The sequence below is a fragment of the Homalodisca vitripennis genome, chromosome 2 (assembly GCF_021130785.1).
Source record: "Homalodisca vitripennis isolate AUS2020 chromosome 2, UT_GWSS_2.1, whole genome shotgun sequence".
NCBI classification, from domain to species: domain Eukaryota; kingdom Metazoa; phylum Arthropoda; class Insecta; order Hemiptera; family Cicadellidae; genus Homalodisca; species Homalodisca vitripennis.
Genome location: NC_060208.1, coordinates 35,370,386 through 35,431,333, shown reverse-complemented (window position 1 = coordinate 35,431,333; position 60,948 = coordinate 35,370,386). Strand labels below are relative to the sequence as shown.

The following is a 60,948-nucleotide window of genomic DNA, read 5'->3' as shown; positions in this document are numbered from 1 at the left end:
CGTTTGGTTGTGGTTTTGATAAAAAAAGTAAAAAAAAAAGTAAAGAATGTCTTATTTTACCAGGCGAAGTTAGGGCTAAGAAGCCCTCTCTAACACTTAACCTGGGGACCAACGGCTTAAAGGTGACTTCCGAACCACCACCAATGGCCGGGCAGGCGGGCCGCTTGCAAGGACAGGATCGCTCAGCGGTCACCTGTCCAAGCAGCAGCCACGCTCGGCGTTGCTTGATCTGGTTATCTTGCGATAACCGCCGTACCCAATACACTGCGCCATTGGCATTGGCGTTATTGGTTTGATAAACGTGCTTTCTAAAATATAAAATTAGAAATCACGTAGGAAACCTGTCCTTGGATCCCAAAGAGGAATTTACAGAGCCAGATCCAGTTGCACGCAAGGTATCAAAGGAATTGAACACAAATTAAAGAAAACATAACATAGTAATTTATTAAGAAATCTATTACAAACAACAGAAACACAGATGACAACACTGTTATCTACAGGGCGGGACTCTAGTCCGAGTAAGGGTATGTCACAATGTACAGTTTGATTGTGAGGCCACGGAGCTCTGAGGCCGTGGCTTGCAGTCTAACAAGAGCAGTCACAGGCGCAACGCTTCACGCGCTTCTCCCTCTTAAGGAACGTGTCGTCCACACTGCGCACAGACCGAGGCTGCACGACTGTAACAATCAGGTACAAAGCAATTAGTCAATCTAACCACCTGTAACAGGAGCAGTAACAGGCGCAACACTTCACGCGCTTTTCCCTCTTCAGGAACGTGTCCTCCAGACTGTGTCAGTTACAAACCAATTAGTCAATCTGTTCGTAATAATTATAAAAAAAGTATGAATTCTTGACTCTAAAGGTTGTTTCAACAATATACACCTAATCCTCGATTATCCTATACATTCTCGATTATCCGGATAAATTAGAACACCTCACTCATTTATTTCTACCTATTGATTGATGATCATCCACTACAGACATTTGAAATAATGGTTCAAGCGCTTGAACATCCATTATTTAAATGCAAACATATTTCCCAGGCCGAGCCAGATAAATTTATACCGGCAAATGAAGCGCCGGTTAAATAACCGAGATGTATTCGTCGACATCCTAGTTTAAATATTTCCATTGCAGTTGGTATAATTCGGTAACACTAATGATAACTATTAACAGTAAACAAGTAGGAGAAATTGAGAACACATACGAGGAAAATATACTAGTTCTGGTGTTGGAACTGGTTACGAGAGTTGAGTTGAAATTATGTGTGAAGTAATGTCAAATTGCAACCGCAGTTTTGAATACAGATAAGGTGTATATTGGCTTAGATACTGTATAATAGTAAAATTTAAAGTCCAGTAAACAATTTTAATTTTCTCGCCTTAAAGGTTGAGTACCACCATTGGATATTGGATTGTAAGATTAGGTCTTGTTCCTATGATAATTGTAGTGTACAGATACAAGAAAATATCAACTCACGTAACGACTTTAAACATTATTTTCAAAGAGTCACAAGACTAACGACCACTTGCTGAGACCACACGGCACCATGGCACGGTGATAGCTCCGTTGTCCACCACGACCGGACGTTTGTTAGCAGTAGGTCAGGGAAAGGCGCAGCAGAGTGCAGCGACCTGCGTCCCTCACTCCTGTAATGAGCACCTTTGTCCGCCCGTTCCACCGCCATTATTGACTTTGTTTGTTGACAGATGTGTCGATTCACCGCCATTAGTACTGCAGCTCACGCGCGACTTTCGCTCTCGCCCGGGAACGTGACGGCGACTACACATGAGTCCAGGGCCTTATCTAGCAGTGGGGGAGTCGGGGACAACTAACTAGAAATGCACCCCCCCCCCCCCCAACAATAATAATTGTTGGATCGCTGTCTTAAAACCCTTCTCATTCAAAATCTTCTCGTTCTAGTGCTCATCCACCTTCCTATCTAGAATTGAGGGTCGATCATCTCCTTAGCAACTTTTGTAGTTTTATCCTGTAGAATTCTATCTGTAGAAATATTATCCTTCATATCTTCGAAGAAACCCAGTAGAAACTAACAAAGGTCAAACGCTCGGCATAGAGATTTCACTAATGTCACTAGAAGTTAAAATAGGATTGTGCACAAAGGAAAAGAAACTATAATGCGTGATTACTTTGCAAGTTGTGCAGAGTGATATAGCACTTCTTTATTTTCCTTATTACGTCTATAAACTTTGTAGACAGTTTATTACCGCGTGTCATTGCTCATTAAATACTGCTAGTTGCATAAATGATTTATGTTTTACCTGTGTACTGTCAATGCCTGTCGTTTAGACGTTTCGTTGGCATATTAAGCTCCATCGTAATTTGTTCTAAGGTGTTATGTGGTAGTAACTAATTAGAACTCTTTACTTCATTCGTAGTTACGAAAAAAGAAAGTTATCTTCAAAGGAAAGTTCTCATTATTTTGTAGTAACGTGACAACAAGCAAGGAAATGTAATTCGAGCGCATTGGACACAGATGGAACCAGACTATCAAAAAGCAAATCTGATTGTAAAGAATCTATTCTCACCCTAAAAGATGAGAACGTCATTGTGATAATGAATGAAGCAAAGAATGATCCTTATTCCTCGAATTGATCTACCCTCAAAGTCTCTTAGGTGTTGAATCATCTCAATCTACCGTGATGCAATCACAATCTTCAAAATATAACGAGGTATGTTTTTCAAAATTCGGTGCAAAATAGTTACTACCAATCAGTGAGCATGCTACACCGGCGTTTCATTTAAAACTCTTACCCAGCATGCCAAACTGTTAGCCGAGTATTTTGGTTGTCTTCAGCATCGTGACTGGTTGGTTGGTCAGTTAGGAATATAAGTGTACTTGTGGTGGAGATTTGGACTCGACTTCCAAGAGTGGTGCTCAACTAAACGCTTTAGCCAGAAGAGATCAATTTGTAAGGATACGTACAGTGTGGCCTGGGCTGCTGATCTTGTGCGGGGTGCAGCTGTGTTGTCTGGGGCATCTGAAGCTGTCTGGTGTACTGCGGAGGTGGTGGTGGGGGCTGCACCATCTCGGCGGGCACGGGGGCGGGGACGGAAGGGATGGCTGGGCCGTTCATCGCTCGTCCTTCGGGAGATGCTGGGTGAAACACGGGAATGATCTCCTCCCTTGCGATGATGTGTAGAGGTTCATCGTCCTGGAACAGTTATTGGAAGAAATTTATGATTTTTGGTGTAAATGTCTTAGCGAATGAAGAAGTGGAATGAAGAATGGAGCAGATTATACACATCTCATAAAATACACATCTATATCTATAGTCCTGTTTCCACAATCAATAGTTAAGGATCTACAAATGGATTGTGAAAATGTCTCTTCTTCCTGACTTAATTTACTACCTATTGTTTTGGCCTAAACATTTTCTTGCGTAGCATTATACGAAAAACATAATGTGCATCTCGAATATTATTCTCTATGATTTGTGTTAAACACTAAGAATTAGATTGCCTTAAAATCGATCTTTAGAAACAATTTTTAAATCGTGAATAATCAACACTGCGTAGGAAAATTCGTGCAGTAAGCCATTTGTTTGTGTTCAATTTTTGTTCTCTATATTAATTTTAACATGTTATTTTACACATGAAACTAATGAGAAAACCTCAATGACCTTCTATATACAAATATTGTAATAGGCTTAATACGCGAGTTCAATATTTGCTTCAACAGAAACCAAAGAATGGAGTTGATCACTGAAATTACATTTTTACGACGAAAGTGATATAAGACCGATATATCTCTAAGTTTCTAGATTATTTGGAACTCCGATAATACCCAATAAGAAATATTACTTCCTTTAAAAAGTGTCCTTTAAAACTGTGTATGAGAAGACCATGCACATATAATAGTTAAATTGTTCGGACTCCTCAGAAACCAAAGTTGAAAATTTATGGTTTTCAACTATTCTCTGGTGGATTTGCACTATTTGTGATGTGGGTCTAAGTCCTACATGCTTACTATCATACTGATGTCCTAAATCCAACATATTTGTACTATCACGATGTTAGTTACTTTATTCAAAATTTCGAATTAAATCAACATATGGCAATGAAAATAGTACAGTACAAAGCTATTAAATAAATACAACACAAATGCGACTTTAGAGGAATGAGAATAACAAAAAAAAACTTGCACAAAACATACGTTGCCGAGTAACTTTGGGAAAGCGGATCAATCTTTTTAGGCCTATATCATTTTTATATAGGCTACCTAACTTAATTGAAAGATATCGTTTATATTGTGTAACACGTTTGTTTTTAATATCGTCTATTGAGGGTTTTGTTGAAAAATTTAATAATGCAAACGTATAAGCAAAATTAACAGATTTTTGGAACAATTCAAAACTACTACGAGCAGTTACTTTAATATATATTGTTTGTTATTTCTAATTATCATTCATAATTAATCTGAAAATTTATATTGTTACTGTGCAAATGTTACACTGAAATTGCTGCAATTATTTTAACATTAAAGTTGTGAAATCTTTAAATAAGTGGAAGTTTAATAGAGCTAATGAGATGTACAGCCTAAATGTCTTAAAACCACTGTGTAATGTGTTCTAATTGAAGGACATCCTGTTATAAAAACTGTCAGGTTCATCCGCTCACAGATCTCGCGTGTTTATTACGAGGCCATCTAAACAATCGTATTAAAAAAGAGATTGCACCTTAACATTTGAGCTGCAATAATTCATAACGAAATTTAAGTAACTAAGCTAAGTCTGGTACAAACTACTTCTTACGAGACTAAATTTACGTAAAATTTGGACCTTGACAGAGAACTTAAAAGGAATTTGACAATCAAACTAAGGATTAGATAGTACAAAATTATTTAGAAAATGTATTATTTGAAAATTTATTTCAATGTTCTAGTTTAAAAATATTGTTCTGCGTGATTTATAAAATAATGAGAAATAATAGATTGAGATTGCACTGACACACTGCAAAGAGTGGCTTTAGATATATATAGGGCCTACAATTAGTTCCTACTATTTGCTTGTATTAATAAAAAAATACAATGAACGACATTACCAAAACAAATACTATTGCTGCTTTCATTTATTATCAACGTGAATAATTTTCTATGCACAGGGTGAAAACTTGCTACTTTAGTTGCTTTTTAATAAATGTTTTTTATAATTAAATTTAGGACTCAATCCCGCTGGCAATTCACATAACTTAAAGATAATTAGATCTAGGCATTTGTTGTACAATGACACTGTATTATTGGAGGTTGTATTTGTATTGACTCGTAGGTCACATATTCCAAAAATTTTGAAGGCACCTGAATTAAGTTTACATCTGTAAATATGTATATTTTCTGTCATATGTTTTTGGATCCGCTTATTTATTTTCTTTCTACTCATTGAGATCGATCATAGTTTGTGTTCGGCCTGTGAATCAGGAAGTAAGGGCAACACGAAGTCTTAAATAAAGCATAAGAGCCCCACCATTGACGAAACCTAAATTCTGTATTGACCATGAAAATTAAAACTTTTAAGACAAAATTGGCAGTAGACTGATTGGTCTATAAGTTATGAGTTTATTTGGAACTCCGATATGACTCATATTCTCCGGGAAGTCTTGAGTTAACCATCTTTCTGTCAAAGAAAGAAATCCTCTTTGTAAGGATTCTAAGAACGTCAATTGATACGAAAGGTATCTATTCATAAGGAGAAAATGCAGTCTTGTAAAAGACAAATTCCACATTTTGAAGCTTACTTTGGAATCAGCGGCTTCTTCTTGAGCAATTCTTGTCAGAATAGACATAGGTATTTCCGGGTGAGGGGGTCCCATCTGCGCCTGAGTCTGGGCGGGGTGAGGGTGCATGGGCATGGGGGGTGGTGGCGGGTGGATCAGTTGCTGTGGGTGACGTGGCATCATGTGTGGAGGTGGTGGACCCATGCCGTGGCCGTGAGGAGGTGGGTACACGGGGCCTTGGTGCATGGGCATGGGCAGCGGGATCAGATGCATAGCCTCCTGGTGGAAGGGAATGGGTACTACGACTGGAGATCCTATATTGTTGTCCATTGGCACATGTCTGTAAAAAAAGAAATCCCAATTTGTTATGATTTCATCATGAAAAAAAGGGAAATCTGAATAAACATTTGTCACTGCACATAAATAACAGAAATGCACCACTTTAAAATGTTCTAATAATACTTTATAGACTCAAAAGGTGCTATAAATATGTTAAAAAATTAACCCACTACATAAAATCAGTTATTAATATATTGTATCTCAGTCACACCTATCACTATTAATTTTATATTCAATCATGTATTTGGTAAGTGTTATTTTTTTTCTTAGGAGCCAATTGCATAGCACTTTGAGTTACAGTAATGTATAAAAACCCCTTTCAAATACTTAAAATTAGGTCTAAAATAACACTATAATTAATTACATTTTCAATACTAGTTTGTCTTTAGATTAAATGATTACATTTTATTTCTTAGTTTATTTTTACAAACACACAAAGTAAAACTCATAAGGTTTCAAACATAGATGCTGTTGTATGGTAAGCTTTATTTCACTCAAAGTATTGGCCAAATCCCAAGTACGTACAGCCAACCTCAGTTGCTCATTTACAAAGCTGAAAATAAATAATTTTACAGATAATTTTATGGTATCTAGTTTCAACAAGTAGTTAGATGAGAGTAGTTAATCCTATTCTCTAATGCAGGCTGATTCTGCAAATGGGATCTCAAATCGAGGGAAGAGAGTTTTTATACATAATTGTAAACATCGTAAGTCGAATGACGTTCTTCTTATCCTAGGTAAGCTGTTGGGCTGCAAACATAGATCAGTCAACCTGTTATTATACACCCCAATATGAGACAAACGTGGTAAACCTCTGACTCAAGCTGATAGATGGTGTTAAAAAGTTTAGAGTAATGGCCTTTCTAGTTTCTAGGTATATTGTACGTATTAGTACATAACTGTTAATTACAGTTCTTGTTGGATATTGAGTTAAACGACTTTGAGTTGGTATATTAGACCTGTGGAGACGCAGGCTGAGATAAGAAACTTCTTCCCTCATCCGACCCTATTTTAAAGGGTTTCTAGAATTTCAGTAATTAGCTGAGCAAGTGTTTGGTCGTTAACGAGTTAATTGAACTCACTGGATACTCTCTTACCTCTGGTCGTGGCCGCTCTCACAAAATATCGCCATCCTCTCGCCGGTGACGTGTTCGTAGCGCGGGTCTGTGGTCAGGTTCACTCCGAACGGCAGCCTCACCGTCTTGGGCTGATGGTCCATCACCTCCTCAGCACGTCGCTTCTCCACCACACAGTTCATCCGCGACCGTTGGTTCTTCTCCACCAGGCTCTGTATCACCAACCTTAGTTCTTAGTATTTACTGCACTTGGCTGTTCATCAGCAGTCATAGAAATAAAAATAGTAAGATCGAAGCAGACAAAGAAAAGACACGTTATAGTTGAAAAGTGAGATTATTGATACGTCAGAAGGGTTGTGTCTCTTCAAATAATTTATTTGCAAAGGTCACGTTGTTATATCTTATGTGTGAAAATATACGTACACCTGCGAGATCGTCGAAGTCAAGAGTAAGAGGCAGCTTCAGCTGAATGGGGGCTGTGGCGTCTTGCTGGACTGGGACGGCGGGGGCAGGTGGTGGCGGCGGGGGTGGCACCAGGTTCTCCTGTTTATTCTCTCCGCTCTCCTCTGACAGGGGGTCGACAGCTACCAAGTGTTGGTATTGTGGTTGCTCCTCCAATTCCTGAAACCAAATAAAAATGTGTTATGTTGATCCTATTTATAGTCCTTCAATGATGCATTGTGGCAAAAGAACATGTTTTCTATTTACTATTCACCTACTTTTATCTGTATGATCTTTTTTTATTTAATTCAGCATTTTAAAATTTAATAATACATCTTTACATGGAAAAAAGACTATTGTTCTGTTTCTTCCCTTTTTTTATTGCACCATTATAATAACTTTTCACAAGTTATTTTCATGTCGCTCTTAGATTAATTGATCAAGGAATTAAATCCCAGCGGGAGAGTAGCTATTAACACCGATTTGAACTAAAAGTTTATCCGTCAATAATATCAGGAATATAATCTCAGATTCCCCTCTATCCTTAATCACATCCATCTTTCTTTGACTTTGACTCAACCCCCTAAAATAAATTTCTTCTGCAGATCAGCACGAATGCTTTTCTAACATGTATTTCCTATCGCCCTCTTACGAATTCTCCGAGAAAGAAGCAACTATTTGTCTACTTTTTCTCTTGCTCATATCTGGTAGTGGGAAATCCATTCGTGAAAAGAGAGGGAGAAAGTGGCTTCGACTGTACAGGAACAGGAAGTGGGGAGCTTACGTCACAATCAGTTGTCGCTTGTACCCATACAAGAACAGTAGGCGCGATCAGCTGATTGTTGGTAGCAAAAAACTGGATTCAGACCGTTAATGGTTTGGTGGCGTTGCACAACTTAAGGTTAGGTTAGGTTAGGTTCGGGATCTTATATAACTCGATCTTGGAAGACATTTGTTTGCTCCTTTCTGGTGATAATAAAGAAAAACTTTTCAAAAATAAAATGTTGCAGTTCTAGAATTTTGATTCAATAAAGAAATGAACGACGCGTTTTTACATTGAAAAATAATAAATCTATAGCACACAATAGTTAATATTAATTAACACTATATATAATACATTTGCTATACTGTGTTAATAAACAATGCGAATCCACATATGTTTAAAGACCCTAGACTAGGTATTTCAAATTTAATATCATAATTCTGTTGTTATAGTACTAAATAAAAACACTCCATTTTTTCTACATTTCAGTAAATTGAAAACTTGAGAAGATGACTGGCTAAAGACAAGAATAACTTTTCTTTTGCGTATAGAAAAGAAGAGTATAGGTCTTGAATGTCCTTATAAAATTCAAGACTTATCATTCGTTAAGTCGTTACCATTCTTTATTTCTGAATTTATTTCCATCCTGTTTTTATGTCTATGTACATTTTTCTTTCTTATTATATTTGTGTTCCTTAATTCTTTAACTACAATATATATTATACCTACTTTCTGTTCTCCTATTCATTTTGAAATTTCATATTTTCATCATTATATTCCTACCTAGCCACAGGATTTAAAATATTTATTTATTTTTATTCTTAACCTTAACTAGATACACAACCATGGGTGCAACACATTTTCTACCCTTGAATAAATTCGGTTTAAAGACGAATCTTGTTTTTCTTACTGGTTGGGAATTACAAGGCCGGGTGAAAACCATGCGACACAACTAAAAAGTATTGTTGTTCAGCTACAAAACTATATGAAGCAAGAAGTGGAATTCGACTACAAGACCCTACATATTATTTGATTGTCCCATACTTAATGAAAGTATTGGGGATAACAATGGCCAATACTTGCGATTGTGCTTTAGAGGTTGAGACACTCCACATTCTGTATCCTCTAAGAAGTTATCAGACTCGTTATGGTGAAGTTTGTAACAGCTGAAAGCAAATGGATTGTTGCTCAACTGAGATACTGAACATAGCATGAGTGTTGTAATCTGTTTGGAAACACTGAATACCGGCCAACAGACCTTTGCCACAGTGTACGGGTAAGGCTGCGGATCCAAATGTCACGGGTTCGATTCTCAGGAGTCATAAATAATTTCAAGTAAGTTTGGACCTTTTCGCCCAAAAATAATAAAAAATAAAAACTGTTAGTGTAATAAATTAAAATTCCACTGACGTAGAAAAACTGTGTATAAAATATTGACAGTTAAACTAATCCAACTTAAGAAGGTAAACATCTAAACCAATTTTATTTTGCAAATTGGCGAGGTACAAAAGACACTCGCATCAACACCACATTACGTCATCCGGTCAGACGGAGGACGGACGGGCGGGAAGGCGGGCGGACAGGCCGTTCACCTGAGAAAGCGAGTTGCCCAACCGGTGGGCCGCGGAGTAAAATGTCATTACGTTGGGAAAACGCCTGGATCGGTGTTGCACACATGGTGCCAGCGGAGCGTGAACTGCAAAAACTTCTGCCCAAAGAGCAGAACCCGAATGGGTCAAATCAGCGCCCATTTAGATATCACCAAATCGGCGTACACACTTTCACCCAGGCATAAAAAGAAAGCGAGTCATTTAATTTTGAAAATAATATGAAAGTGACACTTTTCGAGAATAAAAATGTAAAATACACTGACAGATTAAGATTTTAATTGCAATCATTTTTACTTGTTTGTCACTGGATCAATTAATGTCTAATACTGTATAGTATAATTGATCTTGCAAAATCATTTCAAAATTTGTCCAAATTCTAATATTCCCTTGTTTGAATCCTCCTTTGTGGAACACAATTCAAGCGTATTTCGTTCCAATGTTTTTGTGTTATGTTTCATGGTCAAATTTATTCAAAACTATAGTTATACAATGTCGTAAACCCTTTTACATCCTTCCTTAATTATTGGAATTAGAGAAAGACTACCTAAAAGTGTTAAAATGTTGTTTAAGAACAATTCATTGAGAAGTATTGGAGAATCTGTTCATTTATAGCTGCTGGCCATTGGGCATGGATATTATGTTTCATTTGTGCTGTATTATGCACATTATTTCAAACTTGATTACTATTTTCTTTTTTTGCCATTTTTAATAATTAACATAATAAACTATATTGACTTTTATAGCCAAAATGTAATAAAAACTTGTATTAATTTGGCCAAAATGGACTTATGAAAGTAAATATCGTATAAATACATCTTAAGAAAGTCCTTTGTAAAGAATAACACGTTCCGTTAGAAATCGATATATCTAAATCCATATTTTGCTCTCTCGTATGCGATTGTTTGTCTAAATAATTACAGAATGTAGTAATAGTGCTTTAGTTATGAAAATAATTTGCTACAAATTAGCTGTTATATTTAAAGTTGAATATCACAATAGCTATCAAGTGTGATGACTTTATATTTAATTGTTTTAGAACTAAAAGGTGTTTTCTTAACAAGAATTTGTATTTTTCTTATACCACCTCGAGTGGAAGGGGAATAATAAAATACTTTATTGAAATGTTTTAACAAGATTTTACATATTTTTATCCTTAGGAGTTTTTTCACCGACAGTTATGGGACTTCCTATATGTATTTACAACTTGTAGAGATTTTCAGTATATAATTCACTTTGCTTTTACTTCAAAGTTGGAAAAAATTGGTAGACACTGATTATGGGATGTTCTGATAGGATAGTATTCACGTATCGAATAAACCTCTATAGAATATACGAATTCTTTGAAATATCGTTAATTGAGTCAAATACTGGAATACACTTGATCAATAGCGTAAGGTCAATATTGCTCTCGAATCATTTGAATAACTTGATTTGGCGAATGGGATTTGGCGAATAACTTGTGACAAATATTTGCGGTGCTTTCATCGTTAACAAAAAATTGGTGCATCTCTACCTTGATCAAAAATTAACAACTTATTTCTATTTTCTGGAAGTCAACACATTGAAGTAATACATTTAAATGTTTTTCTTTCTAAATGCACGTATTTAATTCATAATAAACATTTAATGTAGGAATGGAAATTATTTGAATTTAAAACTACTAGTTTATTGATGATAAAGGGATTATGTTAAATAGGTCAATTGAAATTAGCATGTTTAAATAGATTAATCAGCAATAAATCTTGCTTTAAGACCAGACAGATTCTTCTTAAAATCGTGTTATTGTCTTACGTTGTCTATGCGAAAACTTAGAAACGTCCCAGAGATTTAAAGGTGGTACCTACTGGGAGATTCCTCTTGGTCCTATCAAGAACTCCATTGATTCTGGGGTCAAAAAGCCAAAAGCTAGCAAAGTTATTTAATCAGATTCTTTGATACTCCATTATCGGTTTATATTATATAAAATAACTTATATTACAGTAATTCGGTATGTAAATAACGAGGTTAGCTTTTGTTTCTCCAATTGGTGCTAAAGCGTCAAGAGAATCTTTCAATGGTTAAACTAGTTGAAATCATTCTAATTGTTATTATGAAATATTTCGATTATGAATAGTTAGTAGTACACTGTGTTACAAAATAATTCGAATCCAATGAACGAACACTTATTAGAATACCTTGTAACCTATTCTATTACACAGTGAACTCTAAAGTTCAATTGCTAGCGGGCATTTCCTCTGTCTACCTCATTACTCATGTATAATGGGAGTATAAGCCCTGGAGCTGACCCGCGGAACCGTGGTGCGCATGCGTATTCTAGCTAGTGTCACCCCGCCTCCTCCTTAGCTCCGCCGCGAAAGTAGCGCCTCGCTTGGTCGGCCGGCCGAAACTACCGGCTCTCTCCTCACCGCTTTCCACGGCTTTGTCCTGGAATTGTCACCGGTCACCCAGAGGACACCTCTAGATGGACAGGTCGTTAGGGAGCTCTCAAGAACATCAGCTGAGAATCTCCAGAACCGTGTTAAGATCTCGATCTTAAACACATCTTATTATTCCGCTACCAAGATATTTTTATGAAGGAAATATGATTTTTCCAGACATTTGCCATCGTTCAATGCAACAAAAAATCAGGGTACTTTCTGATTAAACGGAGACCACCTATTCAAAGCACCCAAAGTTATGGGACAACCAAAGTTGCTAAATCCTGTTTATTATCGGTGGCCTCTGTTTATCAGAAAGTACCGAAATCAGTAAAACTACGTTTCGAGATCTGCAATCTGATCTCTTCTTCAGGTAAATAACTAACCTTACATAATTACAAATTATGTTATAATAACAAGATATTTTAAATGTTTCATTCGATATGTATCAAATGCGAAATTTTTAGGAAATATAATTTAAAGAAATGCTGCAGGTACACGATGGGGGAAATAATACATCAAAATTAGATTAAGTAAGTAATATTTGTAACTTCTTTTTAATAACAACTTATTCAGCAATTTTGAGGACACACCGCTTCTGACAGTCTCTTGTTATGCCATGTTATTATACTTTTCAATAATTATAATGTATTCCACGAATATGAAGATTTCACAATCTTGTTCCACTAGATTGAAAAAGTGTACTAAAAGTTTTATGAAAATTCCGTGTTGCAGTGTCTAACCCAGTGGATATCAGTTGGCGGCCATGTTGTGGCTCCAATAGGGCTGAAAGGGTAAACGAAATATGTTTACTTACTTTATAAAATACTATGGATGTAAAGGTGGCTGAAAATTAAAATCCCCCTCTATACAAACGTCTAGGTACAGCCCTGGATATATATGAACAGAAATGAAGGTCTAACGTGGTCGTTGGCCTGCGAGAGAGGGAACGACCGCAGTTGAGAGACTCCTTGACCTGATTCTCCATAAGATAGAGAAGAGTACAGGTCTCTGCGGATTGGATGTCCATGGTCTCGTTCTGTGAAGTCTATTCCTGAGAATGTCTTCTAAACAGTTAGCGAAATATTCTTCTCTTTGTATTTTCTTCAATACATTATGAATTATATTAATTTAGGCCAAAGTTTATATTCTTTTGTTAAAACATGTTATATTTCTTAAATTTAATGCTCAAATAGCAAGACTTCATGGTTTTAGTTATTAATACGGATCCGTTTTCGCGTTCTGCATTTATGTCAAGATAAACTTAGTATAATATAAATATAATTAATACGAGATACCTCTACACACTACATTGGCCTTCGTCCTTTTTGCGTTTTTTACTAGGATCGTAGACAATTCCAATTTTCAATTGAAATGAACAATCCAAAGTCAAGCAGATCACATCTACGTGGTCATCACAACTAATGTCTAAGTTTTTCTGTTCACACCGTGTCGAAACATTGCTTACACAACTATTTTCTTCTTCAATTTTCGTCTCACTATATTCAAGAGATAGGAGCATGACAAGATATGCATATTTAAGTTTTCTTTATGACAATATTAAACGGTTCTAGATTTCCTAAAATTACTAAAAACCTGACCATCTCATATGTACTACAAAATATCATGTGGGTTTTAGTAAAGGAAAGTATTCAATAAAGGGACAAGCCTGTTTATCCTCATCTATGTTCCTTTTAGGAACAATGAATCGACGACAAAAAGCCGTATTAGGCAAGCTGCTTGATAGTACAGAATAACTCATTGGCTGTCCATCCAAGAACCTGCCAAGTTGCTTGTCTTGGTTACCTTGCCAGTAACCGCTGTATCCACTACACAAGGCGAGTGGGTACGTGTTTTGCCCGTTAATAACCAACATTTAATCCCTAACTCTCTATTGAAAGTCTTCCTAAATCTGGAAACACTTAATGAATATAATAGATGAAACTTGGTAACCTGAGGACTGCGGATTTTCTCGATATACGGGTATGTTACTACTATAGATTGTAATATGTAACTGCCTTTTCTTTCAATGAAGTTTGTATTTCAACTTTTCCTATAAAACTATACCAGAAGGATTCAGTTCTTTCAGAAGGAATTAAACTGGAAGGCTGTTTCATACCTTCCAGTTAAACCTTCACTAGGTACCAAAAATAGATATGTCACTTAAATCTGGGCAGCCTTATGAATGTTCAGAAGCGGTTCATCACTAGCTGCAAAAATCGAGATATTGGGGTGCAAGAGTACATCAATAGGTCTCGTCTTCTACGGGGGGTATAGTTCTATGAACTGTTAGAGTTCGTGAGCCTCCCTAGGCATTAAAGGCAGGCTGTTGCTAGCCTTAACATAAGGGCATGCTGCCCCTGCCCGCTTTGACTGGAGAGGCTGATACAGAGCTGGCCACCTCTTCTTCAAAGGAGACATGACAGAGTAATGCCTAAAATCCTTCCTCATGGATTTCGAGAGATGGCGGCCCCTAACCTTACCCATCCAGAATATCCAATCACACAGAAAGCAGCGCAATTCCTCAGCTTCCTGTCCTAAGAGAAAAACTGTCATTGCTTTCTATGAAGTTTCGATTGCAACTTTTCCAACAGTATCGCGCCGGGTATCACTTTCTTCTTCAGTGCCCAATACTGTATTCACACGCTTGACTGATATTCCCAGGACTTTCTACCTTGGTCACGACTCGGTCTTACCCATCCTGCTTTCTATTATTCTGTTTGAAACTATTTCGATGATCCAAACTGACCATATGTTCAACAATTTTAAACTTTACTCTAGGCGCAAGTCATACAAAAGTGATGTACTTGAAGGGGATTGTTTGAGGGATAAATTTCCCCTTCGAGTTTATATAACGAAACAATACTGGGGAATTCATGAATACTGGTATGAATTCCAAAAATACATGTGGTTTTTGCTGTCAGTTAGAATTAATTGTATATTTTTATATTGTGGGGGTAAAATAAAAAATATACTATACTTATGAATGTGTGCTTATATTATATGTAATATTGAACAAGAACGTATACTGTTATCCTCTGGAATGAAATATTCTGAATATACTGAAATATGTCATGTTTCCGAGATGATTTTCCGGAAGCATAAATTTTGACACGTAACATTATCTAAGAAACCACCGGAAATTTCACACAATATGTTATAAGTTGTTGGCTACCTGCATTTTAATTACTAGCAAATTATAAAATAAATCTAAAATAAATAGCAGATAAAAATTCAAATCTATTTACTTAAAATAAATTAGAAAATATTTTTTACTAATCGACGGTCTTCTTGTGCTCCTTAACTGTTAATCTTTAGCTCTGAAAACTAATTAGAAACCTCTCCGTCAAACCACCTTCATCATAGCGTACCTTCCTGGCTTCTAGACCACAAATACAATATTTCATCTTTAATTGAATACGCGTATATTCTGATCACGAGTCTGCATTTAGTCGTGAGTCGAGATAGTTTGCGGTTTAGCAAGCAGATGGCGTCGCAGTCGCTGATAATTGCGTGACGCAATCTCGCGGTGCGGCTCGACGGCTGACTATAATAAACCGTGTTTTTACGTTACACCACCGAACACCATTGTATCGTTTCTATTTTGTCTATTGTTGCGTTTCCCGTTGTTGCCATTGTGGTGTGGAACGCGTTTGACATTTGTGTCAACGTATTCAAAAAGTAACGTCGCATTTAGTTCCTATCAGTTAGTTGTTGGACGACTCACCGTTCTTTGTCACCCGACGATAACAGAGCACCGTATTCAGTACGTAGTCCGTTGAGCTTTGAAATGTGACAGTTTAATCACCTTTTGTGTGAGACAATAGAGCAACGCTAACACTAGAACACTGTTACCCTTTTTATTTATTCTGTATTGTTGGTTTTGTAGTTCTGTGTATTACTAATATGATACTATAGCCGTATAAAAGGAAAATGCAGGACAGTCCGTAGTGAAATTTCTCAACATAGCCTATTATTTACGGTATGGTATTAATACTAATATACGAGTACGATACGTATCGAAACCATATCTTGTAAACTATGTAGTTTTTAAATATTTATTCCGTGAAAAATTGTTAACAAATGACCATTACAAACTATTAAAAAACGTTTGGGTATAAATCAGTTATGATAACGTCAGTTTTTAAAATATAGGCACCTCCAACTGTTCTACAACATAAAATAATGGCTGGATGATTAAAATTAATTATTATTATAAGGCTGCTCCAAAATATATTTCTTGATACAGAACATTTAGTGGCCTTTAGAAGTTTTTTTGCATTGGTAGCAACAAAAATAGAAAACATGAGGAAGAGCAAGAAATAACACGTATGATCTTGCCTCCAAATCTCCTTATATAATTCAAGCTCATTTATACGATATGATTGTTTCTGCTAGTATCGTTAATTTATACCTACCTATCCATCCTACTCCCTTATAAGGAATAGTGAAACAAAATAACTGATCATGTGCAGCAGCTGCAGCTCTGACGGCAGGTTGTCTTATTTAGTCCGTTCCCAGACAGTCATAGTTCCCAGACAGTCATAGTCGTTAGTCCATCGAACACCTATTTATGTTCCACACACTGAAAAATCTCCTGAGCTTTAGATGAAATAATTCATCCAAGGATAATAATTTCTTGTTGAAGTAGAGCCAGCCATACACTCTAATATTAACGTTTCAAAGGATTATTTTGATGAATAGATGTGTTGAAGCAACAGGCATTGAAACTAAATCACGAAGTAAACGTTTAATATACATATATCTTCTATATGGAATGTTGTTTTTGCTAGAAGCCATTTTCCTCACAGGAAACTCATCTGCAATAATTTATGACTTCTCAAAAGTTCTGCTTTTAGTTATTTAAATAAAACATTTAGAAGTAAATAAATATTGGCTGACAATGTTAATATAACCTCCAATTAAAATATTTCTGTCAAGACATGTTTAAACCATGACAAACACTCGCTGTCATCCATAAATTGTACGGATTGAAATGGATTCTATGTGTATATTAGCTTCACATTCTGTTGTTAGGATGTTTGTGCATTTGCACGGAGGTTCAGAAACGGAATGTTTCTTTTCCATTATACTTAGCTTAATGTCAACTGTAAAGTCTTTCATACTCTCAATCCTGACATACTACTGTAATACAGCTGTCTATGAGGATGGCTTGAGGGTGGGTGTAAATTGGAATCTGGTGTTTCTTATCCTCTGGGCATAAAATGACGATGCCCATAGGTTTTAATAATTTTAATGTCCAAGATGGCAATAACAACTGTAGTACCCATCGTTGTACTGTGATTCTATGTAAAAGTTTAAGGTCATCTTTTTGCCATCGATAATCAAATTATTATCTAAGGAAACAATCGTTCTCCACTTGTAACAAGGTTTCGTCTAAACTCATTTTCCTTCATTCATAATTATTTTAAAATGTACTAATGCTAATTAATGAATTTTATAATCGTTGGTTATAAGGGTGAATTGATAAATGCTGGACAATTATTCAAAGACAGCCTAAAGACAACGACAAGGATATTTTAAAGGAATTGCAAGCATGTAGCAAATAATGACGCTGCAGTGACAGGTGTCTCACACAAACAATGGAACTCTCTTCAATTTACATTGACAAATAGCCTATTCACATAACCGAAACTGAAGGTAGATAAGGCTTATCAGTCAAGGTTGCGCCGTTTTTATCACGTATGACTTCACACCCGTAATATTCTTTATTTTCACATGGAAGTTACTATGAATTATTCTTTTCTTGTGGGTTACGTATTCAAAAGTTGTTCAAGGCAACTTTTCCAAATCATGAGAACTTTGACTCACTCAACCAATCTTAATGGTCAGTTACATCCTTAAGAAATAATTATAGAACATTATTTCTTCTGACAAAAACTTTACGGGAACTTGAGTTAAGTTGACTTTTAAGGTAGTGGGGTATTAAGCACTATTAAACCATGGCCAGTCAGTATAAAACCTGTTTTAAGACGAAGTTAGACACAGAGATTTGAATGTACATTCCAATGTTTAGTTTGTGTTAAATCACCTGTATTGAAAGTATTCCAAGATATTGGTTTTGATATAAGCAAATATTATACTAATACAAGTTTCTTTTAAGACCTTCCTTGTGGTACCGTCTTGGAAAATCTGGACTTGGACAACTCTGAAGTCATTTAGTGTAGACGAAGACTTATAACTGTTAATCATAACATGTACAGAGACTCTAGAAAAGGACTTGAGGACAGTACCTGTCTGAGGGCCTCCTGGAAGTTATAATTGGCGCAAGACGCAGAGGCTGTGATGTAGGCGGAGGCCAGCATGAAAAATCCGAGGATGAAGGTGACAGCGATGACCGTTCCTGCAGCGATCCTGGCGATCTGCACGGCCGTACCCCGTGTCCTCTGGTACGCCTGGAAAAACCAAAACAATCATCAGTTTATGTAGGGGAACACAAGAGAAGGCTTAAAGACTTTTTATACCATGTCCATGAATGAGTCTGGAAAGTGTATTGACGTGGGTCACAAATTTTTAGTCTTTAGCTAAGAATATTTATTTGTTTTAAAATTTGCTTACTTTAGAGATCATACAGCTGCAGTTAGGCTGTAGAGAATGCTGCAAGAAATTCTCTCTAGTTTTACAATGGATTTTTAAATAGTGCAGTTGGACATAAAACTCAGATCAGTTGTAGATTTATTATAAAACTAGCAATCACCCGCGGCTTCGCATGTAATTTCGTGGGCTCTGAGTTAACTATCCTTTTGATACGCATGTTGTTTATCTTCAACATTCTTAGTTTCACGATCAAGGAAATATATATAAAAAAGTATAGCCATTTTAATTTACTATCTTATTATTGTTGAGACATTGCTAATTTTGCTTTATTTCCCCGATCATAATGTATATTGATAGTAAATACACTTCTTATAACAACCATTCCTGCAACCGCTGTTGAATACAGTATACAAGTAGTATTATATATACAGTATAAGATATATATACCTATATATCTTATATACAACTTTTAATTTTATTATCTGGATATTTTTATACTCTGTATTCAACAGCGGTTGCAGGAATGGTTGTTATAAGAAGTGTATTTGCTATCAAGCTTATTCTATGCTTTCACACCAGAAGTGTAAACAAATTTTGGTTAAATTAATTGAAAATACGCTTTTATTGTCATAAAACAACCTTTATAGAGAACAGTTAATTAATTGAACAGGTTCTTTAAATATTAATAATATTTGTTTGCTGTAATGCAAACTTAGAAACAAATTTGGGATTTGAAACAACTTTAGAGACCAGTGGGGCGTAACCCGGAGGGATTTTAGAAATAGGAAGGCCTATATTATCCAGGGAACCTAAGATTGTCTATGAAAATGTCAGTACAATCGATCCAGTAGTTAATTCGTGATTTAATAACGTACAAACAAACTTGCATTTATAATATTAGAAAGGATGTGCAATATCAACATTTTAATGTACTTTATCAATTTTAAATAAAAAAATGTTTAATATCATCGTATTGTTTAACCATGCAATTAACTAATAGACGAAAATTGGTAGCTAATCTCATGATAATTACTAAAAGTGCGATATCCTTTATACAAAACACAACGCCGATTTTCCTCCATTTGCACGAAACTCATGTATTCAGAAAACGTAGTTTTAACTTAATAAAACTTCTATTATACCAGTCACATAGCCAAAACAGTATAGTTACAAGACAATACATTTTTAAGTGAAAATCTTTCAAGAAATTTCCTGACTTTATAAGTTACATGATTTTAGGGCACGTTTGATTATTTAACATTTCAAAAATAATTTGTACTTATGGGTCCTTTCTAATTTTGTCATTATCCAAAAATTCTGTGGGTGTTAAGATTTTTATTTAAATCCTACTCAAGAGCAATTAGTTGTAGCTGTTTTAATAATTGTTAGGTCAATGAGTTTTATTGTATTTTATTGAGTGGAAGTTTGCATTCTGTTTCCTAAAACAGTGTTGCACTTTTAGGCTCAACAGAGGACATTTTTAAGGCCTTAGCATCTGGAGAATGAAGGTCAATATTGATCAAAGTCAAGAAACTTTGAAGTATTATTAGCTTCACGGAAGACCTATAGTTTGATTGAATTTGTTTGGATTCCATACCTTTTTAAGTTATGAAATTACTTTAGTTGTGGTTTTTAATTCAGATAAGTTAATTAATTTAAGGATTCTTTCCTGGAACATTACAAAAAGACCAAAGTATCATTCTAATAATGGTTCCAAGAAATAGGACATATTTGTAAACAAAATATTGGAATTATTCTTGGCATTTAAACGAGTAACAGGGTTCATACAACAAAATTTAAAAATAAAGATGAACTATCTTCATTAACAAAAAAAACAGAGTGTGTTGTAACTGATAACATCTCTGAGCTCTGGAAGGAAAGCGAAACCTACCCGACTACGGTAGCCAGTAAGGAAGTCCCTAGTGAGAGGAAAGTAACGTGGGTGCACTAGGGTCTCTGGGTCAGCTACTCAGTTCCTATAGCCAGAACTGACTCATCAGACAACAGAACCAGTTCACTCCTCCTTCACTGACCTTGATCCGTCAGAGCTTCCACTGGCATATATTCATCGCGCAAACAGCTCCACTTATCTATTTATAGCTGCGATCAAGGAGATTCTCACCTTTCTATCTCATTCATGTGCTAGCGGAATAATACTTATGCATTTTAGTAATTATTAATGTAATGTTTATTGAGTACTCAGGTGCTTTGAATATGGTAAATTTTTTATACATTAGAATGTTTACTACTACTACTATGCATACAAAATGTGTAACTGATCTAAACGGAACTAAGAAGTCTTTGTTAATAGCTCAGTGTTAAGGTCTACTAAGAAACATAAAGGTAACTTACTGTTTAATGATTTGAAAGATTAAAATGCAGATTACTAAATCTCTTTTGATAATTCAGACAACCACATATCTCTGTATTCCTTTGGATGGAGGAATAGCAACATCAGAAATGTCAGTTAGCCAGCGTAACAATATCGTGACCAACATTATTTATATGTGATGGTGTGCTGGCCAGAGAGGGCATTAATTATAATGAGTAACCTATGATTTATTTATTGAGTCAAAGTTGGAGCAAACCTTTTTTTACTACTAAAGCCCTGGAATGGAATATATACGAGGAGGAGGAGTACGTATACGAGTATGTGTGAGTTTCAATAAAAAGCCGTTATCAATACCATAGAAATTTTAAGAAATATCATACCACGATCGGCAAAATTTAAAATAATCGCTAATCAAATGTTTTATTTTTTTGTTTTCAAAAAATAAATAAGTTAAATCAAAATGCGATGCTATTTTACTTTCATTACTGAAAATGGAATTATGCTATCACATAGACCCAATAAAAATCCAAAGTTGTAATTTTGTACGCGCTTTAATATTTCGGAAAAACTCACGTATCTCTCCTATGATTTTTTATTTCACCATCACATGGGTTCAAGGTGAAGAATATAAGTGGACAAACATAAATTTAATAAGGCGTGATTGGAAGCGTCAAGGTTGTGAGTACAAGAATTAAATATATACATTTGTAGACGTGTGTGACCTCGGCAGACTACACTTGTCATTTATTACTTAAGCAAGAGATTGCTTGAAACAAATCCGTTGTTTGTATCTTAAAATTATGTTCCTTTAAATCGCTTATAAGAAGTTTACAAATTTAAGATTTTTGAACGTTTTAGCATGTTTTTTAACAGAGGTAAAGAATATCACACAAAACTGATGAATTAGTAGTGCTTGTATCCAGCAACTCGTAGTTTATACATTAACCTAAATTGTAGTTAACTGTTAGGTTAGTTATTCACCTGAGAAAGATATCAGTTTCAGATCTCGAAACGTAGTGTTACCGATTTTTTTTGTATCACTGAACAATATCAAATTTTCTAAAAATTCTGTTTCCTTCAAAATCCTTCCAGACTAAATTGACAGACACCTGCGTTACTAATGATTTTAGACGCCGTACAAAAGATCCTGGTCCCCATGTTGCCTAAGGGCCACTGTTTGGTTATGATAGCTGAAGAAACGAGCCAGCCATGAAAATCCCTAATTCCTTAGTCCTTTAAGACAATCTGCAATTTTCTTAGTTTCTATGGCCACTGGGCTAAAATAACGATTCTGAAGTATGAGTATATTTCCAAAACAGTACTACCAAGTGTATACTAATACACACCTCTTCATATAGTTATTTCAAAAAACTGTTTTGAACTATTCGCTATAAAAGCTATAGTAGAAATATCGCATATGTGTACAACAGGGAGTATTTGAACACGAGCTCGGAAACCTATGGTAAGAGATGTTCTAGGAAGATTGGCGGTTGACTTCCTGCTTAGCACCAGATGGGCGCCCCCGCCAGAGTCAGTGAGCAGGTCACGCGGTGAGCCCGGGTCAACACTAGAAAGTCCGCCAACACGACGTCGACCACTGAGCCCACTTTCCTACCACGGTACATCACAGAGGATCACGGTACACATCTGTCATGAGCTCGTGAGGAAATGTCAGGATACCAGTTCGCTAAGTCAAGACCTCCATGCCCGAGGCGGGGAAAAGTCCATGGAGCTGAAAGATCTCCCGGAAGATTTGGTACTTCGTAATCATTGTTACATCGTTAGATGGCAATCAATAGATCGTGCCGATTCTTTCGTAAATCTCCTGACCATTGTATTGCAGCCGATTTCCTTTTTCTTGTTACAAGTTAGATTAATATCGATTTGGGCAAGTTATGTATCGGGAAAACAGGACTTTGATACTGTAATGGTTTTAAATATGTAACATTATCACAATAAAGCAGGAGAATCATGTAGTATGTTTAATTTATCAGTATTTATTAACAACGACACCCCGTCTTTGTTTGTTCGCTTGTTTCCAATCTTCGGAACTGTAGGTCTATCAATTTTACGATTTGTAGACGCATGGGTTAATATCTCATTTAAAAAGATTAAAGTTGAAGTATTTATGGTGTCAATCCTAATATTTGTACTTGAACCAGAAGAATCTGAAGACGCCCAAAACATTTTTTGGCATGAATATTAAAATAAAACCTATTTTCATTTATATTTATCAAGTCAAGAACCCAAAAAGTCACAATCGTTTAGTATACTTAGAAGATTTAACTCAAAATTGAATTTACTGATTTCCGTTCAGTTTCTAGATTCTAAAACTAGATTTGCAAAATGGATTTATACACATTAATTATCGTCAGTTGGAGTACAAACTAATAAAAACCAGTAATAATGTAGTAAGTAGAAAACTATGTGATTAGTTAAAAACCGTAACTTGTTCCTAAATTACATCACTGCTCAACTAATTTTGTAACACACTTCTTCGAATTTACAATCACCACTTTAATTTATACAATTATAAAGATTTCAACAATGTTATCCCTCTTCTGTAACTGTTCTAGAAAGCTGTGTTGTTGTAACTGTGACTCTGTCCCAAAGGATGTTGGTTGCTGTTAATGAGGCATGAAGGATATTGGTCCGTTCATTATTTTTATGACTCATTTGAGAAAAGCGGCGCCAAATTATGACCCCATTAACAGTTAAGGACAGGGAATTAGTTTGCGGTACAGGTAATAACTGAAGGCTTGCTTAAAACTTAACTGAAACACCACCGCTAAGACGTTCGGACGAAGTAACGAACGTTTTCAGAGCTTCCAAATTGTTTAAGTTTAAATCTGCAAAAGCAGAAAATATGAATTTTGTTAATTTTTTTAACACCTTACAATCTCATGGTCAGCTGATATTTTAACAATGAATAGAATATTATGATACAAAACTTGTATACAGGATACGATGAATCAAATAAGCTCCATAACCCCACACAGGCTACTGCATGTTTATTAAGTAGGTATATGTTAGAATATTATATAATTATTAACTCGTAGTTATGTTATTTTTCAGAAAACTTAAGGAAGCTACGTAAATATAAAGAAATAAAGGATAAGATGATATCCTTTTATAAACCAAATGTTTTTTCTAGCAATTAAAACAATTAAACTGTTAAAATATGTTTATATATGTGAATTAAAATAAAATCCTTCACAAATATAGTATAATTTGTTTTTTTTATACGGTATAATAAATGTGTTGGTAGATATTTCTCTTCATATCTATAACAGTAATCTGGTGCATATGCATAAAGGAATTATCATTTTAAGGGTATTGTAATTTTAATATTTTGAAATGTTATTTGTCAAAAATTGTTATTAAATTAAAATATATTCACTAAACTAAGAGGTAACTTAATTCACAAGTACTAGATCTAAGCATAAAGAAACTTAAATAGTGAACACTGGAAATATTGTTCCTACTTCATAGCTCGTAATTATCGATATTGTCTACATTCTTAATGCGTAACTCGTAATTATCAATATTTGTTACCTCTAGCGTTTATTATTGTAGCTGTTAAACAAGTAATAGGAGCTTGTAAATGTTTGGTGCACGAATAAATGAAAGACTTGAACGCTCGGTATTTCTGATCGCGTTTAGTTAAACCCCGCTTTCATAATCTCCTTAAAAATCCTTTCAAGGTATGGATCCCAAGCTTTCAAGTTAGGTAGGCTACCATTGTTGGATTATTCGTTATTAAAATCACGTTTATTTAAATCGCGCTGTCATGATCGCCATAAAAATCCTTTCAAGATGGCTACCATTGTTAGATTAACTCACCATAAACTTGGTTATTTTTGCTTAAGACCTCGAATGCTTAGCGATGGCTACATAATCTCACCGATAAAATTACACGATAGAAGAAGAACCTAGAACTGGTCTGTGAGAAATGCAGTAAGTAGTGCACATGAACCACGCCGTCGCCGCGCCGCTTTCACAACACCCGACACCGAGATTTCTCCAAATAATCCTGTATACTCTGCAGTTCATTTGCCTATATTATTGAGGTTAGAGTAGGTAGGAGTCTCCTTCAATAATCAAATTGGGTCGAGTGATTGCTTCACGTCATTTGCAATTTGTGGCTAACCAAGTTAAAATGAGTAGCTGATTACTTAGAAAAGCACAATTACTAAAGAAATTACAAATTACGTATACTGTATGTGTTTCATCATTCGATAATTTGAAGTATTCCACTTTTATTTAAAGTGTTTAAGGTTATATAAACAAAACTGATAAGAACTGTTGATGTGATGCCTTTCTTATCGATTTTTTAATCTCGTTTTAATTACTGTCATAACATTGTTAGACTCCTTGTAATCGGTCAAAAAACAAAAAAGTAAACTGTTTTTGCAAATTCAAACGATACAAATTTCAAATCCAGTTCCAAAATGATTTAACTCTATTATGAACAAACTATTCCACAAATTATAAATAACAAGTACAATACAGACATAAATTACAAATTATGTATGCTATATGTATTTCATCATTAAATAATTTGAAGTATTCCAATTTAAGTTAAAGTGTTAAAAGTTATATAAACAAAACTGATAAGAACTGTTAGTGTGATACCTTTCTTATCGGTCTTTTAATTACTTTCATAACATTGATAGACTTCTTGTAATCTGTATACAAATTTCAAATCGAGTTCCGAAATGATTTACGTCTACTATGAACAAAATACTCCACAAATAACAAACGTTAAAAAGCTTACATGAAGAGTATATTCATATGATGGATGTCTTTTACATCATGATATTGAAGACGCTGGATAGATTAAAAACGTACTTCTGAATCACCATTCGATTAGCAGAATGGAGCCTACTACAGGACCTCCAGAAGACTGGTAAACAGTAAACACTTTCCCCCAACAATAGCCACACTTTCACCATTCACCGATTCCTCCAACACCAAAGACCTCCAGATTGTGTGTCACTTCGTGACCGGCAGCCTTCCTCTTCAGCGTAATCAATACCCTTAATGACTTGTACCTTCCTTTTCAGTAGAGTGCAATAACCGTAAATCCCTCCTGGTTTATTCTTCAGCTTCGGACACTAGAAAGTCGTGTACATCTAGAAGATAGTTAATTAGAAAATAGTCATCTTCGTGTAACAGAATGTTCGATTGGCGTTTTAACCTATCACCTGAACTCACACGATCCAGCAGACTGTAAATTTTTCAAAATACTCCGAAGAGGAGACTGGCGAAATAATGATTTGAATATAGGTAATTGTTTCTTTTCTACAAGTCCATCGATTCTTGTAAGCCCATCTAAAAAATCCATATCCAGGATTACAAATGCTAGTTTTCATTAATAAATCATGAGGCAACACTTTTTTAGTACTAATCGTAAACTTGATTTAGCTTTTGTATATTCACAATTACTACATGAAATTGAGTTTTATAATTCTTGGACTCTTTCAGTTTTCCTTTTTCCTTCGTGACTATAAAAAGTAGTTTCCCATTGTTAAAGAAGAATTCATGAAATTAAATTTGTGTACAATAAAGTTAACAGTCTTATTACGAATTAGGACCGGTTGTATTTTGTAAGGTTTCTTTAATTAGCAGTCTAGTAACCATAGTAACCGGATAAGATAGTTGGTCATATTGGTATGAGTTTATTTACAATCTACTGGTTCGGATTTTCCAGCGGCACGAGTGACGTCAACAACCCTACCTGAACATCTTACTTCTTAAACCGTCAATGCACATCTTTAATGCAATAGTTCGTGCACATCTGCACATTCGTTGGAAGATCAAGTTTGGTTAAACCTTGTACCAAGATGTCCCTAGTCTATTTTCCACTCTTAGATGAAGAGAACATTCAGTACTACACCATTGTGTAAATTCTACACCTCACAATATCCGGAATATGTTCTTGTGAGCGGATACAATAAATAATAAATATAAAAATAACTTTAGACCTTATATTACTCGTGTTCACATATTTCAATAATTTTAAGCAGCAAATTTCGAAACTCTCACAAGTATAATAACCTCCTATGTTTCCCACATTTGTCGACCTGCATGAGGGTATAATCTGGCTTCCGTTTACATATTGCTAGGACAAGAAGAACGTTCATTAATTACCAAGTGATCCTTGACTCACATATTTTAGCAATGAAATTTACAGTTACTCCATACTTGTACTCTCTATACATAATGATTTAGTTATTTATAAATGGCGTTACTTTATTTTATATTGTTTTGGCAAATTGTATTTGAACAGTTTTTGCAAATGGGTATAGCTACCGATGCACGTGAATGTGGTGTACGTCAATATATGTTTGTTTGACCCAACTTGGTAATAGATTGCGATAGTATTTCAATAAGTATTCCTTTTGAACAAGGTGAAAATGTGGTGTTCATCGTAACACTACCATTATGGACGGACATGTTTAATGTGTATGTCGTTCCCTCAAAATATGCTATCACAAAATACTTTTCAAGGAATTACCATTTTAAATGTCTACGAGACATATGGGTAAGTTACTATTATACAGTGTGCCCACAGTCATGTCAGTTTATCGATAGGATAAGAAGTGTAAGGACGCAGACAGCTTATTGGACAACACGTGGACAGGTAGACTAAAAACAGAAGATGAAACCGTCGAGAGTATTCAAAACAGCTTTGTAAGAAGTCCAAAAGTGTTTGTTCAGAAATGTAGACATGATTTGGATATCCCTGAGTTTCCAGTTCACAAGGATTTTAAAAAATACTTCAATGGTTACAAATCTCATATATTGCATGCTTTGAGACCTGATATCAAATTAAAGATGTATGACTTTGCTGTTGTTATTCTGACGTATGAAAACGGACTGAATAAAAGTTTATAAACAACATTGGTTTTAGAAATGAGACTACATTTTACTTATTTATAAGTGTGCATCGTCATAACGTTCCTATATTGCATTTTGCGCTACGAATCAGAGCTGTGATTTAATCAATTACCCTAGAAATCCTGATCGAAGTATGGGAGGAGATCAAGTTCACGTGGACGTCTGCAGGAAGATTCGTGGTGCTCATTCCGGGCTCAGTTATACCGCCGTAATTACTCTCTAATCATTTGTTAACCTCATTCTTGTCCTTATACACTTTTGTAAATAAAGTTGTTTAAAAGTGTGTCTTGATTTTGTGGACACACTGTATTTTCGTATTCAAGGAAGTGTGCAACGGTACCCCTATCAATCTCCACCTGTAGAACCTGGATGCTCACACTCGTGCGTGAGAGAAAGTCAAGCCATTGTCTTGAACATCTTGGTGCCTTGGCCTGACTCCGCCCTCAGCTCATTCGGCGGCATCGTCCCAACGCAACGTTTGCTCGCATCTCCTTACGATCCTGTGTTGTGTTGATGATCCTGGTCTAAAGTTCAACTGCACTTAATGTCAAGAAAGTAAATGTCACTTGCTTTTAGTGACCTTCTTGAAATCAGTATCATCTTGAAAGAGTAAATACTCACGGTAACTACCGTCTGAGAGAAGGTCAAACAATGGTTTTAAAATGCTTCTCTGATGATGAAATTCACTATTAGGGCCTCTAAAACTATGCCTTACTAAATGTCTCAAATTTATTGTTCAATTTCTAAAAATCTTGTTATTTCATAAAATCTTCAAATTGCATGATGACTAATGCCATCTTTATCAATGTGACATCCATATCATTCATATTAAAAAAAAGAGTTGGGATTTGAAAACACAAATTTAACAAAATATTATCATTAAGTTGGTACATCAAAACATTGAACATTAAGTAGGTAATAAAACAAATTCTTATACCAGCTACATATTATCAAAATAAAAATATTATACATGAGAGGTGTACCTAATGGACCTGTAATAAAACAATTCTTTAACCGTATCTTAGCCATTGTTGTACGATACCAATAAAAACAGAGCGAGTGGTACTCTTTTATTGTCATAATCATAGGAAACGAAATACATTACCTACGTAGGGGACCAGATTTGTTGAAAATAATTAAACGAATGGGAAAACTAGTGCACTGAAAAAGCAGGTTGTAGCCATTTATTATACTTGTCTATATATATAAAAGGTAAGAGTTCGTAACAACAGCTCATGTCATTATTGTCAGATGCAATGACAGAGACAGTGGTAAAGAAATACATTTTTACATCCGCTGAAAAACAAAAAAGAAATTGTGTCAGTTACTAAATGATAAACTTCAATCAACTACACTCAGCCAAATGCCATGACTGGACATGCACCATCACAGAACCCCTTCTTGAACGTGAAGAAATTAAGTTTCATGTAAATTTGTACTCACTTTGTTTATAAATGTATTACGGTATTTTCTCATTTCCATCATTGTTACCTATAAGAATAGTGTAAAACTATTCGCCAAACCCTATTGAGTGACGTGCACCATCATCGAACTCAGTGTTCCTCATATAGAAATAAAGCTTCATGTTCAATTTATTTTGAAGATTTCGCGCACATAGATAGACCGATAGGCAGACAGACAGATAAACAGGCAGAAATGACAGAAATGACATTGTCCAGCCTCTAGAGTGGTTAATAAATAACATTACTCAGCCCCATGAAACCTACAGTACTAAAGTACTTTTTGTCTGTTCGTTCATAATAAATGTTTTCATTTAGCGTGAAACAGAACTAATTCCCCAGCGAGACGTGAGGGTGGCGTAGTTCTAAGTCTCGATTGATGCTCCGGCCCACATAAAGGTTGTACACCCGGTGATGCAACGGCGCATCCTCCACTCCTTTCACCGCGTTTCACAAGACAACCTCGCTACTTCTCCAGGTTCTTGCTTCACTCTTCTATATCGAGCTTTTACAGTTCCCTTCGGGCTCTTCCCCACGCATCCCAATCGCCACATGATTCAACTGTTGACTGACAGTTGAATCATAATATACTTTTGATTGCAGAAATGTTCTTGATGTCAGTCAAGTTGTTGATTTTCTTTTGTTTTTATTTCTTATACTTTCCAATTTTAAAGATAACTACATTATTACTGTATTTTTGTATTTGTGACGGCAATGCATAACAGACGTGAGCAACGGACCTTAATTCAAGCAAAGGATTGTCAATGCTCTAAGGATTTATTTATTAAATAAAACATTATTATGTTTAACACCTAAAATCATTATGTATAGTAACTGAGTTCCTGGATAAGGGATGCTTGGAGTTTCCTAAGATGACATTTTATTTCGAAAGACATTGCCTAAAGTATACTTTATGTTTTATATGTACTGCACACTTATATTTGTACAACGTGTTTTTACAGTTATGGACACTCATAAAGAATTGTATTAACATTGTAAAATTTAACAATTGTTTCCTATTGTAATGTATATTTTTGTACACTCTTTTTCATTTACAGGAGCTTGTTTTACGCAAAATGTTTTAATACGGTTATATAATTATATATGACAGAAGTTTGAAATGAACTGATTTTTATATTGTATGAGAAAATGTATGATCAGGATCATCCTCCAAACAGGCAGTATCGTGAAGGAACACTGTTTCTTATTTCTTAAATCGATTATTTTAGCTTGATATATTTAGATACGTATGTCAACCTGACATTGGTTACGTAAGATTTTATCCTCATTTTTTATCATCACAGGTTAAAGAATGTATTTTTATTTTCGTCTTTCTCACATAAACTCATATTTTAGATGCAAATTAGAAGAATACATTTAATTCTAAACATTATATTAAATTCTTCTAAATTAAATTAAAATAGTCCATAATTAAAACAAGTCTCACTATAAAATCTTAATAACTATAGACTAGTTTTAGTACTTTGATAGAAATCCATTCAAAAAAGATTGCTTAAAAACTAGTTAGTTGTAAAAGTTTCAAATATAGTCACAAATTTTTAAATAAAACCTTATACAATATTTATTATTATTACGTAAAACATTTGTCCAATGTAAAATAAAACTTGAGCTCTACTTCCTCTACAAACGTTTGTAAACGTGTACTTATTATACTACTTACATTTAATTAAGTTCCTGAAAATTTAGTTTTCAAAAACGATTTATGATAATAGTTCATTGATAAGGCCTATTAAAAACATGCAGCTAAGTTATTGGATGAGCTTTAGCGCAGCATATCACTTGAGAGGCTTGACAAATTTTAATATTACGAGATAGTCCGCATAATATCTTAAACGAACTGGCTTATGCATGAAGCTCCGTTTTTTATAATACAGGTAACACCGAATTCGATGATGGTCCATGTCACTCCATAGGACTGGGATGAGCGTTAACGAACGTTTATACATTGGTCTTATGGGCAGCCATGATGGAAAAGAGAAAATAACAAAATAATTACGTTTGTAAACAAATTGATTAATGACACATTACATTTTATTATTTGACATAGTAACACATGTAGCCTAAACTACTCCAACACATATAACATCACTGATATGTTAATACTATTACATACTGCTATGAAACCTAAATTAATGAACAAAGAAAGTTCAACTCTTTTTTGATAGTGGTGATATACCATTTCCTCCGTTTATTGTTTATCTTGTTCAGTTTATGGATCTTTATTACTGAAGCGATACGTTTTCTAATACCGTGTACCGATCAATTATTCCGTTTAGTATTTTCTTTACTCGCTCCATAAAACGCGAAGAGACGACAGTAAACGGATGTGAAATCGATTTTCCGCTCTCTTAGCGTTGACAGAGTGTGCTGGACAGGATGATTTGACGGCGAGAAAACGCGGCCGAAACGTCTCGTCGCGTCCACGTCTACGTCTAGGCTGAGTGACAAACCTTGCGACAGAACGTGACGGTAGAGTTGTCGCTACGTGATCCTCTTTGTGGGAAAATAGTGAAAATGTTTTGTTACGGTCCAGAAAAGTGTGGCGCTGTAAACTGTTTGAAAAAATAAAAATGACACATAAATCGGTTAAATTGTATTTGAAGTTAATCAATCACCGCCATCATTAAGTGCGGTTCAAGAACACTGATAGAATCTTTTGCACCTCGGTTATCCATGAAATAGTACGAGCACAGCAGGGTTGTATTTGTTTTTAATTAATTTTGTAATAACGCGTTTTGGGAGTTTGGAATAATCAACGGTCCTTTAATTTCTCGTTTGTCTAAAATTTATGAATTTATCCCATGTATGTTGCAATTGGTCTTTGATAAAAACAACGACCCCAACATGTACTACAGTAGATAGATAGATGGTAGATATATATCCATCTTAAAAAAGTACTATTTTGTGGTTTACTTTTAACAAAATAATCTGGACTGTCTGTGATTTCTTCTATTTAAATATAATGATATGTTATATGAGCTATGTAACATTCATTACAACATGCAACATGTGTGTATGGAAAAGCATGAAGCAGAATTTACATGCATATGGACATATATAAAACTCATCGAAAATATTTACTATCAGTGCAAAACTATATGGATAGCATGAAAATTCAGTCAGGAAAAATATAGTTTGTAACCCATCAAATGTTCCTAACGACTCGACATGAAGTTGGATCTAGTATTGAAGAAATCCATCAATTACAACATACATGTTGTCTAATTTGTTTGGTTTTTGTCGTTTCTGTATTTTATTTACCATCCGTACAAAGTTATTAAAGTCAAGTCCTGTGATTTTAAAGTTTAACACATTTTGATTAAATTTCTCTAAAGTTATGTTTTTAAAATATTAAAAATAGAATTAATAGATCTCAAAATACAAGGCCTTGCTAATATCTAACAATATCTCTGTAAAACAGCCAAAACGTGAATTTCTATAACGAGGGATTTGTATTACAATGACTTCGTTAGCAGTTGCGAACGAGGACTTGATTCGTTCCGGTGACTCACCACAGAGTAAGAAGAGGCGACTTGAAACTCTACACAGAGTACAAAGAGAAAGTGACATAACCTCAACTCGAACTGGACAGCCTTGACCAAACCAGCTGGCTAGACTACAGTAGTTCTGAGCCTACAGATGATTTGATTTACCGTCCTAGCTGACACTTTTAGTAAAACAATGTTGAACACAGTTACGTGTCTAGATTTCCGCTAACCGGTTAGTGCATTTCTTCCCCTTCATTTCTTCTGTGCCTCATTACAACTGTAAACTATCACGACTACACTCGTTTTTGTCGAGTTTTATAGGCGAGGGATAGAGTACGATAAGCGGCCCCGGTTTTTATATCTAAATTATCAAACAATATTTAATTATTACACACATCGATTTAATCAACCAATAGTAATTATTTGAACAATTATTAAATCATCTGCACCAATTACACACGCATTTTCATATTATAAACACAATTTGTTCTACAAGTAACTTATTTTAAATAACAAAAGGTAGTTAACGTTAGGAAACTAAACGAAATAGCACTAAAATATTATTTAATGCGTCTTTCTCGGTTTCAAGATGTTTGTTTTGTTATTACCTACGTTTTTTGTATGATTTAAATTACATTTTCCCTGTGACCTGTCTTAATTTTATCGTTTGATTAATGGTTTTGATTCCTGTATTATTTATGACATTACGCATTAAACTATTTTTAATAATTTGAAACACGTGACTTTAATTTAGTATTTTAGATACTTTGATATCGATTGATAGTTCTGTTACTTGATATATACAGTATCGATGATTGTAATAAGCTATATGAAAACCGGGTCCGCTTATCGTACTTTGCCCGAAACGAGCACATGCTCTTTAAATTACACGAACACAAACCTAATTTGATACTGTTTTAACAGATAGTACCTCCTCAGTACCTAACCGATCGACAAAGACCAAAGGGAAAATCGTCACGCAAAAATATCAGCGTGCGCTGAGTACTTCACCGGGAGCTCAGACCATTTTGTGTACAATGCATATTATTGTACGTACAATATTATAATTATGTTCCATGGTTCATTTATAACTAGAAAAGTAAACTCTAACATGCATTACAGCAAGAGCCTTTGAATTTATAGTGGATTCTATGCAGTTCTCAAAATAAACCTGAATTGTTTTAACAAGTCGAGAAATTAACTTATTAACTATTAGCTTCATAGAAAGATTACTAGAAGGTGAGTTTTGAAGTGCACCAATCTTAACCTAGGATAATTTTAAGAAAACCCCCAAATTTTTCTCAAAAACTATCGATTTTTGATTTATTAATGGGGGAGTATTATTTCCATTACACATTACATAGGGGGATGCAATATAAACACTAAGCTTTACGAAAGTTGTCAAATCGCCTTATTTGAATGACAAATTGAATGCTTCACTATCTTTCAGCAATAAAAATGTTTAAGACATAAACCAAAAGAATACCGTACTTCAAATTTCAGCTAAAAATATTTTCAAAATGTTCATTTAAAAATAGCAATTACAAGAAAAAAAGGTGAGCTGATTCACACATACTTTACAATAACGAATCTAAACGGAGTAACTGTCTCCAAAGTTAAAATAATAATATTGTTTTAATATGTTTCGCCCCCATTTATGACAGTTTAAGAAAAGTTTGTAGAGAAAAGAAATCTACCATTGCCATTGTGTAACATTAGCGTAAACCAAACATATTCTAGTTATATTACATTTTTCTAAAAAATGTAACTGATTAGTTTTTAGATCTGAGGCTCTCTGAGATGGAGCGTAATGTGAGATAAATGTCTCAACAACCCGAGTTGGAAGGAAAAAGTCTCCACACCAACGAGCACAACTCTTTTCCTTAAACGACACCTTGGATTTGCCATCTAGGTTCAGCATACTTTACTAGAATTTGGTACTGTAACCATCGTTAAGGGGGCTCATGAGTTAGCTTTGAGTGTAAATGGAAAGCCAAGCCCAAGCACGGACTATTACGGCTCTCTCCCAGTAGTTGTAGTAGGCGGCAATTAGCGATTGATCAGCTGTCGGGAGTTGCTAACAACGATGACGTCACAGCCGTGAGAGAGAGCGCACCGACCTTCTAGCTGAAGAGCAGAGAAAGCGGGGTTCAATGAGGATCTGTGGTACCATGAACAGTAGAGCCCGAACTGTCCTAAATGAGAAAGGAGCTCATGACAAAACATTCGAATTTAAAAGATCAGATCCGTATGCACACAGAAACGTTAGTAGCTAAATTTCAAGAATGATGATTAGGCCTAAGCCATTACACTAATCAACTTATTCAGATTTTACTCACGAGTCACTTTTAGCGATGGCTTTGTATTACAAAATAATTTATGACAAAAAATCTTTAAAATCATTGCTGCAGGTGATAAAGCGTTATACTTTTGGGGAGCAAAGTAAAATAACTCTTCAACCCTTTTTGAAAACGAATACGTGGTACACTGGTACCGCAGCATTGGGATTCTATTACGCTCTGGAATTTGATCGGATGGTTTAGGGTAAGGGCTTATATGAAATCAACGATTTACGGATCAAGAGCTTTTCTGAGTCTTTTATTGATACAATATGACTAAAGAACTGTGAAAGTGCAAATTAAACTTTAGAACAGTTGATCAAATTTAGAAACCTCTTTCTTGAACATTGACCACCGAATACATTTGTTACCCTTATTAAGTGTTGCTTGTAAATAAGTAATAAGCACTTTACTGTCAGGTATCTCTGTAATTTATAGATGACATATACAATTTCTTTGTAGTCTATTAAAATAAGAACTCAATTATTCATAGTAGTACAAACAGGAACTTATTTCTTATAAATGAGACAACCTTCGCAATGTCTGTGACTGACGGAATAGAAAACAGCCCAATAAATAGCACATGCGTCGTATTCAAAAAACCAATCATAGACAAAGTGCTTTTGAATCGAATCATCAATGAAGATGAAACCTCATTAGTTCATCATGCTGAACCAGAGGGCAAAAGTTAATAATAATTTGGAATTGAGACGGTATTCAAGAAGATTCCAGCCAAGAAGTAATTCAATCTCTGGACTACAATCATGGATTTTTTGAAACCCACAGGCGTTTATTCTGGAACATCATCACTAAAGAAGTCGAAATTACACAGGAAGCGTTATAGTGTTTTTCAATGAGGAAGCATGTGACGCGAAACAAACTCTGTGAGCCATTGATCGTTCTTTAATTATTTCAAGATAAAGCGTATTCACACAAGCTGTAAGATTCTACGCTGTTCAAAGATTTCAGCTAAGATTTAAAATTAAACTTCGTTTGAAATAGTTCTCACTCAGTTGGATTCACATTTGTTTATCCTTTAAATTGTTTAAGATTCCGCTATTTCAAGTCTGATGAAAAGGGAGAGAAAATAATTCTACAACTTATTTCTGAGGGCATCGTAAAGCTTGTGGAGCGATGAACTAAGTACAGTGTAAGAAAAAACAGGTTGAAAATGAATGTGTATTGAATAATAGTCCTATCGTTGATTTTATTCTGTTGTGATAAATTAGAAAAAAACTGTGCTTCTTCGGCAGCGGCAGTTCTTAGCCGTAAGAAGAAAATTCTAGTCCGTATCATGTATAATGGGTTTGAAATCTCCCGTGAGTATTAGCTTATCTCGAGTTTGTTTTACTTGAAACGAGAATCTCCTGAACGAGTAACTAACGACAAGTAAAAGTTTAGATTCTTGCAAATTTCCACGCAATTTTGATGTTAAGAAGTATAAATATGATTCTTAAGACGTGAAACAAAGGTTGTGAAGTAAGGCACAGGTTGTCCTTGCAGCAAGGTTACCGTGTACTCCGTTACTCTAACACACCTTTATGAAACCTTTTACTGACCTTGATTAACTCGTAATTAATTGATTTCGAAAGTTGATAGCGTTCCATTGTTTGATTGTGAATACAATCAATATAATGGTAATATGTTGCATAATGAATTGTAAGATAGCAGTATCAAGTTGAAAGGGCTCACGACATAAGAAAGTGCACGTCTAAATTACCATTATATATATATATATATATATATATATATATATATATATATATTATATATATATATATATACAATAACATATATTATATAACATATTTCCTTAATTTGTACGTTTAAGGAGCCTCTGATATTAGATTTCACTTTCTAAATAGCCTTTAAGATTTTTTTATTATATATTGGGGCAAGTACAATAACATCTGATAAGAATAAATTGTATTTCTCTACGTCATGTTTGGTCGTGCATGCGGTCCAAATGGTTTCTAGTTGATATTAGACACATAAATAATGCTGATCTCTATGGCTGTTCTTATTAAAGTTCTCTTGTAATAGAAGAGATAAAAATTAATCTATTTATTATTTTAGATTTTTTTTAAGAAACTTTGGAAATTAAACTATAATCTTTTTAAAGGTCGTGAGTGGTTGAAGGTTTATTGTAGACATATATTTTTTTAAAGAATATATACGGAACAGCCAGAAATGCTTCTATGCATTGATTTACTGACTTTTGTTGACTTAGAATACCTAAATCTTCTAATTATATCACTGTAGTACCTACATTACATCAACATCTACACAAAAAAAAAAATATATATATATATATATATATATATATTGCTTCTTTTAAATGCGTCTACGTTTTGTAATGTTGCATTTCCTTGTACAATCCTTATCTGACTATCCAAGCTCCTGCTAACCCATTGAGCTAAAGATAATATTTTCACCTCCCTTTCCTTTGATCTGTGCTCTGTTACTATTACCTTGCTAGTTTTAAAATAGATTCCTTCATATTAAAAACATTGGTGAAACATAATACTGTCGGTTAAATGAAAATCGAATGTTTCTAATCTCCGTGTTATCCGAAGCACGATTCCTACTTCCTGATGCGTCATTACGCTCGGTGTTACATCCTCTTGAAGAGTTACACAAACGCTCGAGACGTATCTGTACTTCCTGTTAGTTCTAGACGCTAAGTAACGGGTGTAAGTGCACTTAGCCTTGGGTATCTCACGACTTCAGAGCCTTCGCCGTTCTCCGGCCTTGCGACCAGCGGCTGCGCGAAGGTAAGGCTTCACAGCTGAGCACGCTGATAAAAGATACAGCAACCGTCAAGGCTCTGGTTGCCTTCGCGTGTAGAAGCAAATACCAAACCCTATTTGGATAAGATCTAAGATTTTTATAATTGTTTTGCTAAAAATCATATTACTTGTTATAGTAAATCCAGAATTACATGATATGAAATGGAATACGCAGTGTTTTATTTTCTTTTTTTATTAAATACACGATAAAGCCGCAAAAAGTTTGGAAGGTATATTTTTCCCATAAAATTCCCCTAAATTATTAAAAGCGTCAAGATAACCATACAGTTAGAATACGTTTCGTACACAAAATCCCATGTTTTAACAGCACAGGTAGACTTGCAGATGTCTAATTTATTCCTCTTTTTCAGAGAACCTATTATTTTTTTCTGGAAACATTACACTATTTGGAATAAACATATAGCCCCTTTGCACAAATCAATATTCAATAAATGTTTTTAACTTTTAAATTCAAGTAGGGTGGTCTAAACGGCATTCTAATATATTGATCTAATTATGCAGAGTATTTTTCTTACTGTTCTATAATTTCCAAAACGCTGTAAATATGCTGTACTTGGTATATAGTGTTTACTTTTAAGGAATAAAGGTACATAAGAACGCGACATGGAAACCTATAAGTTTGGCTGAGAATAGTCACTGACTAGGACTAGTCAGTGACTTTACTATTGGTGATCGAAGTCCACAGGATTAGAATGTCCTTCAGGTAGCAACATGGCATCAGGATGTCCTTCACGCAGGATATAATCCCATAAAGAATTCCTCTAGAGAGAGGGACTACTGATTTTTCTTCTCTTGTTAATGATCAAAGCTCCTTTCACTATCAATGATGGATTGAATGGCCTATCACATAAAAATCGCGGGGAAACCCCGCACTGTGTAATCGTCACGATTTGGGAGTTCAGTTTGATTTTAAATCGATTGCAAGAACAACCCAATCCCATTCAAGAGGATTTGACAGAGGTCGTGATGACTGAGCTTTCACCGTTTTCCCGGGAAAGTGAACAATAAGCGGGCGATAGAAGAACATGACAATGACATCAACTATGTTGACAACGTGGGAGATAACTGTGTTTTTATGTATTCAAGACTAATGCACAACAGCGAAAAAGATCAACAGTGTTATATAAACAATGAGAAACTTCTAAACAAAGAGTACTATACATTTTGTAATACAACGATGGCTAGTCTCCGAAATCCTATTACCCTTTCAAACCTTTCATAGTCAACTACAAACTTTAAACAAAAAATTGTAAAAAATTATGTTTTTAAATTAGTAATTTGAACAACAATTTTGCCTATTAGAAAGTAATGTACATTTGAATGATACAATATGAGAATTGTATTAGCTTTTCTGTTTAGTATTTCATAGATATTTATTCTCTGATTTCTATAAAACAACAGTGGTTTCGATATTGTAAAAATTTGGAGAGGTTTTAATGGAAAAGCTATATATTTAACACTTTCTTCATGTTTTGTGATGCGTTTTCCCAAAAACAACAAATATGCCTTCAAATTCAGGAAATGATGGATTTCTTATAAAAGTAATATTTCAGCTTACACATCCTATGAAATTATTTTAGAAATATAGTTGTACATGTAATATTAACAGGACTAAAAATTAAAATGAAGTCAATCGCACAAATGATCATGGTTTTGATAAGTCTTCGCTTGTTTCCTAGCCAAGAGAAGTAAAGCCCGGTAAACATACAACCTTTCAAGAGAAATAAATATTTGTTTGCTCAACTTCCTGTTAATGGCCGACGCTACGTCTATGTTATGCCGTGCTATATGAGCATATTACATCAGGAAATTATTGTTTAGAAGAGACGAAAAGAAGTTTACTTGGCAGGGAAATGCAAATTTAACTCGTTGGATATCAAAGGATGAAGTAATCAATGCATATGCATATCCATATGGTTTTATAGTTCGCTTAGTAAACCCTCAATCTATAATATAATTCTTAAGCTGTTTTTAGTGCATTCAAAGTCGCCTTCTAGTTTATAATTATGCAAGTTTAATTCTTTCGACGCGGTTTCCTATTCCTCCTCAACGTGAAAATACTTCCTGTTGATCACATCGAATATTTTAATTATTATCTACATTGGTATTACAGTATTTGTATTATGTCAAGGTAATTGTAACTGGATACGTACAAACTGTAATTCTAAAGTTAAAGTATAAATAAGAGTAATAAAGTAATTTTAGCATGCACATACACAATTTATTATTAATCACATCTAACTCAGAATCTTCCAATTCTCTGAAAACATAGTTGCATTTAAACAGGCACACGAAAGTGACCTCTGTGGTCAAACCCACTGTCAGCGGGTTCACACTGCTGATTTCATTTAGTCAGTTGACCCACAAGTGATTATTCTTTGTGGGCATTTATTAGTTGGAAGAGTCGCGATGAGTCTGAATCATTAAAAGCTCTAAAGAGCTGGCCAGTCCAGAAAGGTCAAACTCTTTATTTGAATTCCATTTGCAATTTTGACCAGTTTTGGTATTGAATTCAGTAACGATTTTAAAGTTCTAACTTGGTACCATGCATTCTTTCGAATACTCAGATAACATCAATAGAAATCAGTGAAATCACCAAATCATCCAGGTATTTTCAAGATTTTTGCAACATGGTAAATATTAGCTTTGACCGCACATATTAGACAAAGTTGTTTACTGCTTGTGAGAAACTTTTCAAAGCCTAAATATGCACTATGGAAAGTTTCTGTTTGCATTTCCACTTGTGCTCTAGCTAAAACAATTTTGATATACATTTGACATAAAGGTAAGAAGATGGTACCGATTCCAAAATGGGTTGTAATCTAAGCCCAATCACATGAACTATTGGATAATTCACGACCAAGAAATCAAAGAGTATTGCAGTAAACAATAACAATACAAGTTTGTATAGTATATACGTATTAAGGCTAGTATAGTGACAATTCACCGCTTCAATAAGATTTATTAAGAGCCGTGTATTCTGAAACTTACAATGTGATAATCATTAGAATGTTAAATGTTCGATTTATTTATCCCTTGCAGGTTGTAGAAATTTTGGAAGTTGTATAATTGTTCAATTATGGGTTTTAATTGTTTTTATTCATTTAGAAGTTTGCTTTCATAGCAAAAACTATTGCATTTGTATAAATTATAACAATTGACCGTTCGTAATAATCTAAAACCAAAAATAAGAGAGTAAAACGGTTCATGAATTTGCGTTGTTTGCTTGCGATAAATTTGATATAGCAGCCAGTACTGTCACATTTTTATCGAATAGTATCGGAATTTTTAAAGTTGTCGAAATAAGGAAAACTAATCAGAGTTCGAGTCGAGAGAGATATATCTCTTTTTATGGTGTATTTTTCTAATGTACACAGTGGTATGCAGAGTAGTAACACAACTGACAGTTTTATTAGCAAATAATTTCGAAATAGTAAACTCTACTTTTGCTCGGTGGTCTGTGGGAAGTAATTATTAGGACAGCCTTTGTTTCTTGTAATTTATTCTCGCCTTGATTAATTTCAGCCTCACCACGCTGGGTAGCTCCGCGGAACGGCTTACATAATGTCATTAAATACACCCGGATGTCGTCACTCTCTCGCTGGCTTATTGTTACATGTTACAGCTCCTCTTCAGAACTTGGTATTGTGGTTAGCTAACGCGTCTATTTCCGTCACTTCCCTTACCCTTGATCGTCCTCAAAGTATGATGTGATTTTGAGCTACTACTGTACGTGAGTCACGAGATGGCCCTTGGTCTCTTTGCATACCCGCAAATTGAAGGCGCCAATCACCTTTTTTGAGACTCTAACTATAATCGTGTGCACTAATGTTGCAGACGTAATTACTGACTTAAGAGCCTGCAAAATAAAATGATACCACTAAAATACACAGCTGCACCGTGAACTGGGCCAGGATGAATCTCGTGACTCGCTTACAGTAATATAATTATCAACACTATCAAGTGTTTTGATGATGCATCGTATGTAAGGTTTAAAATTAGTTCTATCCAGACTGCCCCTTGGCCGGTCTATGTCCTTAGATTTGCTCTTAGTGACAGTGGACCTCACAATTCTAGATCTCGAAGATAATCGACACAAAACACAGAAGCCGAAAGCCAATCTCCATTGAATAAGCACACAATCTCGTTTTTAGCGAAATCAATAAACAAATTTCTCCTAGGCAAACATTCAATTGCAAGCCGCGCTAGTTGGTGGAGGTCGAAATGGAAGGGCATTTGAAGGGTTAAAAATATCGAGTAATAATTTTTCTCCATGTCAATTTTTGTTTTTAGCTTTACACACATTAAACTGAGCATCGGACACATAAATAATATTTATAACAGCATCTGAAAAAAATAAAGAGAAAAAGACTTTCAGACAATTATTCTGTTAGTTTAAAGAGTTTCAACTTAGAAAATGAGATATGGAACAATGTGTTTTCATAGTTTCAACCCTTTTATAACCCTACTATTTCGGGTAAAAAGAACTAGCGTGATCGTTTTTTCTCTTAGGGTAAATTCCTCTATCGATTTCAGTTAAAACCAAGTTTTTATATTTATGCAATGCAAATTTGCTCACTGCTCCTAGGCTATACGCTCTAATGCGGGATGATTTTGCAAGTAGGAACTCAAAATCGAGCGAAGAGAGTTTGAGTTACCTTGAGTCTAGGTTTGGATGTAACATTTGGTTTCTTTTAGTATTTGTTACAAACGAGATGACACACAATAATGACTCCAAGCAGACAATGTATTACCGTATATGTTACTTTCGAAAATAATTCGAGAAATTTGGAAGGCCTGTACAAATTAAAGAACCGCTCCTTAATTGCCATTTCCCTAATTAGATCTGAGCACAATTACCAGCTACGTGTTAAGAGAGAAGAACTATCAGCTTCAATGCTAATTACCGTGAACTCTACGGTGTTAGTCATCAGCTGAGTACAATAGTTCTTAAATATAATTTTATACAAGGAGTTCAAAAAGGTCTAGAATTTTCAGGGAGTAAAGAGTTCAGTACTACTAATTTTTCAGTGTTCCTTGTCTTAAAAGGTTATCTTATACGAAAGATGGGTATGTGAGATTTGACCATATTTATTTGGGTTTATATGAAGATAACACAAATCAAGTGGTTATGAGTAAAAGATCTGTTTTTTTTTTTCATTATTTGTGATTTTCCAAATCCTTCAACGGCTGTTTCACAAACTAAGAAGGATATAATCTGATCTTTTAAAGTCGTAAAATAAAGTAAAACTTGTTTATTTTCTCCCTTGTTTGAGTTTGTAGCATTAGTTTTTATCTGACACAAGTACCAACATTACAACCGAAACTTATGAAAACGAAAATAGAAGCATTCATTGTCTGCAGTCATGTGCGATGAATCTGGAGAAGCGAAGAAGGATGTAGTTCAGACTGAGGCCAGGCCGTTGGAGAGACCGTAGCAACGGATACGGGGATATCTCCGTTATCCGATCCGTTCTCTAAGAGCGCCATGTCGGTTGCCATTGGCCGTTTGTCGTGCGCCGTTTGCCCAAGTAATGACACGGATCTGTCATTATCGTGTCCCTGGCTGGAACTATAGCCATTAACATGGCTGCATAGTGTGCAGCTATCCGCGACTCAGGCGATTTTCTTTCTGGTCACCTAACTTATGAAAGAAAACTTGTGGATTGGAAACATTGTTGGACTAATGCCTTAATTTAGGACACAATTTTAATAATTTCTAATCTACATGTAAGATGTACTCTAATAAGGTTTAAGAATTTAAACCAAGCGTGAATATCTTTTTTCAGTAAAATACAAATAATATTGTGGTGCAAGTTCAGATCCTTGTGGTATACCAGCCCCTAAATTTCCGATCGCATACTGTATTACGTCTTTAAAACGGAATTGCAATTTGGATTCGTTCCATCAAATGATATGCTCAATAGCACAGCTATGAAAATTAACTGTTCATGTGTTGAATGGTGATATTCCAATTCAAAATCTATATTTGAAAACGATCACATTTAAATTATATTGTATTATCTTCAAATCCATTGCAGATTATACAAGTATGCTTAACCGTTACTTATCTAAACGTTAGAAAAGACTAATTTACAACCTTTTCCCAAATTCATTTTTGTGTTTGTCATTATACATGCTAATCTGGAATAACTGCATTGTAAAACCATCTTAAGCAGTTTATATTTGAAGATTAATTTGCTTTCTTTCTTCAAAACTTAGTGTTCTTTTCAACAAACGGATGTAATGAGATTGAAAAATAAACAAAGTAAACCTTTCATAATGATTTATTGAAAAAGGTTTAACTTCAAAACATTGGCTAACAACTGAGTCTCATGATAAACAACTACAAATTTCAGACAGTGGATAAACATGTGACAATCTCGATAATTATTACTTCCAGTACCAAACACGGAGTGGGTGTAGTGCATACGTATTGTTGTCATGTCAGACTCCCATGGATAGAGTTACTCGACCTTGGAGGTTTCCTTTCACACAAAGGATGGCTTCTCCTGGTTGTGACTGGGCGTACTATAACTTGACTCTGTTTATGGGTTAACTACATAATACAAGTTTAGTAGTGTTCTTCAAGGCTGACATAAGAAAACGTTTACGAATGACATCACAAGCCCAAGCCTTTACTTCATCACTGCCATAAATTAGTCAGTGCGAGCGATCTTTCGTTAGGATTCCAATGTTAAAGTGAGCCTTAATATCATTGTAAAGGTCTCTCTCCTGATAGTCTAGCCCATATCGAGATGTAGAGCTTTATGGTGTTAGTATTTTCAAGCAGGTTTTCAAATATAAGTAAAGACATACGCTGAGCAAAATGGACGTAAGGACGTAAAGGACCAAAATGTTCTAGTTACAAGTTATTCTCTTGTATTATAAGGGGAAATATGAGAATCCCTTCTCGCCACCGCACAATGAATTTTCCCTTTTTAAAATCTACAAAACAGTTGAACCAATTCTGAGCAATGCTGAGACGATATAGGAAACGTACTCGTAATCCAGGAAGAAAGACAAGTATCATCAGATAGAGTATGTGTATAGTACAGTATACATAGCTTGGTATTTCATGCAACTAACGGATGTTCCCCCATTTTTACTCTTGTCGTAGATCTTCTTTAATGAATCATTACGTTATATTTATGGAAAGTATTTTTTACAGCTTAAACAATTCCTTACTACAACTACACAAAGTTCATAGTAAAACTCTATGTTTGGTTGAAAATCTTGACTATTCATTATGTGAAGTATGTAGCAGTGCCAAAGGTCCGACTGTTGTGTGTTGCTATAACCAGCTGTGCTATTTTTCTGTAATTAATTTTTCTGTGTTTCTGTAACTAACTGTGCTGTGTTGCTATAACTAATTGTGATATATTTCTGTAACTAACTGTGCTGTATTTCTATAACTAACTGTACTATGTTTCTGTAACTAACTATGCTGTGTTTTATAATAAACTGTGCTGTGTTTCTATAACTAACTCTGCTGTGTTTTCATAACCAACTGTGCTGTATTTCTGTAACTAACTGTGCTATGTATCTGTACCTAACTGAGTTATATTTCTATAACCAGCTGTGCTGTGTTTCTATAACTAACTGTGCTGTGTTTCTGTAACTAACTGATGCTATGTTTCTGTAACTAACTCTGCTGTGTTTTCATAACCAACTGTGCTGTATTTCTATAACTAACTGTGCTATGTTTCTGTAACTAACTGTGCTGTGTTTTTACTACCAACTCTGCTATGTTTTTAAAATGAACTGTGCTGTGTTTCTATAACTAACTCTGCTGTGTTTTTCATAACCAATTGTGCTGTGTTTTTATAATCAAATCCGTTCTATTGCTATAACCAGCTGTGCTGTGTTGGTGTAACTAACTGTGATTTGTTGATATAACCAGCTGTGCTGTGTTGCCATAACTAACTGTGTCCTGTTGCATGAGCCCGCACATACCGGGAGCGGGAGGTCATACTGTTCGTGACATGATCCTGCTGGTCGTGACCGCCCGGAGACCGCTGCAGTCGTCGTCTTTTGTCTTTTCAAGAAATTTGTTAGTGCATTAGCAGCCTACCCAGCAAACTTCCAGGCCTCACGCAGAATGCTTCAATACGCAGATGTGAAACACTGTCCAGTTTGCTTTTAAAAATGTCTGATACGATAATTTACTCTAATCCTGTTACTGGCGAGTTAAAATATAATGTTAAATTTATTAATTACCCGTTCCCCATCTTTCTTGTATACCTTTGGTTCCACGAAAATACATTATAGATATTTAATCAATGTAAATCTAAGTACTTCAATTTTTTGTTTGATGGCTTTTAAAGGAATTGCTTGCACTATTTTGAAACAATTGTACGCTTATAAACTATATAAATAATAGATACGTTAGAAATCATATCTTGCGAATAGAAATCATGCCGTAGGTTTTTGGCAATGCTCGGATTGGCATATTTTAATAAATGTGTTTAGAATTGAGCGCTCCAATTGTGAGCCAGAAAAAACTGGACAATTTTTCTTGATGTACAATTTTTAATGTGACGTAAACAATTTGCATCACATTAGTAAATACAGAATTGACAAAAACATGTGGTATAGTTTATAAAAATTAAAATATAGGATATCAGAGTAATACACTTAACCCTAAATGAACTGCCATTGACCACCATTTATCTTAAAATGTAAAGTAAATGTATAAGGACAATTGCTCATTTTTAATTACCCCTCATAAACAATCAACCCTTTTCGCTTGCTATGATTTGCTCTTGAGGAAGTACGAGAGCATCAATAAAATGTTTTGCTCTCTTTGGAATCTTTTATTTATAGATATAATTAATACGCACTAAGCAGACTGTGTCGATTTTGACTTATTAGTAAGTTTAGGTTCGCGCTAAAACATGGTACTTTTAAAACTTCTCTGTTCATAAAAATGTGTTAATATTACTCTATACTATTATATAAAAATCTAATCTCACGGTTTCTCTCTGCGTTTTTGTGTATTTTACACAATTAGGCAAATAGCCTACTATTGGACCGAGTGTACTGAAACTTTGCATGGGCATTCTTAGGGTCCTTGGTAACGCATAAGATACTCCATTATTCATTATATTTATGGACATGACTTAATTAACTGATTGTAAATGTGTTTTAATAACTTCTTTAAGTAAAGAATGATAAGTATAATAATTTATACACATTTAAACAGGTGATAGTAAATGTTTCTTGTTATTCATCTGTCAAGGTCAGTTACACTTTATAAATATTATATTACGTGCAAAAGCTTTTCTTTGTCTGGATTTTTATTGGGATTTTAATTAACTACGGTAAAATACCATAATTTATTATATCATAAGACGTGTGTTAACTGAAAAGCTAAGGACTTCAACTTTAGCCTCGCTTTAGACTTAGGATTCTTCCACACTGGCCTAAAATAGTTAAATTGTTACTGGAATCGTTCAGGGTCCCAAATTCAAATTTAAATATACAATTGATCAAAAGTTACGAATGTCTTTTTTTATGACTATCACTTATCTCAGGATTGTTTGAAATGCCATTTAAAAAGAGTTTGGATTTTTTTTCCAAAACCAAATTGCGTGCGAAGTCACGGATAATTATTAGTTATAACATTACATCGAAGTTCATTCAACTTTCAAAAAACTACCACATCTACAAAAAGTGAGTAGAAGAGGAACAGGAAGAAAATACGACGATGGTCTACGACTTGTTTGTTATCTATTTAGACACACTGATTAGTGCCTGTTCGCGAGGTTACTACAAACTTTGTAACTCCGTATTAATTTGTCAAGTTGCTGTTTGATTTTACCAATGAGAGTGTTATTTAGCAAGAAGTAAAACTTATCGTTTTACTAATGGGAAAATTTGTAAAACTTATCGTATGGACATTTGTTCGCCGATTTTAATTAGGCTAATAAGTAGTCAATTCAATATGTAAGTAATAATGTAAGGTAGTTAACTAGTGCTAATTTACTCAGTAGCAAAGTCACGGTCTGTTTTTATTATTCGTCCTTTTTAAACGTGAAGTCTTTAGATGTGGGAAAAGAACTATTTCTCAAACAAGATAAAACTTAACTAAACCATTTACGTTTTACGAAAAAAATGAGTAATATACACAAATGGAATATTTCCCCGCTAAGCTGAGTTTAAGAAGTAGGTTTAAAATCGTAAGTTCTTTTAGAAATAATAGTGAAAAATGTTTAGAGCAAAAACTATGAAAACACATTTAAAACCAGGTGTAACAAGACGCTATTGTCTAAAACTTCCCGATAATTTAACTTATGCATTATGATTGTATGAAATACAATTTAAAGGTTTTTTGCACGAATCGATTATTCATGTATTAGTATATTAATTACTAAAATATTTCAAAAAATATGATGGAAGAAAACTAAGATAATTTGGAAATTTTTAATAAGAACTGTTTTATATTCAAATACAGTAACTTAAAAACGTCAATACACTGACAAATGGAGGGATACCAGTTTCGCCCTGACATAGAGTAATAATGTTTAACTTACATTCCCATTTATAATAAACACACAGCGAGATATACCTTAGATAGTGGTAATATGGTTGGTGGTATGTTATACAATTATACGAAAGAGAAAATTATTATAAATTTAATTTAATTTTTCGAAAGGACTTTTACAACATAATGGATGCAGTCAAGATAATGGTTCAAAATCAGCCTATGGGTTTCTTTGCTTATCGAAATACCAGTTTTGCTCTGCCATAGAGCAATCATGGTTAACTTACATTCCCATTTATAATAAACACATAAAGAGATATACCTTAGATAGTGGAAATATGGTTGGTGGTATGTTATAAAATTATATTGAAGAGAAAATTATTACAAATTAAATTAAATTTTTCGAAATTACTTGTACAACATAATGGATACAGTCAGTATAGTGGTTCAAAAGTAGCCTCTGGGTTTCTCTTCCTATCGGAAAAAAATTGGAATGGAGTACTGTATAAGATACTGACCGGCGGCGGCTCGGCGGTGTAGACCTCACTAGGGGGATACTCCTTTCCTACCCCCACCGTGGAGATGCTGTCCTGCTGCTTGTCCATGATGTGTCCGGGAGTAGCGCCTACACCGGAGTGCCGCTCAACTCGGGCCGCACGGCTCTTGGCTGTCCCTCCCCACTCTCCTCGCTGCACCCGCCCGCTTTCCGCCGGCTTGCGGTCGTCAGGAGTCTCGGGAGAACTTCTTAGGGCCGGACTGATTCCTGGAGTTGCTCAACCGTCTACATGAAAAACCTATTTCATCCTAGGGATCTCCCTTTTGAAAAATCATTCCCTTTGCAAAGTCTAGGAAAGGTGTAGCGTTAGTATTTAATGTATACCCATTGTTACAGTTCAGAGAGAGAAGGATGATGTATAAGAATCAATTTACACCCCGTTCGGTATTGATCCGTCCACCAGGACTCCAAGACTCAGGAATCCAAAATAACACAAGAGACCCACATATGCAACAAAAATCTTTTTATCTCACATCCTAATTTCAAGTTTCCAAATTATAACTTTCAATTTCATTATCTCTAATTACTTACTCAAATTTTTACAGTTTTATCATTTCTATTTGTCATAATACCCTTAGTGAAATGGAGCGCTGTATGATGTGTAAGGATTAATTTACACCCTGTTCTGTATTGATCCGACTACCAGAACTCCAAGACTCAGGTATCTATAACAAAACAGAGACCCACACATGTAACGAACTTCTTTGTGGGTTTCAGACTTTCGAAATTCATGATCGAGAAATTCGGAAATTTCAAAATTTACAGTACCTCTAATATTTCCACCAACTTTTACCTTTTTGATAATATCCCGTTATAATACCCTTAGTGAAATGGAGCAAGTTTCTCTCAGATTAAGCTTACGGATATACTAAGGACCGACAGGTTCGTGTCGTTATCTATCTGTGCGTCCGCTTGTATGATCGTCTACGAGATAGCTCTGCCACATAAGACCAAGAGGGAATTATTGTTTTTGAGATACCAGGGCAGCAAGAATGTTCTTTTATCTTGATTAGATAAAAGTAGGTTGTAAGAAATTTAACATTTTACATGTTTTTTTTTAAATAAATAATGTCAGCTTCAAAAGACGTATGTTTAACTTTACAGTTAGTATAAATAATTAATTTAACTCTATAGCCCCACCTAGGACTGTGAGTTTTAAAAATGCACTGAACAATTTTGTACTAATTCAAATTATTTACTTGTGAAACCTTTTGTTTATTGGCTTCAGTAGTGACGTAATTATATTTCCGAATGAAATATATAATTTACTGGCTACCAAAAGGTATCACAAAAGAGAAATACTCTAACCTATAAAACTCCCTTATTCACGGTGGATGTAAACCACCTCGTCTCCACTTAACTGACAATTTTAACTATTCAGCAGTTATTGATTGCAAACTTTACATTTTCTGCAATAGAAAGTCGGTAACTTTTTGAAATATTGAATGAAAAGAACGCCTACCGAGTTACATTCTCTAATTAGAAGTTGGTAGCATTTCAAAACTTTTGATAGGATTACTATACTATAACCTTTGAGAGATTTGTGAAAGACAAAAAATTTCAAAACATGCCAAAAATCTCTCACCAGTCTTTCTAAAGTCTCAAATTTAGAGTACAGTTGTCATCTTCTCTTAGTTTAACAATTAGTGGTTAGTTTTTAAAAATTAACAAAATCAGTAAAGCAACCAACATTGTTGTAAAGCAGTCCCGAATCGAGTTTCTTGGTGCTTTAACCGAATAAGATGTATCGTTTAAGGTATCATACTATAATTTAGATCAATATAATGGTTGATTCTTTTTAATATGCCATTATGGATGGGGTAGTTGCTAATTTGTTTAATCCTTATAATAATTAGGTAGTCTCTGATACCTATGATTTCAGGTGTGTTATATAGATAATAAAAAACTTATTATTAGTTTTACCATTTAAGATCTGCCTCTACCCTTCCGATTTTGTACAATTATTTTGTGAATTTAAAACCGCTTTTTAGTCTTGATGGAACCAGGCTTGGATAATGCCATCACCAACCCCTGAAATATTACAAGAAGATTGCTATTAGCCCAAAATTCATAGGAAGGGCCTTGTGTATACACCATGGACGTTTAAACACTTAAAAATCACATTGCTCCCAATATTTTTTAATATAACCGTATAAATAATTCGCTCTAGAATTTACTTCTCAACTCATTTCACTCGAGTTTTGGTTATGCTTTCTGTTGATCTTCCCTATTGTGCTCCGGCCGTTGGCATTCTGTTGTAGAAAAACAAGTCATCCTTAACAAGACAAGGTTTGGCCGCACATCTTCAACAAATGCCAATAACTTCCAGGCCATCAAGTTGAGGAATTGCCTCTCCACAGTCATTATTGCTTCGAGTGTACAATACCAACTCTTACTTCACATGTTGATGGTACTCTCAAGGTGACACCAGAGCATTAAAAATACAAGAGATTCTTTTCCGATTATACCCAAGTTCCATCAAGCTATAAAGACAGCTTTAGTACAGATTATAATGTCTTGTTAAAGATCTTTACGGCCAAATAATAATTAAATCCAATATATTTGACGAGTTTACGTATAAACTTCCATAAAAAGTAAAACGTTTAGTTCCATAAAACTGCATAGCACTATAGTACTTTCTCGCCAAGTACTGCAGTAATTTCGCTGATTACAGAGCTGCACCAGTTCAAACTAGGCATTGCAAGGGATTAAAAAGCATTTGTAATTGTATACAAGCAACCGTTGAATGAATCGAGGAACAACTTTCCTGCCAATTTCAGTTACAGCCTCGTCCATGTAAGAAGAAGTGATGTGTATCGCAGTACAGAGACGAACGCCTTTCACTTCCACATTACTTGACGCTCCATATAGCGTCTGACCGGTTGACCGATTTCTGTTTTATGAAAGAACTATATTAGTTCTTAGAAGAATTATATTAGTTATATAGTTTACACGAAAATATCTTGTTTTCTAAATGGTAGACTACTGATTGTATCGCGCTAGATGGATTTTCATTTGGTTATATTACAAATTAAAGTTTGTAGTCTCAAACACGCATACATATTTGACATTAATATTTACAGTTATAACGTTAAAAATTTTGTAAGTTTTATAAAAATACTCATAGTTTTTAAACATTGAATATATATATATATATATTGGCAACCCTGTTACTCGTTACTGGTTAGAAGAAGTTTACTCTGATGTTCTTGGAACTAAATTTTTGGTGAAATAATAACCTAATTGACACGCGTAGATATGTTTTCTCTCTTGAACTTTATAGCTGAAGATCTTGCAGCCGAGCAACTCCTCGCGCGCCTTGTCCATAAGTAAATTTTCCTTTTGCATATTTTAAATTAGTCCTTTCGTGCGAGACATCTATTTAGAATGTTAAGAATATAAAGTAAGATTGTAAATAGTAAAGTAACTTACCATTGATGATATTTAATTTGGCAGATTAATACAGATTACGTAGTTGTGATGTCCTTCTGACGAGACCACATTGTCGTGATTAGTTTTCTCGATAAATGGTTAATACCGTAGTAATTTGGTTTTAAGCGAGTTTGCGAGTGCTCTTTAACTACGAGTACAACTTCGAGTACTTCCAGTATTCATGTTTTAGACTTCTAGTCTACTAATCTTCACTTTTTTCCGAGTACAGCTGCAATGTCGAGCCAATGCTGACGCCGCGCGTGTGAGTATTAGAGAACTAAATAAAACACAGGCTTTTCCAATGGTCATTAGCATAGCTCGGAATTTCCGGGTGAGAAATTTGAGGTGGGGAGAGGGGGTATTACAAATATTTTATAAGTGTACACAACGGAAAACCCACAGCAAAATCTCGTGGTTGTGAAATTACCTATACATTAGCTGGTCAGTAACTTCGAGAAACACACCAATCAATTCTGATCACTTTTTACTTTCTGACCCCTTTTGATAGCAAGGCTGTCTTCTTCAGACACATCAAATTATTGGTTGGTCAGACACATCAATGGAGTGATTGAACAAAGAAAAGCCAATACAAGCTCCAAGCAACTCGTTTGATTGTTATAGCGAGAATCATCATTTTCCAATATGTTATCAAGGAAATGATAGATCTTTCTTGAATAGAGGCATGAACTTTGGCTCCTCTTGGTTCAAGGAAGAATTCTATATATTTATATTTGGGTCATAAGGTCAACCAAAACCATCAATCATAAATTTTTACCACTCCGGTAAAAAAGTTACAGTCAGTTCGATAAAGAATGTTATTTTTCGGGTTCTTCGATATTCCGATATATCGGTTTATTCTTTTCTATTATAATGTGGGGTCCCCATACGAAACCTCCGCCATTGTAACCCCACGATCCCTAATAGTCTTTTCCGGCAATGGCATCAACAATGGCGTCACTCTATTTACCAGGATCCCCAGCTCTCCCAAAATTCCAGTCAGTTTTATGCTTTGGGAAGACTCATTTTTTGCCCCCACTGACATCTCAATGAAGTGGCATTCAACAAGGCATCAGCGAAAATCTTTCAACAGACAAAATTTTTGATAAGGATTTGACTGTCAGGAGATTTAAGGAATATGAGTGAAAAGCGACTTAACTCCTGGCAAGTGAAGCTTTGTTAGATATTATTATCACCTTTGTGAACAATGATCTTCAGCGCAGCCTAGGGATAAGGCTGTAGCTTTGTAACCGAGAAGTTGCGGATTTGTTTCCCGAGGAGCTGCAAATAGTTTATTTCCTTTAAAAGCGTTTCGTTCACTAATTTAAAATGTCATTGGCGTTGAAAGATCCCTTAACAAATTATAATTAAACTACGTTCACTATCAGTAAGACGGATCTTTAAAGTGTAGAGGAAAACAGTTCCTTAGTGCACCAGTTCGTTTGGTGCATTTCTACATTGTGTACAATAGTACCCAATGTACTATTTGTTATTTTGTTTAATGTAAAATATTGTCAGTGTCCTTGTCATTTTGTTTCAATTTTTGGTCTTCATAAAATTAAATTTAATTCTATTTGCATTGACGTGAGGTAGTATTTGCAACACTTGTGGTTTATGCCAAACAACATTTCTTCCTCTACGTTAAACTATTATCATAAATATTTGGCAGTGTTTGGTTATGAAAAGTACAAACGTTTCTTGTTAGTTTGGATGATTGTTCCTTACAGACTAAGAAACATGGAAAGAACACGTAGTTGCGAGGGAGGACGTTGTTATAATAGGTGATGGTGCTGTGAAATGGAGGGGGCTGACTCAAGGCAAACCGGCGCGACATGGTTACATCAGGTCAAAGGTCAATACAGGGTCACCTTGGAAACATGGTACCAGCAGTCTCATCGGACAGGTGACTGACTAACAACAACGACAGAGATGCTCTCCTCACAGCGCTATACTCAAGTTTACAGCTGAAATTTCCGGTTTGAATTTTGTCAAAATATGCAATACATTTTTTTGCGGTCTTGCCATTAAGAGTTACCAAAGCTGTATGGTGACAAGAAAGTCTTTATTTTATTATAACCTTTTTATAGTTACCCAAAACAGTAAATATGAACTAAAACTTTCAATTGGGAAATCATGTCATGAAAACGAATTCGTGAATATTTATTCGGCAAACTCCTAAATCAGTGATCTACATTTTAAACCACAATGTCTATATCAAATCATTTAATGAATTTATGTTTAAACATAAATAACAAAATGGTTTTGCCAGTCTAGTAAAATATCTGTTACTGGAAAGGGTGATTTGTACTGTTAAACATAGATTGGTGTTGAAAGAGAACTCAAAATTGTTTGTCTTAGATTAATAACTTGCATTTTTGTTCATTAATAGAGTTTCTTCTTACATTATTATCCTTTATATGTAAGCGCTTCGTGTTGTATGTGAATACTAAATTTAAAAATGTATTGATATCATGTTAATATAATAACACAACTAACTCCCTTCTGAGTAAGATAATTTATATTATAGACCTAAATCTATTAAAAGTCGTTAGAAATCAATTAGTTAGATTTCATAGAAATCTGTATTTTCTCCATCATGATTCTCAGAGCTGAAAACCTCCACAATCTGATATATACTCCCGCCCGGGTTTAATAACTCCTGAACAATTTCAGGTAAAGCAATAAAACTTGGTACATCATTACTGCACCTATAAATCTACTTTTTGAAGTAACTACCATTTATTGTCATGTCATGGGGATAAACCGCAAGGAGTCAGAAAGAAATCTTAAATGAGAGCATAGGTCGAATAGTACATCAAATTAAAGATCTTTATAAGTAGAGTACAATGATGTAAATCTGACCTGAAAGGGTTCACTTTTCAAAAAATTACGCTGGTTTAAAGTTTGATTCATTTGCAATTTATGTCCTGTTCTAGGTGGTTTAATATTTTTGTCTTGGCTCAAGTTGTGAAAGTTAAACTTAGTAAGTAAGTACTGGACTTAAGAAAAGGTTTATAAGGTAGTTAATGATTCTTCAGATCCAAAGTCAAAACTAAACTAAGTAAAATACAGTACTTATACGTTGCTTGAACATGTTCGTTGTCTAATCTCAAACAACAAAAGGTTTCAAGATGGCGGCCATTCGCAATTGTACAAAATACCTTTTTCTTTTTCTTTAATACTTGAAAACTTATGAAAAATTTACACTTTTCTAAAAATATTAAAGCAACTTCAAACAACATTTATTGTTATAAATGTTTTGATAGCTCTTGAGGTTACAAGATGGTGGTTATTCAAATGTTTTATAAATATACAGTTACATCGTTGTAAGTAAATATGCTTGCAAGGATAATCAGATAGTGATTGTAATTAACTGAAGTCCACGTTTTTACAAACAAATGTTTATGCTTGTAAATATTTTTAATTTTTCAAGATGATAGAGTTTTTAAATTTTTGAAAGTGTTACGAATAGGAGCACGCCAACCTTGAGAGTTAACGCCTCATTAGTGTTCTGCAAATCTTTAGTTTAGCATTTCAAAATGACAACCACATATGAAATCTACCTTTCTTCCAACTATATTTTTTATAAATCCATATTTTTAATGTGGATTTACTGTATTTACATGATGCACAATCATTTTCTTCATAATGACGTAAACGGTGAATTTTCAAAAAGAAATAGAAAAATAGAATATAAAATAGTAAAACTCCATCGAAAAAGATACATAGATTGTATTTCACGCAAGTGAATAACACAATATTTCTTTCTAAAAAAGGTTTAATTGATAAAAACCATAGTTTACTTTCAGTTAAAATGAGTAACGATAACTATCACACGAGTACAAGTCTCATACTCTGTAAAAAAATAACGTTAGTTACAAAAAAAGTTTTCCTTGTGAGGGGATTATGAATCTTTTTCCTCTCCCTCCCCCCCCCCCTTCTTTGACACGCTTTCCTGCAGCGCAAATCACCTTCTGTAGTTGCTCTGCCAACGTGTATTCTTCTACAGACTCCAACCTGGTTAGCTGCAACCACAGCATGTCCGACTTAATGCTGCAAATCACCTTCACAAAAAGGCAGACTATTGTTTGGCTTCTGGAAGAAGAAGAAAGCAGCAAACATAACCTCACTTTACAACCGTTGACCTTCAGTTCACCTTTTGAGAGTGAGCAACTGTTACTCGCTTGTTGGCATTCCCAGGAAGTTATAAGTCCTTATCCTCCTCGTGCCCTCTTGTGTCCCCGACACAGTGATGGCTGTTAGTAACTAAGACGTCTTTATAAACATGTGTTTTTTTATTTATTCATTGAAATTATTCACGACATTAGTAATTAGTATTATAAGACTTCAAATCCAACTCGAGCTACACATTAGATATAAAAATAAAACATGTTAGAAAAGATACACTTTTCAAACCGTGTATTAAAGTCTCTTGCTTCTGAATGAAATAGGTTCTTCAAATTCATTTGTGCTACGTACACTGTGCTTCTAAATGCTCTTGTGTATGATAGCATTTTATTTGAAAAGAAATAATTAGCAAATTCAATTAGCCTAGTATGTACTTGTTATTCTCGCAATTGTAAATCAGTGTTAATGATTGGTTGAGCGTTGAGCGCAGCCTCTATTGCCAGATGAGAAAATACAATTAATAAATGTCTGTTCGCACGATAATTTTCGAACGAGGGTGAAATTCGGGAAATTGGGAATTCCCTCAACATCGGTACTGAAAATGGTAATCATCGGTCAATGGGAGTCTTTATTCCTGGATGTCAAAAAGTGAGTCTCATATGGGTAATCATGTTGGCAACGGGAAAACCAAATATATTAATTAATAATCAAAGTCTATTGTTTATTAGTTGACATAATCCGACATAACCAATATTCATTAATCATATAAAACTGTTAGTCAATTTGTATGGTTGGGTTTATACGAAAACATTTTAGCTTAACCTGCAATGCATCTCCACTCCAAAACAAACGGTAAAGTAGTTTTACTATATTATGGCTGTTGGTATCACTGATAAAAAAATGCGATTGGCGGAATATGGATCTTGTGTATGATAGTTCGAAAGATTCTATTAACTCAAATTCTTGCCTGTCTGTTAATTACAAGTATTGCTAAGATTTTAACGTAAATTTTCTAAGACATAGTGTCTTTAATTTCGGAATATAGTATATAACTGGAAAAGTACTATAATTTTCAATTTGTAATTATATGTAATTATAAAATAATAAACACTCGTGTACATTTATATACCGAGGATAGTGTCCTTAAGCAAACGGATTACCTGCTAAGGGGATATCTGAATATCCATAGATGTTTGAAAGTAAATACTGCAAATTTATTTATTTTCGTGATTTAAATTAACTTTAATGCGTCTACTTGGGTACATACGTACATTTACAAGGAAATGTTAGGCTTATAATAAATTTACTGATTGTATAATCTAGTACAGTGCCCTTAAAACGAATTTATATATTTAAGATTTGCAACTACTAAGTTTGATTGGCTGAGCATTTAGCGGAACCTTTTTTACCAGTGATGACGAAAGTATATTTACGTCTTTATTTATGTTAGCACTATGTAAAATCTACCATTAATCTGAAAATTGAATGGAAAAGGGCTTATTTTATTGTTATGGAACATGATAGGCTTATTGCTTACATTTCTCTAGTATTGAGATTAAGTATATAATGATGAAGATCCTTAATATTAATCATTCACTGGTTTATATTACTTAAATGAGTCCAGAAGTAAAATAATTTTCCTCAAATTCGGTAAAATCCCAAATTATTTTTTTCTATTACGTTATTTAAATTGAGATTTTACAAGAAATCATAATTAATCTTTCTTCACTTGAAATCTTAAGCACAGGCCTATAATCTATCCCATTTCTTATGGTACAACTGGCTCTGACAATTTAATAAGGTTCACCAACCTAACCCCATTAAATATCTGTACTTTTTAGGCCCAAAATGAGTCGTATGCCAAAACATTATTAACAATTTACTAGATTTGAAAGTATTGAACATTTGAAAATAAGTTATATAATAAAAATATCCAACGTTGAATAAAACGTTGGAAAGCATACCAAACTCCATCAAAACATACCATCTTTATGAGTTTTACTAAGTTTCAAGTGCATTCTCCCAAAGTTGAAGTCCAATCTCTTACAATGTTGAAACGGCCTACACTTCAGATTTGTATTTTATATCCTTTCTTAAACATCTGGTGAAAATCGAATCTGATCTGTCTTTTTTCAGTGTCTGATCTGAATAGTTCAATTTTAATAACTACCACAAAATAATTTCTAAGAAATTGTTCTTAATAAATTGAACTTTTAATAACAATAACAATAGAGACAAAGGAACACACACGAAGCAAAGGACTTCTTTGGAGTGAAGTAAGGAAGTGAAAAATTCTTTATTTTACCAGACGAAGTTAGAGCTGAGAAGCCCTCTCTAACTCTTAACCGGGACCAAGGTCTTAAAGGTGACTTCTGAACCCCCACTGATGGCCGGGCAGGCGGATTGCTTGCAAGGCAGGATCGCTGAGCGGTCGCCCATCCAAGCATCATCCACGCTCGACTTTGCTTGATTCGGATATCTTGCGATAACCGCCGTACCCCCTAAACTGTGTCATTATTACGAATGGGTGTGAATAATAGCATAGTTACAACAGTTAAAGCAGTGTCTTTATCGGAATGATTATAATAAATTGTGAAAACCCAGTAGCATTTGGATCCATTCACTTTTATTTGAGAAAACGTTTTTACGGAATCCATGTTTCCAAACATGCGAGACTGTTATGAAAGGAGGTAATGGTATCTGGGGTATGCCCAGGCGAGAGCTAATTGCCCTGGCTTATTGATAGCGGTTTCTGTACGGTACGCAGCTCTCAATTACTTCCGTAACCTTTGCCCCGTATTTCTGGCAGCCATTCTTCATCCGCATGCGTCCGGCCTGTTGGAAACTCATGTATAACACTTGATACCAGATTATCGTCGGTGGTGGAGGGGAGGTTATATAAACAAGGACGTTGACCTCTTCAGTCGATGTAACACGCCCCCAGAACTTACGTGCTGTTATTCCCCTGACCGACACTAGTGGTGTCAGTGACATAACCAGAAAGTAACTTTGAGGGGGGAGAGATGTATATTCATTACCAAGGAGTCTGAGGGCTACATAATATAGTTCAGTAATTAAACGATTTAGGAAGCATACGTTTTTAAACCTTAAAACAGTTTTGGCTTATTTCATTTCTAAAAGAAAATTCGGTTAAAATATTACACTGAAACTCGTACGGAGGGGCATTGCATCAATCAAAACAGTCGCTTCAACATTGAACAGCATAGGAGCACTTTCCAGTTAATCAGAACAAAATTTGTTAAGCTTTATTTCACCCACGGTGAGATCTATACAATAATTTCTACTGCCCACTATGGTGCGAAATAATCATTTCGAGATTACTCTGTCTTTTCCCTTAGCCAGGGAGAAACCGCTCTAACTCAGCCCAGAATGACTAGTAGTAATATCGGGAATCACACCCAAGGCTAGGTGACCTTACACCCCTCCCCCTCTCGCGTTGCGGTTTCGACCTGCGGTGATAACCGTATTCAATATTCTTTTAGTGGTGTAAAGAAAATCATAGCGCTTTCACACAGGATGTTCCTTTACCGTATCCTCTAGCAGCCATTAACAGAAGTATATGAACTGAAGTCACAGTACAAGGTGTAAGGATAAATTTCGTACTACTTTTTAACGTACATTAGAAGTACAGCATATGAAACGTGTATAACCAATGGCTCCTCTGATTAATAGAGAATGAATGAACATGGTTTCCAAAATTGAACGATTTTACATTTAGAAAACATAAAATGCCAAAAGTTGCGATTTCACACAAACCCTAGGATACATCAGAAACCATCCACCCATGTGTTTGGTACTTTTATACCATTTTCAAGGGGCGTTCTGAGAAAATATTTTTCTTTATTTTGGTAGGTAAGGAACCTTTATTACTCAATCCACTTGCGGTACATAGGTGTTTCGAATAGGTATCGTAAAGATCTTTAATTTAGCATTTTTATCCCTATGAAGTACACTCGAACTATAACAGACTGCGGGCAGAATGAATAAGAAGCTTGGTAAGGATTCATTTATTTTTATTTATGGGTATAAGAAGCACAA

At 34.7% G+C, this 60,948-nt stretch overlaps 1 protein-coding gene across 2 annotated transcripts; it reads right to left on the bottom strand.

The window, feature by feature from the left end:
- Positions 1 to 418: 418 nt before the first annotated feature.
- LOC124353795 (WAS/WASL-interacting protein family member 3) lies at positions 419 to 49,445 on the bottom strand. Of its 2 annotated transcripts, none has more exons than XM_046803792.1 (7): positions 49,295 to 49,445; positions 18,634 to 18,795; positions 7,572 to 7,769; positions 7,170 to 7,360; positions 5,755 to 6,073; positions 2,948 to 3,182; positions 419 to 677 (listed from the first exon to the last, which is right to left on the bottom strand). In XM_046803792.1, exons 1-7 carry the CDS (start codon positions 49,379 to 49,381, stop codon positions 586 to 588), a joined length of 1,284 nt encoding a protein of 427 aa, XP_046659748.1. In that variant the 5' UTR covers positions 49,382 to 49,445; the 3' UTR covers positions 419 to 585. The 2 variants fall into 2 exon arrangements, with proteins under 2 accessions (XP_046659748.1, XP_046659749.1); XM_046803793.1 differs by having other exon boundaries at positions 2,948 to 3,176.
- Positions 49,446 to 60,948: the final 11,503 nt, after the last annotated feature.

Bases quoted from the DNA above. Each gene is read 5' to 3' on its own strand.
- LOC124353795 (XM_046803792.1), bottom strand. From the start codon at position 49,381: ATGGACAAGCAGCAGGACAGCATCTCCACGGTGGGGGTAGGAAAGGAG. The intron at 7,770-18,633 runs GTACTGTCCTCA...ATTTGGTTTCAG, and splicing joins TCCAGGAGGCCCTCAGACAG to GAATTGGAGGAGCAACCACA. The intron at 6,074-7,169 runs GTAAGAGAGTAT...CTTTTTTTACAG, and splicing joins GAGAGCGGCCACGACCAGAG to ACATGTGCCAATGGACAACA.